Source organism: Sciurus vulgaris (genome assembly GCF_902686455.1).
Source record: "Sciurus vulgaris genome assembly, chromosome: 2".
NCBI classification, from domain to species: domain Eukaryota; kingdom Metazoa; phylum Chordata; class Mammalia; order Rodentia; family Sciuridae; genus Sciurus; species Sciurus vulgaris.
Window position 1 is genome coordinate 198937479 of NC_136462.1, and position 67906 is coordinate 199005384.

Consider the following 67906-nt stretch of genomic DNA (forward strand, 5'->3'; position numbering starts at 1 on the left):
TACAGCTGCAGCTCCCCACCCACAGGTTCCAATAGCAGTGCCTGGAGATGCAGAGGATGTGAGGCCCCCAGACCCGACCGCACAAGGTGGGGTGCTGGGCCAGGGTCCCTCATGGGCTTACAGTGACCTCAGAATGACGAGGGACTTCCTTCCATGCTTTTGCCAAATGGAAATCTGTAATAACCTTTGAACTAGATGCCCTAAGTTTGATTTTTGCATGAGCCCCAAGAATTCTGTAGATGGAACAGCCTGGCCCCACAGAAGCCCCAGGATGGGCCTTGTTTCTATGGCTGGGGACAGGGGCAGAGAGAACAGGGATCTGCCCTCTGCTTGCTCTTCCCTCAAGGGGCCCCAGGGGAATCCCTAACACCAGCCACAATGGGGCCGAAGCTTCAAAGGGCCCAGACCTTTCTGCAGCCTGCTCACCTTTCAGGGGTGGCCTCTGGGACCACTGAGGCCAGCTCCACTCCTCCGGATTGCTTATTGTGTATTTACTTGAACTACTTATTCGCAGAAGCTCTTTGTGGCCTGGTCCTAGAGGGCTGGCCCCCAGGGGCCCTGATAAATTCTCCTCCAGTGAAATTTTAATATGATCAGGCTGTTGCCCCTGAAGAGCCTGGATAAATACCAACTCCTCAAGTTACATCTAATCCACGAGGGCAGGCGCCTGGGCTGGCGGTCCGGCTACTACGGCAAGCACCTGGGTCTGGCGCGTGTGCACCGGCGCTCAGCAAACGACCCTGGAGCGCCCCTCTCCAGGCTACAGGGGCGCGGCTGGGCGGGGCCGGAACTACACTTCCCGGCGGCCCCCGCGCCCGGGGCGGGCCCGTGGTGGGCGGGGCCGGGCGACGGGGGCGGGGCCGGCTACAAAGCCCGGGGGCGGGCGCCCGGGCGCAGAGTCCGCGCAGCGCCGGTGCCGAGCGCAGCGCGGCGCGCACGGCGGGAGCGGCCGCGAGCGGACGGGCCTGGCGGCTGGACGGGCGCCCTCGCCGCCCCCCATGAGCGCAGCCCCGCGCGGCCCAGGTCCGTAGCGGTGGGGCGCCCCCCATGCTGCTGCAGCCCGCGCCGTGCGCCCCGAGCGCGGGCTTCCCGCGGCCGCCGGCCGCCCCGGGCGCCATGCACGGCTCGCAGAAGGACACCACGTTCACCAAGATCTTCGTGGGCGGCCTGCCCTACCACACCACCGACGCCTCGCTCAGGAAGTACTTCGAGGGCTTCGGGGACATCGAGGAGGCCGTGGTCATCACCGACCGCCAGACCGGCAAGTCCCGCGGCTACGGCTTCGTAAGTGTCGGCGGCCGCCCGCTCCCGCCCCGCCCCTCGCCGCGGCCGGGGCGCTGAGTCAAGTCGGGGCGCACGCCCGCCCCGCCGGCCGGCCGCCTCGCGGGACTGCCCGGCGCCGCGCGCCCGCACCTGCCGCCCATCGCGCGGCTCCGGCGGCGCCCGCGCCCCGCCCCCACCGCGGCCCGAGGGGCGCCGCGCCGCGTTCGGTTAGACCCCGAGCCGGCGGGGTGCGGGCCCGGCGGGCGCGCGGGGCTTTCCGGCGGGCACGCGGGTCAAAGGTGCCTGGGCCCTGCGGCCCTTCCCCCACAGTCGGGCAGCCGCCCCGCCGCCCCAAGTAAGCGTCAATTTAAGTAAAAACGACGTGAAGACGCGCTTCCTACTTCCCGAACAAGTGGAGGGCGCCCGGGCTCCTCCCGCGGGGAAATTCGGGGCCCCGCTGGGGGGCGGGCCAGGCTGGGGCCCCCTGCCCCCTCGGGGGTTCGTTGTGGCCCTACTCCCAGGGGATTGCTTCTGTCCTTGAAGGCAAGATTTCCCAGCACTTGAACTTTGAGGGAGGAGCTGGAATCCAGGGGGCAGCCTGTGGGAGGGCCCAGGGCTGGGGTCAGAGGGCACTTGGCCCAAGGGTCCTGAGGAACTGACTCCAGGAGGGAGGGAAGAGGGGGAGGGGTGGCCTGGTGCCAGGGTGAGCTTTCTGCCCCTTCCCCACTTCCCCAGCTCAGCAGTGGAAGTCCCTGACCATCTCATCTGTGCTTCTCCAGGTGACCATGGCCGACCGGGCAGCAGCTGAAAGGGCTTGCAAAGACCCCAACCCGATCATTGATGGGCGGAAAGCCAACGTGAACCTGGCATATCTGGGTGCCAAGCCCCGGAGCCTGCAGACGGGTGAGAGCTGTTTTCCTTCCCGGCTCCTCTCAGTTTCTATATTGAGTGTTGGTATCTGCTGGGTGGAAAAAGGGCCCCCCCCTCCCCGGGAGTGGCAGTCAGCTATCATGTGCCTGCAGAACTGTTACAGGGCAGTCACCCCAGCTTGGGAGCTCAGCCCCTTAGCAGTGTGTGGCCGGGAGGGACAGGATGGGGAGGGTACATCACCCCAGTTGTCAGCCGTCCTTGCAGGAGGAAGTCAACCACAGGGCTGGAGGCCAGGAGGCCAGTACAGAGAGGCTGCTGCCCCCCCGGGGCCCTGGGCCTGCTTCGGCCAGGTGTTGGGAGTTCATGAGTGGGGCCGGTGGTGGAGGTCTTGCCGGGGAGAGAAAGCTGGTTGTCTTGGGTATGGCCTGTGTGGCTCTGCCTCTCTCCCTATGGGCCTGGGGACACTGGCCCTCACTGCCCTCTCGTTCCAGGCTTTGCTGTTGGCGTGCAGCAGCTACACCCCACACTGGTCCAGCGGACTTACGGGTGAGTCAGTGTCGCTGGCTTGGTGGTGGGGATGAGGCGGCTGTGGGCTTCCTGAGTCTGAAAAGCTGGGGAAATGACAGTTTGCAGAAATACGACTATGTTTTGGGGGAAGGAGGTAGGAAGACTGGTTACATTTCTTTGTCCCTGGCAGAGGCCACAGCACAGAGAGGAGCAGAAGCCCTGGAGCCTCTGCCTAGTGCAGGTCCCACTCCCCAGCTGTGGTTGGGTGACCTTGGGAAGCTTGCAGGCCATCTGTTTCCTCATCTGTAAAATGAGGATAACAGCCATCTGGGCTCTGCATGGAGGGCACAGGTGGACCTGGATCAGGGTGGCACTCATGACCTGTTTGCTGACACTATTTGGGACAGTGGCCTGGGCTCTTTCCCAGGTACCCCTCTGACTTCCAGGATGGGAAGGATGGTCACAGTGGGTCACTACTGATCTGGTCTGACTTTTGTGAATGCTGCAGCAGGAGAGGTGTGAGTGGGGCCAGGTAGTAGTGGTCTCAGTGGCCTAGCCTGTGGGCCTTTTCGTGACTCATTTTGGAGCTTCCTGTCCTGTCTTCCTCATCCTAAAAAGACTCCCACATATCCCCTGATGTCTGGTAAGGCCTCCTGGCTGCGTGGGTAAGGACTTGAGGGCTTCAGGAATGCCGAGGACCCATCACCTGTTGGACTACCCAGCCCTGAGATTCGTAGGGGCTGCTTGCCCTTGTTGATGTGGTTGGGGTACCTGGATGGTTGCTGCTCTTACAGTGTTGGTGCTGCTTAAAGCTTTCTCAGTTCAAATCCTGGCCTCTGGATTTTGTGCCTTAAATTGAGAGGATATGTGTGCACGTGCGTGCGTTTGTTCACACGACTGAGGTTGGGGTCTGACTCGCTGCTGGGATGACCCAGGGGAGGGTGCTGCGTGCCCACCTGGGGACCCCTGCCCTGTGAGGCAGCACTGTGGCCCCCGTGGCTCCTTTTGGATTGGTGGACGTGGTGAGCTCTGTGATGGCAGGAGCTGAAGGTGGCATAATATGGCTTGGGCCCTTCCAGCCTGTTCCGCCATGGGCATCTGTTTCCTCCTGGGAGGGAGCTTGAAGGGCAAGGAGCAAGGTTGGTTCTGGGCTCCCTCCTCACACAGGGCTGTTTTTCATAATGTCCAGGGCCATCTTGGAAGCTGCTTGGGGACACCCAGCTTTTGTGTCTTCACCCCATGGTTGAGTCCACACAAGGAGGGCCATCCTGGCTTTCCCTCGGCTTGCTCTGGTCCAGGTGCCCAGGCCTGGGCAGGGGCCTTCACTGCCCAGAGAGGAGGCCTTAACACCTGCAGTCTCCTGCTGAGTGGGGCAGGGCCTCCTCCAGGTCTGGGCTCTGCTCATCCTTTCAGCTGCCTCTGGGACCCTAGAAACCGTCAGCCCCCAGCCTCTGGAGCCCAGAGACCCAGGTTCCACTTGGGACCACTTCTTCCAGCTGGGTCCATCTTGGCAAGTAGCATTCTCTTCAGTTTTCCCACCTGGGAAGTGGGAACAATGCCTTTAAACACACTGTGCTTCCCACGCGAGCTCTGGGGTGGGAGCAGGTGTGATCCTCATTTTATAGGTGGAGATGCTGAGGCAGAGAAAAGTTAAGAAAGGTTAGCAGCTATCCAGGGGACAAAGTGACAGGTACCCAGCATGAGGTTTGATCCAGAACCCATCTCGGCTGCTCTCTGGCTGGGGTAGGAAGGACAACCTTTCCCCTCGCCACCCTGGACACCCGTGGGCACCACCTGTCCGGGGGTTGGAAGTTCTGCCACAGGGGTCACTACCTTGTGCCACGGCCTCAGGCAGCACTGTTGTGTATCTTGATCTGCGGGGCTGGCCATTTATTCCTGTGGCTGGGCAGAGGCCTCAGACTCTGTTTGATGGTTGCCAAGGGCTGGAGGCCCACATGGGACCAAGGGCTCAGAGGACTGCCTGGCCTTCGTGTCTAGCGAGCATTAGACCGAAGGTGCCCGGAGTGTGCTACTGCTGCCCAGGCCCTGTGGTGTGGCTGAGAGCCTGTGTGGGGTCAGCTGTGGATGCCAGCTCCTACATGCCCCTTACAGGCTGGAGAGTTGGACTGTCAGCGTCCCCTTTGTTTTTGCAAACAATCGGGCCCCGGGCAGAGCTGGGCCTGACTCAGCAGTCAGTTTTGTTGCTTGGGGCGGGCAGTGGGGTGGCCTGCAATGGCCTAGGGCACCGAGGGACCCGGATCACGGGGAGTCAGGCTCTGCAAATGCCTGACTGAACTTCTCCCAGACTCTGCTGGCCCCAGTCCTGTGCTTGTGACAACTCTGATGGTCCCACCACCCGCTTTTAGGCTGAGCTCTGTGGCCCCATTGCCTGCCTGATCCTGCTGGCAGCCAGGGAGCCTGGAGGGCCCTGCTGTCTTCAGAGAGTTTCCTCAAAGAACTCCTGTGCTTACCTGCCTGAGTCCCCACCTAGGTTTTTATTTAAGTTGAATGGGTCCTCTTGGTACCTGACAGCACGTACATTTCTGCTGCGTAACTGTGTAGGGGCCAGGGCCCAGCACTTGGAAAAGCTGCCTGTGGTGGGTGGCAGGTGGCTCGTGCCCGCCCATGGGCCTGGGCGGGTTGTAAGAGGAGGCACACACTGCTGCAGGTGACGCACCCAGGGTCTCTGCTGGCTCTCAGACAGGAAAGGAGGTGGAGCGGGGTGGGATCATGTGTGTCGAGACAGTGCACTGGTGTGGCCAGAGGCCTCCTGGTGTCATGGAGTGTCCATCTACTCCAGATCAGAGGTATGTCAGGAGCTGACGTTTATGCCAGGCTTGGCCAGACTCGGAGCCTCTCCTGGGGCTATTTTAGAAGGGCCAGCTGCTTCTCTGCAGTCTCCCTCCCTGTTCTTAAGAGGACTGTGCTGTGGGCTTGACTCCTGTTCACAGACCGTTGCTCTACAGCAGGTATGGAGCCAAGCCCTGGGGGTCTGAAATGATAGGACAGGGTCTTGGGGCTGCGCGGTGTTGGGCATGCCCCTGCTGGAGTTGGGGCTTGCAGGTCTGCCCCTGCTAAAGGCCAGACCAATTCTCTGGCTCCTCCCTGTGAGTAGAGTGGGGACAGTGAAGTGCCAACCCACTGACAACTTGAGGACTGGGCTAGCGCCATGTGTAGAGCTCACTGGTCAGGACCTGGCCCTGGGAAGCCCGGGGATTTGCCCCACCTTGTCTCAAAATGCCTGCAGCGAGGTCTGTTGACCTGCCTGCCTGTGCGATGCAGCTTGGAGCCGTGGGCGACTTCTGGGACTCACTCCCCGGGGGGGGGCCTGAGGCGGGGGTCTCCAGCCCCAGCACCTCTCTGGCCATGCGCAGCTCTTGAATGAATGAGCCAGACTGCCGGCTTCTGCAGACTCCCTGTCCTGTGCCTCCCCACTGGACGTGTCACTTTGGTGACCCCTGCCTCCTCAGGGGTCATGTGAGGGTGCCTGGTGCCCAGGTGGAGACGTGCTGCCCTCACAGTCAGCCAGCCGAGGGCCTGAGCAGAGGACACATGGACTGGGGAGAATGGAAAGGGCTGCTCCAGAACCATCTGCATGCCGAGCGTGTGCCGAGCACTTGCCTGGTCCCTGCTGGACCTCAGGGCGCCTCGTCTGCCTATCTCTGTTCGCGTGACCGGGCTGGTAACCAGCATAGTTGGACAGGAAGCTGCCAGGAGTGCTTCTGTGGGCGCGAGCAGCCCTGCGTGGTGAGCACGGCTGGTAGGTGAACTTCTGTGTGTCGGATACGAGGCATAGAAACAGCACGTGCCAAACGTGGGGAAGTCTGCCCTGCGCCTGGCGTCCGGGTCCCAGCCTGTGCCCTGGCAGTGTCCTGCATGGGACAGTGCATTCACTTATGTGGGATGCCCTCCTGGGAAGGGAACATGGGCCCACTTTGCACTGTTGGCAGTTTCTGAGGAGTCTCATGACTTCACTATACAAAGTAAGAAATAGGGCCAGGACAGGGTTGCAGGTGATGGCAGCATGTGTGGGTGGCTCTTTATGGTCTGCTGGGGAGGGCCTGCTGAGGAGGGGTGAGTAGTGAGCTTGCCCCGGAGGTGCCTGGGAGGTGCGTGGGCAGCAGACCCAGCGGGCAAGAGGTGGGCTCGGAGCCCGGAGGCCATGGGGGCCCCAGGCTGTGGTGATTTTCCCTTGGGGGTGTCTGTTGGGGTGGCCCTGCTCGCTGCCCCCCACCGTCACTTCCTGTTGGCAGCTTGTCTAGAGCGAGGCGTGGGCTGCACCTGGCCCTCCCCGCAGGCAGCCCTGCCGCACCTGTTGTTTGTCCTCGGCTGCTGACAGAAGCCAGCCTGCAGGCGCTCTCGGGTTCCTCACCCGCCCTGTGGCCCTGCTGGGGCTGGGGAGCCTCTTCCGGAAGCCTCAGGCAAGGAGGCCGGGTTCTTGGTCCCAGGGGAGAGGCCTGGCGGCAGACAGAAACCGTACTGTGTCCAGAGCAGGCAGAGGTGCCAGATGGGCGGCGGGCACCTCAGTGGTGCAGTGGAAGGAGCCCTGGCCCAGGAGTCTGGACTGCCCCTGGCCTAACTGGCTGGTCCTCAGGTAGGCTCCATGCCCCCCTCACGCCAGGCGGCGTGCAGAGCGTGCAGTGCTCACCCCCACGTTCCCTGTACCAGTGAGGGACTGTGTGTTCACTGTTTAGCTCATCCTGCACGGGTGTGCGTTGGGCTGGGGACCCCACAGACCTGAGAGAAACCCCATCTCAGTGCATAGTTACAGAAGCCCCCGGAGGGTGGTAGCCAGTGGAGACGGTTAGCCTCTGTGGGACAAGAGGCAGCCGGGCTGTGGGGGCATTGGGTGACAGGGAAGTGGGGACAGGGTATCCAGGGCCCCGCAGGGTGGCCTCAGCTTGTGTGAGGCTATAATGACAGACCCAGGGCACTGGGACTTCACTGTGCGGCCTGGTCCATGGCAGGTGCCAAGCAAGGAGGGGCAGGTTGACTTGCATTTTTAAAAAAGTATTTTGTTTCAGCCGTAGGTGGACATAGTACCCTCGTATTTGTACGTGGTGCTGAGGATCGAACCCAGGGCTTCCTGCGTGGTAGGCGAGCGCTCCACCCCTGAGCCACAGCCCAGCCCCTTGACGTGCCTCTTGTTTTAAAGCAGCCCCCCTCTGGCGTGTTGAGTCTGAGCTGCTGAGGGCCCAGTGGAGGCTCTTAGAGGTGGCCCAGCCTTCCAGTCATGAGATAGTGGTGCCCCGGGAACACCGGCCATGGCAGGAAATGGTGGGATTCTGAAATACATGTTTGAAAGAAAGAAGATTCCACAGCAAGTGGAAGAAGGTTGGGTTGGCCTTGATAGGGGAGGCTGTGGAGGCAGCTGGGGAGTAGTGGAGTGGGACGTGGACGGGTCCTGTGAGCTGCTGTGCAGAGCCTGGCCTTGCACAGAGGGATGGGTCTGCCACAGCCGTCTGCCCTGCTTCCTGGCTTCTCTGTTGGACCCCAGAGAACCCGAGTGTGCCCTGGCCCTGGCCTGGTCTCCTGCCACAGGCCTGGAGACGTCACTCCAGTTGCTGCCATGTTGTCTCTGGCCTGGCGGGGAAGGGCCCCAGAGAGGAGAAAAAGTGAAATGGGCTCGTTTGCTACTTCGTTTTGTTTTCAGAGCTGCTTCGCGTGCAGGAAGTGAGCCCTCTGTGCTGCGGCCCGTTGTTTTTCCCTGAGTTTTGCTTTGAGTCTGGCGGGGCCTCTGCCCGTCTCCTGGGCACCATCTATATTGGCTGTTGCTCACAGCACCTTTGCCCACTGGGTTCCCAGAGTGCACTGCTCAGGGTCCGACCCTTCCTGAGGGGCAGCCAGGACCCAGGGGAGAGTCCACCCGTCTCTGGCAGCCGCGGCCAGAGGGTTGAGGATTGTCTGTGGGGCTTGACAGGCATGGCCGGGGTCTGGATCTGGGGCTCTTGCCCTGGGACCCTGGTCTCCATGGGGGACAGAGTCTGCTGTTTGTGTGGTGGGAGCTGAGTAGAGACATGGGCCTGCCACCTCAGGGGCGGCAAGACCTTCTAGTTGTCCCCTCCTCAGCTGCAGCTCCTCTGTCCCTCCCAGAGCCCAGGGTGGACGTTGTGGGGCCTCCCAGACTTGCTTGTTGTCCTGGTATTAGGGCGGCCGAGAACCCAAGTCTTTTTTCCCCAGCGCACCCTCTAGCGGGGCCATGTCCCCTGGGCTCCCGTCCTACCTGGGTGCCTGGGCTGGTCCTGGCCATGTCGCCTGCCCTGGGGCCTTCTTCCCCTGCCTGTACAAGGGTGGGACTAGTTTTCTGCGACACAGGCTGACATCTTGCATGTGTGGTGAAGAGTCGGGTTTCCTGAGAATCCAGGACTCAGGACCACAGGGTGCCGGGAAGGAAGGGGTGTCTCCTGCCCTCGGCCTGGTGTCCTGGCTGGGAGCGGCCTGTGGCAGCAGGGCACTCTGAGGAGGTAGTGGGAGCCCGTCCCTAGGAGACCAGGCAGGAGCCTCCCTGGTGGGCCTGGGCCCCCAACCTTGGCCCCTGCATTGGCCTGACAGCCATGGCCACTGGGCTGCTGCTCCCTCCAGGGCTTGTGGGCTGCTACCCCAGAGCTGAGGGTGCACTTCTGGGAGAGGAAGGACCTGGTCTGTCGGCCTTCCTCAGGCCAGAGGAGGGAATGGTCGATGCTGCCCATGGTCTCTGGGGGATACCCAGCAGTAGATGCTCGTGTACCCCTGCGGGGTGGCCGTCTCACAGAGGCAGCGGTGAGGGCATGTCGTGGACCTAGCGGGCAGAGTGAGGCCGGTGGGCCCCCCCTTCCCCTTTGTGGACTTGCCGCCCCCTCCCTGCCTGCCCGACTGGCTCTTTGAGTCTGAGGCTTTCCATCTTGGGGCTGGAGCTTCTGGCCCAGGAGGCAGCTGGCAACCTGGGGACACTCCTTTTCTACCTAGGTGCCTGCAAGCTGGTCCTGCCCCAGATGCCCAGCACTTGGGATATGCTGTGCTGGGCACTTGGGACACAGTGGTCAAGGCAGAGGCCCTGCCCTCTTGGCCACATGCCCATGGTCCATTACAGTGACTTTAGATTGTAAGAAGAAAAATAAAGCTGGGGGCAAGGAGGCCCTGAAGGGTGAGCTTTGAGCTGTGGAAAGAACCTGCGGTGGAGAACAGCAGATGCCAAGGCCCTGGGGCTGGAGGAGTGGTGGGAGCATGCTGGCAGGTTGGGGAGTTGGAGTCTAGTTGGAGAGCGTGGGACCCGTTCGGGGCGGTTGGGTGATTCTGGTTCTGGTGGTGGTGTGGTCTGGAGGTCTTGGAGACGACTGCTCCGCTGGCCGGTGAGGACGCCAGGTTGTGGGGAGGCAGTGGTGGGAGCCTGGACTGGAGAGGAGGGGTGGGCTGCAGCCTGGGAGAGTGGGCCTGGTGTTGGATGGGCCCTTCCCTGAGGCAGGATGGCAGCAGGCCCACCATGGCCTGCAGGCCTCGGAGGACAGGCCTTGCGTGGAGTCGCTGAGGATTGGCGGCAGGGCAGCTTGTGCCCTTTCCCTGCATGTGAGGGCCACACACAGGAGGCTGAGGCAGCCTGGCCTTCCAAGCCTGGACCAGGGCGTGCTGGGCAGGACATGGCCTCTGCAATGTGACGTGCAGACCCCGGGGCCAGCGCTGCCCTTGGACAGGGTTGCTGTGCTTGCTGAGCTGTCTCCAGCTGGGAGCTGGTGGCTTTTCTGCACACGTGTGTTGCTGAGTGTGCACGTGACCCTCGTCACTCTGCCTGCCCTCTCCAGCCCCTGGCTGGATATTTGTGATCATGGCAGCGGTGACAATGCCTTGTGCCGCCCGTGCTTGGTGGTTTCTGGTGCTCTTGACCTCTGCACCAGTGACATTTGGGACTGGAAAGTTCTGTGCTGTGGGGACTGTCCTGGGCATTGTAGGATGTTAGCGTCCTGGCCACTGTCCCCACCCCTAGCTGTGACGACCAGAAATGTTCCAGACTCTGCTCAGTTTCTCCTGGTTGGGAGCCACTGCCCTGGTGCAGCCTGTGCTCCACAGCTGGCTGCGACGGCGCCAGTGAGGCCGTTCTGCAGACGTGGAGCTGACCAGTGACTCGCCCGAGGGCAGAGCCAGGCAGGCCAGGAGAGACGCTGCTGAGGCCCTATCTCTGCCCACGCCTCACAGTCCTCCCACCTTGGCAAGGCCCGTTCTCTGTGCCCTGGGATCCTAGCCAGCAGAATCAGACCCCGTCTCGTTCCTTCCTTTTGTTGTGACCCAGGCCTGGGCCCAGCCAGTTTGGGCACAGGTGCTATACAGCGGGTAGACAGTGGGTGGATTTCACGTAGCCTCCGTTTGCTCTGTGATTTGGCCTTTGAGCGTTTTTTCCTCTCAAGAAATGGGGCGAGAACCAGCACCTGTTCTGTGGCTTTGAGGGTGTAGTGTCAGGTGTCTTGGGCTCTTCATATTGGTGGTGGCTGACCTGAGAATCCCAGGAGGCACAGCTGAAGAGACCCAGACACAGGGTGTACCTCAGAGCCAGGGACACGGAGGCAGACCCCCTTTGATGGCGCTGGGCCTCAGGAACCTGGTGGAGGTGGGGTGGGCCCGTGGCCTGTGGGTCTGAAGCCTGGGCTGCCTTTGCAGAGTCCTGCCCTCCTGCCTGCAGCCTGCAGGAGAGCCACCCCTGTATGACTAGGCCTGAGGCCGGGTGCCCTGCCCATCTCTGGAGGAGTTCTGAGCTCAGGGCTTTTGGCGCTTCAGACGCCACGGGGTGTTTTCAGGGTTTCGGGGCAGGTGGGACCACCAGGACGTCAGGACAGCGTGCTGGTGCAGCGTCAAGGTGGCTTCTGTCCGCCGTCTCTCCATTCCTTCCCTGGGCCGCAGACCCAGCTGCTTTGGATTCCTGCTGGGGGTCACCCAGAGAGCACGAGCGGTGCAGGAGGGGTCAGCAGGCCTCCCCAGGCCAGGGCAGGCAGGAGACGGTGGGAAGGGCCTGTGCATCCCCCTTGGAGGGCTGGATGTCCACAGGCTGGGCAGGGTGGGCGGGCGTGGCCGGCACAGCAGGGATCCCGTCCAGCCGTGGGAGGCTTATGCGTGGAGGTGTGGCCTACTGTCCCGTCCAGCCTGTCCGTGTTCACACTCACCCCTGCCTCCGCCTCCTCTCTGCTGTCCCCTGTGGCCAGCTGCTTGTCCTCACGTCTTGGTGTGGTCTTCCCCACCTTGGAGGGGCTCCCTGTCTCCTGCTCCCGGCCCCTAGCTCTCTGCCCTCTCAGCGCCTGGAGACTCGGGTTTCTGGCCGCTGTGGTTTGCTCTCCCTCCTGGAATCAGGCCCTCTGTTCCGCTCGTCCGGGCAGGTGTGTGGGAAGGGTCAGCCTGGGGTAGGATCTGAACCTTGGCTCCAGCTGCTCAGGGCTTGAGCTCCCTTGGACGGCGGAGGTGCCCAGTGAGGTGAGGGAGGACTAACGCCACCGAGGCCTGGCTGAAAGTGTTGCCACGGTGGGCTCCTGTGCTGGGCGGCACCATTGCAGCCTCTGGGGAAGGTGACTGGCAGCCCCGGGACCACCTGGCATGGGAACTCCCCACGGGGAGCTAGGGTCCCTCGGACATGGGGCCATGTGGGCTCCGGGCTCTGGCGTGGCTCCCTGCGCCACTGCGCCCCTCTGCTCACCGCGACACCCCCGACTCAGGTTGCTCCTGGTCTGCGTGGGTGCTCCGTGTGCGGAGCACACCTCTCAACTCCACTGTCTGGACTGCTTTGGTGGCAGGTGCAGAGCTGTGCGGCCACCACCACTGTCCGCTGCAGAATGGCCCTGAGGCCCTGGGACAGCTGCTGCTCGTTCCCTGTCCCCAGCTCGTGTCTGATCGCCTGTTCTGGACCTTTCACACAATTGGACCCACATGGCCTTTGGCGCCCGGCCGCCCTCGCGCAGTGTGCTCTTCCGGGCTCCCCCACCTGGGGGCTGTCTCTGAGGCTGCTCGCCCTCCTCTGGTCCGAGCGGTGGGCGTTTGGGCTCTTCTTTCCTCCTCACCTATTTTTGGTACCAGGGATTAAATCCAGGGCCACTTAACTGCTGAGCCACATCCCCAGCCCTTCTTATTTTATGTCTTGATACAGTGCGTCACTTAGTTGCCTCGACCTCCCTGGTGGCTGGGATCACAGGCACGGCCACCGTGCCCGGCTCCTTCCTCCTCCCTCCATGATCAGGCCTTTCTGTTTTGAATCTTGCTCACGACCCTGTTGTCCTGGTGAAGGAGCTGGGACAGACGTCCTGCCTCCCTCTGTCTGCCCTACGTCCACTGTGCTCACCAGGGACATCAGGAGAGGCGCTCCCGCCCTCTGCGCAGCACGTGTGCGCCTGGGTCTTCCTGGTGTGCCTGGCGGTACCGTTGTGCACGAACAGTGTGGCGGTTCTGCTGCTTGCTTTCCTCAGCAGCGTGGCGGGCTGGGCGAGGACAGCCTGGCCTCCTGCCGCCACTGCAGGCATGCTCCTGGGGTCCTTAGGCCCTCTGACCTGGAGGGTGACGGGTGTCCACGCAGCACCCTGGAGTGTTGCAGTGCCCAGGCCGCTGCTCTGTCTGACCCAGCACCTCCACCTCCGCACGCCCTGGGGGGTGCTTGATGCTTCCAGAGCAGCGTCTCTGAGGTGGTCCAGGGTGGGGGTCCCACACCACCCAGGGCACCTTGTCCGTGTAATTCACGCAGGCACAGGAGGAGGAGGACACCGATGCCCGTGATGGCCGCCTGGCACCCTGACGTGGTTCTCCACCTGACGCCCAGAGCATCTTGCAGGGGCACTTTGATGGGTGTGGCTGCTGCCCACATGGCCCGCCTAGGGCTGGGCAGAGCAGCACACCCGGGGCTGCATCCCCCTGGCCCACTCTGCCTGCGGGCCCCCAGCCACAGGGTCCCCCCGGCCACAGGCTGTGGGCCCAGCCCTCCTGCTTGGTAGTGGCTCTGAGCAGGACAAGGGACTAAACCTCCCTGGGCGTGGGGTGCTTTCTGGCTTGGCAGGCGTGGCCCTGCCGCCCTGGGTCACTACTGGTTGCACTCTGGGTCCTGTCCCTCCGCTGTCGCCAGCCTCCTCCTCTTAACTCCGTCCACTGGGCACTCGCTCAGGAGGTGCTCCTGCACCCACGGGTGACAGGAGTGGCCCTGAGCTGGGGACAGACGGGAGGAGCAGCCGTGAGGTGCGGGCCGGCTCTGCACCCTGGCTTTGCTGCCCTGAGATGCTGCGCTCGTTTCTCCCTGGCCCCCGTGTCATGCGGGGGAGGCCTCCCTGGGAAGCAGGAGCGGTGGGCACTGTGGGAGCCTGCAGGCGGGGGGCACCGGGCGCACAGCTGAGGCCGCTCGGGGGCTACAGCGTCTCCTGCTCCTCCTGGGCTCTGTGCCGAGCCCTGTGGCCCGACTCTGCCCCCTGGCCTGACTCTCTGCTTGGCCCGCAGGCTGACCCCCCACTACATCTACCCGCAAGCCATCGTGCAGCCCAGCGTGGTGATCCCAGCCGCCCCGGTGCCATCGCTGTCCTCGCCCTACATCGAGTACACGCCTGCCAGCCCTGCCTACACCCAGTACCCACCAGCCACCTATGACCAGTACCCATACGCCGCCTCGCCCGCCACGGCCGCCAGCTTCGTGGGCTACGGATACCCAGCCGCCATGCCGCAGGCCCTGTCGGCCACGGCGCCTGCGGGTGCTGCTTTTGTGCAGTACCAGGCGCCGCAGCTACAGCCCGACAGGATGCAGTGAGGGCTGTCCCCGCTGCGGGCACTGTGGTGACGTCACCTGCACCGCAGACAGACTCGGGCTAGCAGCCGGCTCAGCTCTGGGCGCCACCAGCACCTGTGCCTCTGAGACCCCTGGCTCGGCCAGGCGGTGTCTCTTTGGGCCTGGGTCCCATCGTGCCTTGAGGGGGACTTCAGGACGGAGTGGCCGAGAGGCTGTCTGCAGAGGCCCCTTGCACTCGGCCCCCAGGCCTGTCCTGCCCCCACTCTACAGGTGCCAAGGGCCGGGCCGACACCCTTCCACCGAGGTGCCTTCTCAGGGAGACTGGCAGAGGACCCAGGACCGCAGGCTGCTGCGCGGGCTGCCCTCCTCCCGGACGCCGAGCCCTCGTGGGCCGCCGGCCCCCTCGTGCCAGCCGGCGCTGCGCCCTCTTCCTGTTGTCGTTGTTTGCTCCTGAGGCGATTCAGAATTTCAGTCTATTTTTTTCAACAGACACTGCTGTGCCACCAAGAACCCAGAACCTAGTTCAACTTGGAGAGACTTGTTTTTGTGGATGTTCCACCGCGGGGACGATGACAGTATTTCTGTAGGAAAGTGTCGCCGCCGGCCGGCCAGGCCCTCGGCGGGGCCCTGCTGGGCTGGCGAAGCGTGTCCGCCCCAGGGTGAGTTCTCAGGTGTCCTCACGCGTCATCGCTGCCGTCTGCCTGGGCCCTGCTCCTCCTGCCCCGGGTAGGCGCAGCCAGCTGCCGTCGGGCTGGACTGTGGCAGCCCAGCCCTCCCTGGCCCCTGCGAGGCTCTGAGTGCAGGTTCCGCCTGCTGTCCCTCGCCATCTGCTGCACGCAGCCCGAGACACTCCTTCCAGCTGAGGGCGCCGTGGGGGCTTCTGGTTCACGGTGGCAGCTCCCAGGGACCCGAGGCTGGAGGCTGAGGGGCTCCCGGCAGGGAGGGGGCCCCAGCGGGCAGGCAGCTGGGCTGTGCCTTTGCCCTACCTCAGGGAGCCCAGTGGCCAGCGCCCACGGTGTGGAGAAGGCCCGGAGGTGAAGGTAGCTAACGTTATAATATTTTTATTAGAATGTTCTGATGATAAAAATAAAACTTGTTCTCTCTAAAGAGAAAGTTGGTCTGTAGTTTTTCTCTTAAGCCCAGTGGCCCTGGGTGGCCTCTGCCTCTGGCCCTTGTAGCTGGGCATCAGAGTGACACTCTCGGGGGAGAAGCCACCCAGCTCAGGCGGGTGCCCCTCTGGCAGTCATGCTGGCTCTTGGGCCCTGGTGGGTAGGGTGGGGCAGGGCCCTGTCATCCTGGCTGCACAGGAGGCCCTGGAAGACCTGCGAGAGGCAGAGCTGGGTGCCCATGATGGCGCCTGGGGTGCTGCTGCAGGTGGCTGGGAGGGCAGGGGTTAGAGGAAGTCCCTGCGTCTGCTGGGGGATCATGGGGGAGCGGGCAGGGAGGTGGCAGGAGGGGAGGACATGACCTCGCTGGCCTTGAGTCGCTCGTTCCTTCCTTCCAAGGTTTGTGCCCCGGTCAGTGGGCAGAGTTGCAGCCCTGCCATTGGGTCTGTGAGGCGCATACAGTCCTCTGGGACAGCCCTTGGTGACCAGCCCTGTGAATGAGGCTCTGGGGGGGCCAATGGAGAAGGGCAGGTTCCAGGCAGAGGACAGCAGGTGCAGCGGCCCTGAGGCAAGGTCCATGGGACAAGGGGGCCCCTGAGGCCTGTGGAAGGAGGCCAGCTTGGGGAGGTGAGGGCTGGAGCCGGGGCCCGCTGCTCAGGGCAGTGGACGCCATCACTGGGAGCCCAGAGCTGTGTGGACGGGGCAGCAGGGGTGTCACAGCAAGAGGCACGGGGGGCCAGCAGGCGCCTGCACAGGGCCACAGAGTCCTCCTGACCGGAGGCCATGCGAGCAGAGCTGGGGGTGGCCTGGACAGTCCCCCAGCCCCACGGGGCAGGGCTGGAGCCCTGGCAGGTGCAGTGTCTCTGCTGCCCACCTGCCCTCACGGCCAGGCCACACTACCCCGGCGCTCTCCCTCGCCTCCACAACCCACATGGCAGGCCGGGGGTTGCTGCCTCCTGAGCTCTGTCTCCAGCTGCAGTCCAGCCACCACCCTTCGCTGTCCCCACTCCACACGTAGCCCGACTGTCATCTCCCCAGCTCGGAACTCTCCTCGGCTCCCCGTGGTCTTTAAAAGTAAAGCCAGAGTTGCAGCCTTGGACGCTTCACCTGCTGCCTGCCTCCCGAGCCACAGTGGCTCCAAGCCTGGACACACCCGGCAGATCCTGCCCCAGGGCCTTTGCCCTTGCTGGCCCTCTGTCAGGAGCCTCTAGCTTCGCCAATGGACCACCCTGTCCGCTCCTCCCCTTAATCTGTCCTCACCAGTCCTTGTCCCGCTCCTGTTGGGACAGGGTCTGCGGGCCTTGGTCCTGGTATCCTTGTACCTAGTGCCGACACAGGCTGCAGGTAGTCTAGGCTTGCTCTGGCCGTTGGCAGGACAGGCCCCAGCAAGCGCCGAGGGGTTGGGACCACCCACTCTGGTTGTAGTGTGCTGAGCAGAGCTGAGCTGGGGAGGGCTGGACTGGGAGTGGGAGAGGTCTGGAGACCCTGGACAGGGGCAGCAGCCTCGAGGGTCTGGAGCAGAGGCACAGCTGTGTGTAGGAGCGGCCACCATGACTGAGCCCTCAAGTGCCCCCCAAAACCCATGACTGACCCACCCCTGGAGAAGAAGACTGAGAATGGGGGCCGCAGAGTCCACCGTCAGTGCCTCAGGGCTGCCCTTGGTTGGCCCTGGGCTCTGAAGCCAGAAAGCCCTCCCAAGGGAGGAGGAGGCCGGGTGGGCCTTCCCCACCGGTTCCTGGGGTCCTTGGGCCCTCCTCTGGCTTTTCCCAGTCAGCTTGACTCAGATGTGCTAATGGCCCTGTCTGTGGTTCGGGCTGCAGGCCCCTGTCCCGATTCCCTGGCAGAAGCCACGTCAGGTGAAGTCCTGGGTTTTGTTTTCTCCCCGGCCCTCCCTGTCCTTCCCCCACACCGAAGAGGGCCAGTGAGGGCAGCCGGAGCTCCCAGCCCAGAGCAGACTAGACGCTTGCTGCAGCTGATAAGGGCCTGAGGTGCCGCGGAGGGCTGCGGGCTCTGCGGGGTTATCGGGAAGGCCACTCGTGGCTCGTGCATTTCCTGTCCCTATCAGCCAGTGGCAGCCTCTGGGACAGGCCTTCAGGAAGACCTCACGTCCTGGGAAACACCCTCTGGGTTCCAGGACTGAGGACTGTAGACGGGGCAAACTCGGGAGAGGACTCGTGAGGTCACCTGTGGTAGCCGAGGCGCAGGCCACGGTACGTTAGTGATGCTGACTGCAGCCAGGCACTCACCAGTCTCTTCATAGATGGTCTCAGTTGCCCCCGAGAGCCCAGGTTACAGGTGTGGCTGGGCTGTGGAGTCCTCCCTGACTGCCTCTGCCTGTCGGCCTGGCCCTGGCGCCCACAGCTGGGCCAAGTGCACAGCCTGCAGCACACCTGGTGCCCACAGGGCTCCAACAGGCAGGCAGTCACGAGTCACATGCGTGCACCCCAACACGCCACACACGTGGCCCACACCCAGGCACACGCTAGGGGCTGCATGCTCCCGAGAGCCATGAGCGAGAGTCCAGAGAGCGGGAGGAGAGGTGCAGCTGAGCCTCCGGGCAGGCGGAGGGGCACGGGCGGGTGGGTGCTGACCCCTGCGCCCCTGCTGGGGACTCTTCTGCCCTGGGGAACCGGTGCCACCAGGGCCCAGGGACACAGGATGGGATGGGCAGGCCTGATGCCCTGCCTGCCCTGAGTGGGCCCTGGGGGAGCTGGGGGTGATGCCCTGCTTGGCCTCACGCTGAGGCAGGAATCCCCAGTGGGCCTGAGCTCTGGTCGCCATAGCAACGGTCTGTACTGTGACCCCTTCCTAGTTCCCTACTCTCTCTGGCCCTGCTCCCCAGAGTCACTTCCAAGACACTGCTGCTTGTGGGGCTTGTGCACCTGCGGGGGTAGCTGGGCGGATCACTGCCACCCTGCTGGGCCAGGCGGAGGAGCCCTAGGAGCTCCTGTTTGCTCAGGATGCTGAGTAGGGCAGCGTGACTGGGACCACCCGCTGTCCCTCTGGAAGCTGCAGAGGACACCTGGAGGAGCAGGGCCTGCCTGCATGTCCCAGATGCAGGTCCTGAGAGCCACCCCATCCGTGGCCTTCCTGCCTCTCTCCCCTGGAGCCTCGCTACCACCCACTTTCTGGAGCGGAAAAGGGCTTCTCCACGGCCACTGGCCGTCCCTGCCTTTCTGGGGATAGTCATGAAGGGCCTGGGCTGGGCCACGGCATGGGAGCCACACAGCGTGGTCACCTCCAGGCTGCTGGCCTGGCCCGCCCTGCCACTGCCTGCGGAGGGCGTCCCCTGTTCCTGCTCAGCCTGGGTTTCTCTCCTGCACAGATTACGGGAGCCTGGGTACAGCTCAGTGCCCAGCCCCCTCCCCGGGAGGCCGCTCTGGAGCTCTTGGTATGAGACGAGACAAGGGTTCGAGGGTTCGGTGGGTTCAACGGGCCACGCCTGCCTCCACAGTGAGGTCGATTGCCCCAGGCCCAGGTTCGGGCAGCGAGTCAGGCTGGGACTTCTACTGGAACCCAGGGGAAGCCCCGCTGGGGACAGATAAGCCCAGAGCTGTTGGGGGAGGAAGGAGTTTGTGCTTAGGAAGAGGCCACCCAAAGGAAGCCTGCAGAGGGACAGTGGAGCCGGGGAGGGACAAGAGCAGAGATGGGTCTTGGTGACACCTTTGGCCCCTGGTCTGACTCTGCCTGAAGATGGACCCCAGACTTTTCAAGTACAAAAGCTGACACTCTCCCTGTCGCTTAAACCCCTTGATTGGGTTTGTCTATCCCTTGCCACCAAGACTCTGGAGCTACACCATTGCAAATTGCGTATGTTACTTAGAATTAGATTTAGTGACGTATAACAGAAAATACGGAGTAACTAGTTCTCACTGGTTTCCATCTTTTTCTCATGTGGAAGATTTCTGAGGTGCATAGTCCAGGGCTGGGGTGGGAGTCCCGTGTCACCAGGAGCTCTGGCTGCTCCCAAGGGCAATGTTAAAACATCGTTTTCTTCTTCAGAGCACCTCAGGGACCCAGAAGGCCCCTGGAGCTCCAGTCATCATGTCCAAGTTCCAGGCGACAAGCCAGGGAGAGGGTGCCTCCTTCCTGCTCTGTCTGAGCCTGGGTTTCCTCCCTGTGCAGGTCAGTGAGCTGATGCATGGAGCCCTGGAAGTCACCCTGGCCCCTTGGGTGACAAACTGAGCCAGGGTCTGGTCAGGTGTAAGTGGGTATAACCTCACTCCCCTCTCCCCCAGGGGTGTCACAAGGACAACAGGACCAGTCAGGTGGCACTCAGGGGAGCGTGGCGTGGGGCAGAGCCCAGCCCTGAGGCCAGCTGGACAAGTGGAGCAGGCAGCAGAGGGGAGGTGAGGAGCCCGCCGGCCTGTGCCTGGGCTGTCCTCAGCCCAGGACTCTGCCCAGGCTCCCCAGAATCCCGCCCGCCTGGTCCACAGCTGGGGAGACCGAGGCAGAAGGCGGGACAGGCCCGAGCATCCTGGACCTGGAGCCAAGAGGTTCCCCAGGACCCGGCGGACGCCGCCTGTCCCCCCACTGCCCCACCCCAAAGCCAGTGGGTGAGCGCCCCGCTTCCTGCCCCTGCTGAGTCACCTGCCTGTCCCCTGGAGATGTAAACACCAGGCAGCCCCAGGCAGCAGGTGGGGCTGTTCAGGCAGAATGACAGGGCACCTGCCCGGCATGCCCTGCTGCTGGGTGTCGCCCAGAGCAGGCACGAGGCTGGCACCTGGCCCTGCAGATACCCCCTGGGCCTCCTGCGGGCCGATAGGGCCCACTGTGTCTATCAGCCGGTGCCTGCCTGCTCCCGGGCCGCGGTGCTGCAGCTCCGAGCCGGCAGGGTCATCCACCCAGCTGAGCTCCGCAGAGCAGCAGCCGGGCAGCCTGATGGGAGCCAGAGCTGTGGTGCTTTCCTGACCGCGAAACCCGCACTCCGGGGCAGAGCCCGGTAGACCCGGTGTAGTCCAGGAAGATGGGAAAATGCCACTCGTACCGAGTGTGGCGGAGTCTGCAGAGGACCCGGCCTCACTCTGCCCCGACTGCGAGGTTGTCTTAGCCTGTCCCTGGGTCGAGTGGGCGGTTCGGCTGCCGCTCTCCAGCCACCAGGCCCTGTCTTGGTGACCCGCTCCACCTTCCAAGACAGCCCGTGCTGCTCCCTGGCTCCCCGTGTTTGCCATCCTCGGGTCCCCTCCTCACAGGTCCCTCGTCCCAGCAGCTGCCCCTCCTGACCTTCAGCCTGGCCCAGTTGTCACCTTCAGAGAAGCTTCGGGGACCTGCTGTCCAAGTGACTCCACACATCCTGGGCTCTCTGATGTTTCCTTTCTGAGCAGCTGTCCCTCTGCTGCGGTCACTGGGACGTGGGTGGGAGGTCTGGTTGCCTCTTGCTCTTTCTCCACCCCAGGGCTGACCCTCCCTCCCGGAGGGCTGCTGGGCTCCCCCACTGCACAGCCCCGGCTTGGCCCAGGCCCACTGCGGACATGCTGCCCAGCTGGAGCTCGAGAGTAGCCTCTGGGAGAGGGGACACTGCCAGGCCCAGTCCCCCATCCCGAGCCCAGGCTCCAGGCAAGCCTGGAGGAGCAGGGGTTGAGGCTCTGCCCCCAGGGCAGCGGAGTGGAGCCTCAGGGTGGCAGCCCCGGCCAGCGTAGCGAGGGTGGCAGAGCGGGGCCCAGCGGGGCCAGTGCCAACAGTGTGCTCCTGGGGCTTGTCCCCAAGGAGGGCCGCACGTGGATGTGCAGTCAACAGTATGGAGATGTCTGGTGTGGAAGGAGGGGCACTGCCAGCAGGAGCTGCTCAGCCGCCCAGGGTGAGTGCCCGAGCTCCGCAGCCCTCCTGCGCCTGGGCACTCACCATCCCTGCCCAGCCTTCTGGGTCCCAGCTGGGGCAAGGGCAGCACCACCATCCAGGCGTGTCGGATCGTGTCGTGTCCCCCCAGCCCCGTGACAGAGGACACTTGTGTAATTAAGCCCTGGGCCAAGGGAGGTGGGTGCTTGGGCTGCTAAGGAAGAAGGGTGGGCAGGGTGGGGATGGAGGGCCCCACCCCAGCAAAGCCAGCTTCACCTCGTGAGGTGGTCCGTGGCAAGGGACAGTCACTCAAGGACTTAGGATCAGGCAGACCTGTGTTCCAATCTGCCTGCCTTTCCATGCTAGCTGTGACCTTGGCAAGCCACGTACCTTCTCTGACCCTCGGTTTCCTCATCAGTAAAGAAATACCACTACTACCTTGTGGTGCTTCATGGAACATAAAGCGAGTGGGCACCTAGGGTCAGGTGGGGGAGAAGCAGGGATTCTAGCCCTGCCTACGTCCCCACTGCTGTGCCTTGACTGTCCTATCCCCAGAAAACCCCCTCTTCTGCCACCAGTCAGGATATGAGCACCTTCCCCATCTGCTGCCTGCTTCTAAGGGGGTGGCATCCATGCCCTGCTCTGGCTCTAACCCCAGCTGGACTTGCAAAATCTGTGAACCCAGAGATGGCCTGGCCGCCCCCAGAGCAGCCCCAGGTCCCGGCTGCCCAGCCTAGGAGTGGCCCTGCCTTTGCCACCAGGGACCCAGCTCCGGGGCGGCCTGGCCCGGGCACTTTGTCCTGAGCCGCTGTGCTTGGCTCCCGCTGACTTGCCTCCGGTGCCCCGCCGGCCTGCTGTGCCCTGGCTTTGCCTGGTGTCTTCAGCAGCAAAAGCAGCCCTGCCTTGAGCCTCTGAAGAATCCACCCTGGTTTCCCTCCGGGGTTTTGAGAGTTCAGGGTACAAAGGTGTTTTGTTAAGCCACTTGGGGCCGCTGGTGTTTGGGGGTGGAGCCCCCTTCCCGTTCCTCTGTGGCGCTGAAATGCCCCCAAGCCTGGCATGGGGCTGATTTTATTCACTTACACTGGGTTTAAAAAGTCACAGTGCAGATCAAAGCAAATAGGAAAGACACCACCTCACACCCAGCAGGGTGCTGGAGCCCGCCAGGCAGTCCCATCACCGGGAGGACACGGAGGACGGCCCGCACCACTGCTGGCAGGGATGGAGCGCGGAGAAGCTTCAGGTGACCCAACACAGGCCGCACTCGAACCTCAGCCCCGCGGAATCGGATGGGGCAGTCGGCCTTCCCTGGGGCCTCTGCTTCTGGTCCGAGGCCCTGGGCTGGCCTCAGTGACCGACCACCTCCTGCCCCAGTGTCAGGTTCAACCCGGACCTGTGGTGTCTGGGACTTCGCACTGTGTGCTCACCTTTGTTCAGAGACGCCCCGGACGCGTGTTGCTCTGCTGTTACAAAACACCATTGAGGTTACAAGGAAGTCCGAGGGCGGGTCAGACCCCCGAGGTCACAGGCTGGAGTCTAAAGGGCCGTCCCCACTACTCCCGCTTCGGGGGGTCGCATTGGATTTACTGCTGCAGCTTCCTCACAGGCTATGGCAGGACATCTCCAGAACATGTTCACCTGGGACCCCGCTGCTTCCAACCTGCCCTTCCCAGGTCACGGCCCTGTGCCCTCCCTGGGCTGGCATCGGCTGGCTCTGCCCTCTGTCCTGTGGACCCAGCAGGGAACAAACAGGCCAATCCTGCCCTGCAGGCTCTGGGCTTCCAGAGGTGGGTGCCAGCAGGTAGAGGGTATTGATGGGAGGCTGAGGGGTGGACAGTGGCTGGGTGGGTGGGCAGGCACCTTCAGAAGGCCTCTGGGGGAGACAGCGGTGGGGAGACCCAGAGGAAGAGGTGAGCCCACAGGAAGTCAGAGTTGGGCAGGGAGTGCCCTTTGCCTGCTGAGCCCAGCCCCACAGGGTTCTGATGGTGACTGGCTGTCGTCAAGGCCCCTGAGTTCAGGGTGCTGTTAGGCAGTTAAAGGTAAAACTGGAACAGATGGCAGAGAATTGCAAGAAAGAATCTTCTAGAATGAAGGAACAGTATTCAAAGGTTATAAAATGTCTTGGGGCCCAACTCAGATGCATCAGATGTCCAGAAAATGTTCCCTGAAACTTTTCTTTTTGAATTAATCCCCCCTTGGACTTCCAACATGATCCCTGGGCCTTCAGTACAGGGCCTCTGCTCTGGCCCAGGCAGTCAGGAGTGGGGACAGTTTGGAAGCATCTCTGCCCTGGCTGGGGACTTGGGTCTTGCGGTTCCCGCACTTCCTGCAGAAGGGTCTGCACGTTGTTCCCGAGGATCGTGGTGTCCCGCTTGCCTCATGCCTTCAGAGCTGGCCTGGGGACAGCATGCGAGAGCAGAGGGCCAGGCAGGTACGGGGTGGCCCCTTCTCAGCCTTTGACCCTGATGGGTGTCAGTGTGCCTCTCAGGACCCAGGACCCGCCCGGGACACCCGTGGGCTCTGCAGAGGAACCCCTCTGGACCGTCAGGAACAGAGAGGAGCATCTCATAACCAGGAGGGACCGTGTGCCCAGCTGCCCTGGGCCAGGCCTGCGTGGCAGAGGCCACGGGGCCAGGGAGGAGGCTGTGGGGGCCAGGGAAGGAGGCGCGGGCCTGTCACCTGTGGAGGGCACTGCCTGGGGAAGTGACGCTGGAAAGCAGGCTGGAGGACGAGCCCCGGGAAGCTGGGTGAGAGGCCTGGCCCAGCGTGGCAGCCCTGCCCCACGCCGGAGCCCGGGAAGAGCCATGGGGTGGAGGGGCCGCGTGGGGCGGGCGCCCAGGGTGCGTGCTGACTCAGCATTCCCAGGACCCTGTGCCGTGCGCACCTGGGCGACAGGCCAGAAACGGGTGGATGGCATTGGAGTCGAAGGCAGCTGGGAGGTGGGCTTGGTGGCAGCTTTCCAGCCTGAGCACCTGCCAAGGAGCCTGCCGTTCGGCAGCCGCGAGATCCAGCGCTCCCTCTGCACCTGTGGCGTCTGAGACGGCCACCCGAGACAGCCGCCCGGTGGCCAGGGCAGCACAAGGGTGGTAGGGGCCGCGGGCCCAGGAGGGGCGGCTGGCCTGCTGCACTGACTGTCCACCTTTCTCCGCCTCCTTCTCAGGACTGGCCCAGAGACCCTCAGCAGCAGCCCAGACTGCCAGCCGCTGCAAGCAGGGCTCCAGGACCCCCACGCTGCCCACCACCTCCGGGGCCTGCGATGGCAAGCGTGCAGCGTGAATGACTGCCACGTGTCGTAGCTGGCCGAAGCCGCGCCTGCCACCCTGTCACACTGGGGCTGGTTCTTGAGGGTAGAGGCCCTGGGTTCTGGGAGCTCCGCGCAGGCTCAGACTGGCCCCGTGCTGCCTGGGACAGCCCTCGGGTCTGCAGGGAAGGGACTCACCTGGTGAATGTGAGCAGGGTGCACGGGGGTCCTGGGGGGCGGGCACGGCTGCTGCCTCTGGGCTCCTGGCGGCAGCCTCGCCCCTCCGGCTGCGCACGTTGGCTCTTGTTTTAGTTGTAGGTGGACACAATACCTTTATTTTGTTTATGTATTTTTAGGTGGTGCTGAGGATCGAACCCAGTGCCTCACGTGTGCCAGGCAAGTGCTCACCGCTGAGCCCCAGCCCAGCCCCAGATGTCGGTTTTGACCATATTTGCCGCAGAGCCGGGTGGCCGCCCCGGGGGCCGTGGTATAAATATCAGTTTATTTACTCTGCCTCCCAGTAAAGCAGCCTCTGAGGAGCCCAGGGCTTCCGTGGGCCGCAGAGCAGTGTGGGAATGTGGCCCTCGGCAGGAGCTCCGTGGGGCTCAGGCGGGCTGGGAGGGTTCTAGAAGTTGTGCATCATCTGTGGGGCTTGGGACGAGGCGAGTGGGTGCCCTTCCACCTGGGGCAGCCTGCAGGGAGTCACCGTCCTTGAGGGTGGGCCTCAACGCGCCCCACCCTCAGGGCCTGGGCTCAGGTTCCCTGGGGAGCCGCCCCTCCTTGATCCCAATCTCTGCAGTAGGTGGGACCCATTGCATGCCTCCAGCCTGGGAGACTGGCTTAGGAACAGACACAGACACAGGGCTCTGTGAGAGCCAGCAGGACAGTGGGGGGGAGCCGCAGAGAGCAGGCTCTTCCACAGACGGTTGCCTGGAGCCTGCAGCCTGAAGCACCTGGGACAGCTTCCTGGAGGCTGAGCAAGGAGCAGCACAGGAGGCAGCAATCAAGGGAGCAGAGAAATCAAGTCCTGAGAGGTGTTTAGACTGCTGGATCCAGCCGTTCCTGAAGGGCGTTTGAGACAGGGCATCAGTTGTCTTTTCATTGGACTAGTAACTGATTTTCTTTTACTAAATCTCACCAAATCAGCGCCTTCATAAGACGAGACTCGGTTGTGCCACGGTTTTTGGTGCAGCTCCATCGTGACGTGCCCCAGCTGCACCCTCAGTTTAGGTGTCTGAGCCCTGAGTCCCTTCGCAAAGGCGCTGGAGGATCTCCTTCCAGCCTCATCCCCTCGGCCTGGACTCGGCTCCTTGCATTGGTGAAGGGTGTGCCCAGGTCGCTGCTCCCACAGGTTGCCTACCTTCCCCTTATGCTTCCCACGTGGCCCTTCAGCCAAGACCTCTCCAGTCTCTTCAACCTCCCTTTTGCTGCCTCTGCCTCTGTCTCTGGAGAATGTTCCCTGCTGTTCTGGGGTGTGGTTAGCTGGAGCCCACCAGCACAATGCACAACACTCTATTTGAAGGTCCCTAACCCCAATCACATTTGCACAGTCCCTTTTGCCATGTGGCATATTCACAAGCTCCAGAGATTAGGGGTTGGGGGGCATTCTCTACCACAGCAGTTTGACTTGGGCTATTTGCAATAGAAAGGCTCTCGATTGGTTTGCTCTGTTTCTGGAGATTGATTGGACTTGATAGCTGAAAAGTCTAACTTCAGGAGTGGCTGGATCCTGCAGCTCCAACACTGTCCTAAGGACTCAGTTCTCACCATTTCTCAGCCTATGTTGTTTCGGGGCTTGAGCTCCATGGATGGTCCCTAGCTCCCATGCTCTGGATTAGTCTGCAGGAAAGATGGTGCCTCCTTCCCTTGGTCCCTAAAACAAAGTTAACCTCCTTTTTTCCTGCAGGAAAGTCTTTTGGCTCTTAAACCCCACCTGGGTCAGACTCTGGTACGCCCTTTGGTAAGTCTCAGAACCACTAAATAGTTCCCCGAGTGACAGACAGCATATGGAACCCGAGGATTCGCCCTTCCTTCCTTCAACAGGTATCATCTGAGTTCCTGCTCCGTGCAGGTCACGGGTCTCGGGAGGTGGGCAGTGCGAAGGGTGGGTGTGGTCACAGTGGGCCTGTGGTGATGGAGAAGCCCCGGGAGGGGCTGCGAGGGGCGGGGCCTGTGGGCGGAGCCTGGCCAGGGGTGGGGCACCGGCCCAGGAAGAGCACGCAGAGGTGACGATGGTCATACCCTAGAGGGACCTGCTGGGCCAGGAGGGTGGGAGCAGCCCGAGAGAGGAGGTGGGAGCCGGCAGGCTGCGCAGGGTCCGGGGGGTGTGTGCGCGTTCCCTGCCCTCTTGCAAACCAGAAACCCGCGCAGGCTTTGGACAAGCAAATTTCTGGGTTTGCGCACGGGCCGCCTGCCTCGCAGCCTCCCTTGGGACTCCGCCCCCCACGGTCACCCTGGCAGTGAGTGACTCTCGCTTCCTCCCGGCCTCCCAGAATAGCGCCGGCACCTCGTTGAGGTTTCCACCTGGCATCTGCGGCTGACCCCGCTGCCCGCTGCCCCTCCCCGCCGAGGGCACCCTCGTTGTCCTTTGGTGGAGCTGGGTTGCCCGACGGTAGGCTTGGTGAGGGGCGAGCCCCTTCATACCCCTTGCTCCCGCTCCCCAGTCCTGCTGTCCCCTCCTGCCACTCAGGGACTGGCCGGGGCCCACGCTCCTGTGTGTAGGGTGGGGTCGAGGGGCTCCTGGAGGACCTCGCCCAGCGCCCAGCTGTGCCTTTCTTCTCCCCCAGTGCTGCTCCCACCGCTGGCTGGAGAGGCCCGTGTCCGTCCCACGTGGCGTGTCTTCCACGCAGAGCTTGCTCTTCCTACTGGGTGGTGGCACTACTGGGGAGGAGGGTGATTTCCTACCTGTCCCCTGAGAGTGGGTGGAAGTCTCCAGTGGACTGAGCAGTGTCAGTGTGGTCAACTCCCCAGCGGGCACCTGCTGGGCTTGGGAGCCACTGCCTGCCCTGGCCTGTACTGTCCTCCCACCCTATGGAGGCAGGGAGGCCCTGGGTGAAGGCTGTGCCTGCCTGATTCTTTCCCCCAGTTCAAGATCCAGCGGGACCTGTGCTGGACATGCCCTGTTGTTTCAGGGGCCACAGTGTGCTGGGCGTCCCCCCACTGCTGTGGCTCTCCTTGCCGGGGGCTTCCTGGTGGCTCCAGGCCAGACTGCAGCCCTCCCTCTCTCTCTCCTCTGTTGCTTTGGTCACACTGGCACCTGCCCTCCCTAGTGGGCACCCACCTGATACATCCATCCATCCTACTCATGTGCTGGTCCCAGCTGTTCCCCACAATATGCCGGCGCTCAGGGTGGGCATCTGTCTGCCATCTGCTGCCCTTTGCCCAGGACCCAGAGACGCACTTGCTCCCTTCTCCTGATCAGTAGAGTCCCTTGAGCTCCTGGCGGGGACGCTCTCTGTCCCGGGGACAGACCCAGCTTCGTGGGGCTTGATGTTTGGACAGCTTTGGGCCCTGTCTTTAAGAAAAAGAGGGGGTTCCGTATGCAGAGCCAGGATCAGGGCCTGGTACAATCCCAAGTCGACGCCCCTGGCTGAAGGGAACCGCATTCCGGGGAAGGGACCCTGCAGAGGCGCCGGGGCTGCAGACCTGGGCGGCAGGGTCGAGGAAGGCTGGAGACCCTGAGGCCAACCAGGAAGTGATATGAGGGACATGTGCGCCCTGCTTCCCAGGAATCTGGGAAGAAAGCCCAGTGAGATGACCAGGTCCAGCGGGACTGAGCGCTCTGCCAGCCGTGCTTCCCCTTGATGCTGGCGCCCGATACCCCCGTGGGCCACGCCTGCAGCTTCAGGGTCCCTGTCCCCCCGGCACACTGGGCAGCCCCTCTTCTCCCGCTGTGCCCCGACTGGGGGCTCCTGGGCCCCAGCTGGGAGCTGCCCTCCTGCAGGGATGGCCAGCCACTTGCTGCACCAGCAAGCCTCCGGCAGGCTCCTGGGCATGGGCCAGCAAGCTGGCGCTGCCCTCGGTGACTTGAGGACACGCCTGCGTCAGCTGCTGAATGTGCTGCTCCCCGCCCCCAGCTCCTGAGCCCTGTCCCTGGGGAAGGACGCCCTGGTGCCCAGCCTGCCTGGGATCCTCCTGGCCTGGGCAGCCCTCCCACCAGCTGGAAGAGGCGCCCGCACCCGAGGAGGCCTCGTGGGGCGTGGAGCCCAGTGCCTGGGACCTTGTGCCCTGTGGTCCTCACAGAGGCCCTCGCTGCAGGAGGAACCCAAGGCTCAGGAGGGTGCCTGGCGTGCCCACGGCTGCTCAGCTCCCGCCGGAGCCCGGGCTCTCTGCTCTGGACACCCCTGGGAACAAGGCCAGTTCTCTCGGCGTCCACGCTGGCCCTGGCGTGGGGCGCCTTGAGCCGTGTGCAGGACCAGCGGCTGGGGGGAGCCCCTCTCCTCTGCGGGGTGGGCCAGCGGAGCGCACTGCCAGCACCCTGCTCGGTGGCCGTTCCTGCGTAGCTGGGCGTGCAGCAGGCATGCGTTAAGTGCTTCCAGAGCGGATTGAATGAGCGGTAGCCAAGTTTTGGGGCTGGGTCACTCTGTTCACTGTCGCTTCTTCCCAGCTCAGTCCCCAGGCCAGACACACAGCATGGCCCCCAGTGGGGTGCCAGAAAGTTCTCCTTGCCTTCAAACCCGGGAGCCAGCCTGAGGCGCTGGTGTGGGGGGCTCTCCTCGGCTTCCCCGTCTCCTGGCCCACCCTCTGGGGCTCCTCCCTGCCTCAGGGCCTTTGCTCTTGCTGCGCGTCATGTGGCCGTCTCCTGGGGCTGACTGCCTTCCTCCCTGAGGTGGGCTTCCGCTCAGCAGCACCGACAGAGGCTCCCTGGCTGCCCGCAGGGTGACCTCAGAGGCTCCCCGGCCCCTCCAAACACCTCCCTGGCTTTTTGTTTTCTTGAGTTTGCCTGTGACACTTTCAGAATGAAAGAGGGAGGGAGGTGCCAGATACACAGAAAAACAAAGAGGAAGGAGAAAGCAGAGAGACAGGAAGAGAGAGAGACAGAGAGAGATGCAGAGCTGGAGAGACCAGAGGCAGAGACAGGAACGGAAAATGAAAGGGAAAGGGAAGCAGAAAGAGGGAGGGGGAGGGAAATGGGGAGAGGAGGAGGCGGTGGTCTCCCTGGGGGAGGTGGGACTGGTCTGGTTTGGTGGCCGTGGCCCTGGCACAGCCTCGGGCCTGCTCTGAAGGCGTGGAGTGTGCGGGTTCGTTGGTGAAGGTCACGGATGGGAATCGTGTCTCATCTGGAAGCTCGAGGGTGGGGAGCAGCCCGGGCTGACCAGGGGGGCAGGTCTGCACTGAGCTGACCCCCGCTGCACCACCCATAAGAGACAGCAGAGGTGGGGACCGCCCGGGTGGCCCGAGACGCGGGGTCGGGGAGCAGAGGTGGCGGGGCCGTGGCCAGGCCCGACAGCTGCACGTGCGTGCACGAGGCTCGCAGCGTGGCCCAGTGCTGCCGTTTCCTGCTGTGTCAGCTCTGTTGTCCCCCTTGCACCTTCCCTCCAAGTCTGGTCCCTGGTGTCTGCACACAAACTCCTGCAAGGTCCCAGCCCCCATCCCGGCTTCCCGTGCACGGAGAGGGCTGCGCCCGGTGGGGCACTCCGGCCCCTGCACGCCCCTGGCCTCTCGCTGGGCTTGGCCCTGGAGGGCAGGGCTGGCGTCCGTCCTCCCGGCACTTGATCTGGGCAGGCTAGATGCTCCTGGGTGCCGTCCGCACGCGGGTCGCAGGGGAGCCATCCTTTCACCCACTGGCTTCCCAGCCTTTTGGAGATGCGCTGTCCGTCTCCCGAGGGGAAAGGCACAGGGAACCCCAAACCAAACCAAACCGCGCTCCCTCCTGGTACTTCAGGAGATTTTTCTCACGTCTGTCACTGAGCTTTCTTTTTTTTTTCTTCAAGAAGTAAAAGGCGACAGATACAGCCCCACCTGCTGTCACCTCCTGGCCGGGAGCTGTGCCTTCGCTCCTGAGCTCGTGGCGACACTAGTCGGAGGCTCTGCGGGCACCGTTAACCAGCTTGTGCCATGCACGGCACTTGTGTTTTCCAGGTGCTGCGCAGAAGAGCGTTGAGGCTGGGACCCGCCACTGTGGGGAGCAACCCCGCAGGCCCCTTCCTGCACCTCCTGGAAACCCCAAGGATCCCCACAGAGAGCGGCGGGCGGACGGAGGAGGGGGTGGCCTGGGAGGCACACGCTGCCACTGCCCTCGGGGTCCCCAGGCTCTGGGGAAGGGGTCCCAGTCACCGCGGCCAGGCAGCCACGGTGTGCGGCCCAAGCAGCAAGGGTGCTCTCCAGGCCCCTGGACTCGGGTGGTGCTCGCCCGCCTCTTTTGAAATTCCTTGCAACTTTCTAGTGAGGGACTGTGTGTCCCCTGGGCCCCAAGCCTCCTGAAGCCGTGTGGCATGGCGGACACCCAGAGAGCCCTTACCCGGGCTGGCCTGCCCTTGCATCCGCTCACGCACCATCTGCGGGCGGCAGGGTGAGGCTCAGAGAGGGCTCCTGGCTCAGGCACCACCAGAGAACACCTGCGTCCATCATGGAATCTGGCCCAACCCCTTTTCTTTCAAAACCAGGATCAGACAACGGAAGGCTTGTGGGAGGGGGCCCTGCCCATGTCCTGGCAGAGCCCAGTTCCCAGCCATCCCAACCAGGACCAAGGCCACCAGTCTGTGGGTGCAGAGGCGCCAGGGACCTGGCGGAATTCATTTCGACACCTTCATTTCCCCTGGGCTGCGGGACCTGTCTCAGCCAGGGGTGAACAGAGCAGCCACTTCCTGTCACCAGAGAAGCAGGCTGGCCCTCTCATGACCTGCCTTCTATATTTAGGTCCCGCTCACTGGAGTTGGGCAGGGCTGGGGTGTGGTGGCCTACGGCTTCTTCCGCCCTGAGGAGTCTCCACCTGTCTCCCCACACCCAGGAGCTGCAAGCCGCAGCCAGCCTGTGGGGCCAGCGGCCCGTAGAACAGGGTCCCTGGCTTCCCTGTTGCCCACGGCCCCCCACAGCCACATGGTGGGCAAGTCGAGCCCTCTCCTGGTTGCACTGGCTCTGCCAGGGTTCCGAGTGTCCTCCGAGCCCAGGCCAGACCCGGCTCCTGCCTGGAGCGGAGCTCCCCGAGCTCCCAGGGAACATGCAGGAGGCCTGAGTCCTGAGATCTGTCACCGGAGAAGGAGGGAGGCGGGGCCTGGCCCGCTGGAGGCGATTCACACTGTCCAGCGCCGTGACCCTGTCCTGGAGGCAGTTCCTGGCTCCAGGGGACATCGGGAGTTGCCGGCATCCAGCAGGGAGGCCAGGGGTGCTGCGGGAGTCCCCTACAGGGCGTGGGTGGCCCGAGGTGGAAGCTGGGTCCAGGGGAGGAGGTGGAGGGGCCGGGCCGGGTGGAGGAGGGGGAGGGAGGGACGGTGTGTGAAGGGAAGCAGCCGGGACAGGGCTCCCTGGGAAGGAGGGACACGCGCGAGGCTGGGAAGGGCTGTCAGGAGGTGACTGTGAGCAGGGCTTGGGTGACCAGGGCCCTCCCTGGAGGACCCAGAGAACACTGTAGAGGAGGGAGCTCTGAGGTGGGGGCGGGACACTTCTGAACCCGGGACCCAGACAGGATGAGCCTGTGCGACCCTGCAAGTGGGCTGGCTGGACGCCCAGGGCTCTGTGGGCCTGGGGAGGGGGGCGGCCGGAGCCCCGCACGGGACACTCCGAGGCCACGTGGATCTGAGCTGGCTGCTCACTGGCCGGGGGCTTAGAAGAAAGCAGTGTCGGGGAAGTTCCTCCCTGTCCGAGCAGGGCCGGGCTGCCTGGCACCCAGGGGCTTGGGCAGGCTGGTGCTGCCTGGGACCAGGCTGTGTGCAGGGTGGACGAGGGGCTCGGCCCTCTGCTGAGTGTCTTAGAGGGCCCCAGGGAGCCATCGGCTTGAGTCCGGGACAGGGACTCTGAGGCCCAAGCAGGGATCCGGCAGCCTGCAGAGTGGACACGCGTCCACGGGACTCTCCCGCCCTGTCCTCAGCAGTGCCCCTGGCAGCCAGAGCCACGTGGCCGTGGTGGAGGAAGACCCTGGGGTCTTGATGAATTCAGAGCGAGACAGAAGGCAAGAGGGAGCGCCTGGGCCCTTGCACTGTAGAATCTGGACACCGAGCAATCCAGGAGCGAGCCATTGGTTACCTAGGACAGCAGTTGTGACCTCGGCAGGGCCTCCCAGGACAGCCGGGGCCCGGGCAGTGGCTGGGCTCAGGCAGGGCGCTGGCATACTTCACCTCCCCGACTCGCTTGCTGCTCAGGGTGGGAATCCATTCCTTTGGCCCCTCCGTCTTTGTCCCGGGCCTCGGGCACTCTGGTGGTCTGGTGCAGGCATCCCGATCCCAGGAAAGCGCTGCCCCAGCTCAGGCCGGGAAGGCGGCGGCTGGTGGGTGACCCCGCCCCTCCTGCCCAGAGCCGTTGGTGGCCCTGCCAGCCCACAGCACCATGCGAGGAACAATCTGAGGAGGTGGCAGGGCTTAAGTCGCACAGGAATGCACAGCCTCGTCGGCGAGGAAGAAATGCAACGAAGGCCTGGTGGCCTGGTCAGTCAAAGGAAAGTGGGATGGACAGCGCCTGGTGGGGCGGGCGGGGCACTCATGGGCTCTGCTGCGAGCAAACCCGTCTGTCTGTCTGCATGGGGCAGGCGCCGCAAACGCCGTCTCAGGGCCGGAGTGGGGGCCAGGACACAGCCTGGGGGTCAGCAGCGTTCCCAGGGCCTCTGAAAGGTGAATGCAGGGAGAAGGACACCCAGACGCCCGGTCCGCTGTCTTGGAGCGCCCGCCCAACGGGGAGCACTTAGCTCTTTGATACGTGGAGTCCGGCCCTTCCTCCTCGCCACTCAGGTGGAAGGTGGCAGTGCCCAGGGCTGAGCCCACCTGCAGCCTGGACTCCTCCCTCCACGCCACTCCTGGGTAACACGAAGGAGCTGTCCACTGAGGAGGAGGTGGCGAGCAGCCGTGGGGTGCAGCCCGCGGTGTCCAGGAGGCAAGCGCGAGACAAAGGGCTTCTTTCCCTCTGGCTGGCAGCAAACCAGAGCTCTGGACCAGAGCTGGCTGCCCCGCGGGCATGCCCCGGCCTGTGGTTCTGGAATGCGGACCCGCCACCATCCTGGAGACCTGCCGTGTGGCTTGGCGGGACCCAGCTCTGGTCCTGGGCAGCACGCACGCAGGAGCTGAGTCCAGGCCTGCGTGCCGACTTCATGGCCTGATGCCCCAACTCTAGGGCTTCCCTGGGCAGGAGTCCCAGGCCCTGAGGCGGTGCGTGCTGGAAGGAAGGAGGCTGTGCCAGCACCTGAGGCCTGGGGGCAGCAGTGGCATTTCGAAGATGCCCTGGCCCAGGGCAGAGCTTGGGAGCCCTGACTCCTGAGAAGGGGCAGGAAGGGACCAGCCCTAGTGCCACAGAGGCTGATGGGAGTCCTCAGGGGCACCACGTCTCCTGCTCTCGGGACCCGTCTCCCCGTCTCTGAAGGACAGGTTTGGCTGGGCGACTGTGGGCAGAGGCCCTAGTGGGCAGGGGCCACAGCATGCCCCCTGCGGGGCACCAGAGGAGCTGCTTCTTTCGAGGATTGTTCTGTTCTTGGCTGGGCCAGCTGGTGCTCAGGTGTCCTTGGTACTGGCTCACACTTGCTTGTCCGTTTCTCCAGGCCTCAGGCTCCCGAGTCTTGTCCCAGGAGTCGGTGACCTCCCCGCGCGGGCCCATCAGTCTCCTGCTGCCAGCCAGTCTCCCATCTGGTGGGCGCTAGAGCGCTTCCTTTTGAAAGAAACGTGTTTAAAAACAAAAACAAGGTGATTCATTTTAAAGAAAAAATGCAGCCTAGGACAGGCGGGATGGGCTGGTCGCAGTCACGGCGGCGTGGAAGCAGTTGGGAGCCCCCGCGGGCCCTCCTTGGCGGCTGGCCGGGGCTCCAGGCGGTGCGGTGTCCCAGCCCTGCTCCTGTCCGCGGAGCCTGGCCGCCTCCCCGCTCTCCCTCCTCCCTCTCCCGCCTTCCTCCTCACCAGCGTGGGAAGCAGCCCCAGGCTCCTCCGGGTCCGGAGGCTTTCCCAGTGGGGACGGCCCTGCTGTGGCTTCTCCATTCCCCAGTCTGTCCTGTCCTCACTCTGCCATTTCCCTGGGGCAGAAGTTCCTACCTGGGCTGCTCTGGACCTGGGCAGCCCTCAGAGGGGCTTCTTCCAGGTGTCCCCAGGAACCTGCTGGAACAGGTGGGTCAGACCCTGGGGCCAGGGCACCTCCCTGCGAGCAGGCCTCAACCCAGTGCCCACTGTTGACGAAGGCAGGGCAGCAGCCGGGCGCCTTCGACCGGGGTCTTGACCTCCCTCCTTCAAGGAGCCTGGCTTGCCTGCCACTCCTGGGGGCACAGAGAAGCCTCGCCCCTCTTCCCACTCTGGAGCGCAGCGCTGGCCACGCAGCCTGGTCCCTGGCTGCAACTCCCTTCCTTTGGGGCCACCCAGGTCCCTTCCACACTCTGCTCAGCCACTCTCGGTGCCTGCGGCTGCCACTGCTCCAGGGCTTCTGACCTCACCGCAGCCGCACAAGCAGGACGGCAGGCTTGCATCTCACTGGCTAGAACCTGGTCACCGGCCACCACCTGCCCAGGGAGGCTGGGAAAGCCAGTGGAGACCAATGTGAGGAGACCAACGGCGATCCATCCATCGGCAGCACAACACGCGTCCTGCCCAACAGATCTGGTAACTTGAGACGTGCAATAGGCCCAGGCAGGCCCAGCGACTTGCTGTGGTCAGCGCTCCTGGTTGGCGAGCCTGGGACTGGGCCTTAGGGGCTGGCCCCAGAGCCCACGCACCCCCAACCCCCACAGAGCCCACTGCCCCACTGGGGCAGATGGATGGAGGCTCTAATCCTGACTCACATCTACCAGCTGTGTGACCCAGGGCAGCTGTCTCAACCCCTTTGGGCTTTGCTTCCTGTCTGCACTGAATAACAGCCTTCCTTCCAGGGGCGTCTGAGCATTCTGGGAGGTGGGCACGATGCCTGACGTCCAGCAACGCCTGCTACTGCTTGATAGACAGGCTGAGCTCCGCCCAGGGGTGCTCGAGCTCACAGAGGCTCTGGGTACCAGGCCAGGCCTGCGTGACTGGGCGTCTCACCAGGAGCGACCCTCCTGGCGTGGCCAGTTCCCAGGCCCGTTCTGCTGCTGGCGGGGCAGACAGCGGCTGACGGTCACGTGCCGGCCTGGCTCTGGCGGACGGACTCCCTGGGAGACTGCAGCGCGTTGTCAGCGCTGTCAGCAACCCCTGCAGGTTTCTGTGAGTGTTGGAGGCCCTGGTGCCCAGAGCCAAACACCCTCTTGAGGCGATACCTCGGGGCCGGGGCCGTTCCAGGCGCCGCCGCAGCGCTCGGCCTTATATAGGCAAAAGCTGGGGAATCCCTCTCGCTGTCTGGGTGGCACCTGGAGGGAGGGAGGCTGCCACCACGCAGGCCCGGAGTCTCCTGCCTCCGAACCTGCCCCTCAGGGCTGAGGGTGGGATGAGGAGGCCAGGTGGGCAGGAGGGGGCTACGGCCTGTGGCCCTCGGGCCTGCCCAGAGCCTCCTGGTGTCCTGTGGCCAGGCCAGCACAGGCTCTTACCAAATAAGGCCTGGGCAGGCTGGCCTGCGGGCAGCGGCGCCGTGGCAGTGGCCGGCCTGTCCGTCCTACCCTGGGCTGCTTGCCCAGCCAGCTGACCCTGCAAGTTGCTGCCCTCAGGCAGCTCCAAGGGCAGCCCCATCTGCCAGTGTCCCCTGGAGAGGAGCTTCCACTCAGAAGCAGCGGAATGTTCCGTTGAAAATGTGCGAGGGCCGGTGGACAGAGGCCCCGGGGCTCCAGCCGCAGCTGGGAGCCCGCACGGGCTCAGGGGTGGCCCTCCCCGCTCCCAGGCCGGCCCAGAGGTCAGGCATTACCTGTGGGTCAGCCCCTCCCGGGCCTGGTTGTTGGGGTCAAAGGGCAAGTCTGGCCAAAGCTTGGATAGGGGTCAGGGGCTCAAGAGCAAACCGAGGGCCGGCAGGGACCTCCCCACACGGGCCTTGAGGGCGGGGTGTGAGCACTGGGTAATGGGGGGCTGCGGCCCCTGGGAGACGCCCGCAGTTGGGAGGGGGACGGCTCCCTGGGAGCAGCTCCGGAGCAAGGAGCCGCGCGTCGCCTGGCTTGTTCCCGACAGGCGGCTGGGCTGCCTGGAGCCTCGGTCTTACCAGCCCTAAAACGGGTCTGGTCCGCACCCTGCCTTGAGGTGGGTGCAGCTGGGGGCAGGCTGCGGAGGGCCCTGCAGTGCGTCTGAGGGTCCGGCCGCGTCGGGATCCCGCTCTTCCTGGGGGCTGGCGGGGAGAGCTCTGCCTCTGTCCTGAGGCCCCTCCCTCCCCACGTCGTCCTGGGTCCTGGGGTGGCACCTCGAGTCCCTGCCACTCCCGGAGCGGGACATGAGGTGAGTTGTCAACTGCTGCCTGTGTGAGCGGGTGCGTGTGTGCGTGCCTTGCATGAGTGTGTGCCTGGGTGTGAGGGCGCATGCCTGAGGGAGTGTGTGTGCATGGGACTGAGTGTGTGTGTGTGTGCATGTGACTGAGTGTGTGTGCACGTGACTGAGTGTGTGTGCATGGGACTGAGGGTGTGTGTGCATGGGACTGAGTGTGTGTGCATGGGACTGAGGGTGTGTGTGCATGGGACTGTGTGTGCATGGGACTGTGTGTGCATGGGACTGAGGGTGTGTGTGCACGGGACTGAGGTTGTGTGTGCGCGTGCACGTGACTGAGGGTGTGTGTGTGTGTGTGCACGTGACTGAGGGTGTGTGTGCACGTGACTGAGGGTGTGTGTGCACGTGACTGAGGGTGTGTGTGTGTGTGTGTGTGCACGTGACTGAGGGTGTGTGTGCACGTGACTGTGTGTGCACGTGACAGGGTGTGTGTGCACACGTGACTGAGGGTGTGTGTGTGTGTGTGTGTGTGTGTGTGTGTACGTGACTGAGGGTGTGTGTGCACGTGACTGAGGGTGTGTGTGCACGTAACTGAGGGTGTGTGTGCACGTGGCTGAGGGTGTGGCACACTCTGCCCTGGCGGTGAGTGTTGCACGGCGCTGCCAGCGGCTCACCAGGACCTCCGGGACGACAGGGGTTCTGACCGCTGTCTGGGGCGCGGGGAGCCCCACGTCTGGACACGCGGCCCCGATAGAGGCCGCTCTGCTCAGTGGCGAGGCTCCCTCCAGAGGCTCGCTTTGGCTTGGCTGGCCGCGCTGGCAGCACTGCTGTCGGGCTGGGCGCTCCTGGATGGCCAGGTGGCAGCCCGGGCAGAGCTGCGGGTGGGAGGGACCCGGGAGCCCAGCTCCTGAGAGCCCGAGCCTCCCCGACCCCCCCGAGGGCCCGCACGGCCAGAGGCAGGATTTCCTGGTGGTCCCAGACCCCCACCGGCGCCCGTGGCCTGCGCCCCCGGGGGCTCACAGCCGTCCTGGCGGCACCTGGGGCTCTGCTCAGGAGCGTCCAGATCTGCTCCCTGAGGACGGGCCTGGGCTCCCTCATTCCCGGGCCGCCAGAGCCGGGTCGGCCTTGGCACAGGGGGACGGGGACCAATGGCTTCCTGCACTGCAGGAGCAGGACAGCCCCCCGCGTGAGCGGGCCTGGGGCTAGCGTCCATCGAAATCGCCGCCAAAGCTGGGACGGAAGCCAAGGCGACCGCTGGCCCTCCAGCCTTTCCTGCGGGGAGGCCTGGCCACGCCGTCCGCTCGCCTCGTTCCTGAAATGGGAAGAAGGTACTTTCCCCGAGTGCGGGGCACTGCCGACCGGCTCCCCTTGCCCTCCGCTCCTGAGCCGCGTGGCCTCTGCCCTTGGCGTTGCTCCTTGTCTACAGCGAGAGAGGAGGAATGTGTTTCCAGAGAGCCGACCCCAGAGCCCCAAGCAGGCCGCCATGCTCTTAAATAAACCTGTCCTTTCAGTTAATTGATCAACAGCGACTGATTGGGTGAGGACCTCCTGCCAGAGCTGGTGCTGGATGTGAAGCACAGGGGAAATGAGCTGAAAGACATCCTCCTCGAGCACACCTGGGTCAGCTTTCTGTCTGACGAATGCAGAAACCAAGAATCAGAGAGGTCGTGTGAGTTCTCGAAGGCCACCCAGCGTGTGTGTGACTGCCTTTGGCTTGTAAGGCTGCTGACTGCAGACGTTCGCTAGAAGAGACAGGAGAATGGGGGCCATCTGCCAGGGAAGCTGGGTTCAGAACCTTGGGATTTGGGTGGGACCTTCCACCCCCAGGCTTGTCTCCTGAACCTCTTGGAGCTGTGCACGGATTTATTTCACCCAACACCTTGGAGCCTTGGATTCAGGTAAAATGGGGACAATGACCACCCACTCCTCTGGTCCCTGAGCACCTACTCTGTGCCACGCTCCATCCAGGTGCTGAGACCTGGTGTGAGCAGCCCTCCCTGTGGGGTTATCCTGGGAGCTGGCGAGGAGGTGGCAGAGCAGGCCCATCCTCTGTGTGTGCCTGCGGGGACGGGTCAGTGGCATGAGGAAGGCAGAGAGGGACAGGGTGAAGGGAGAGAAGGGCCGGGTGGAGGGAGAGGGGAGGCCTCTTCCTGTGCTGCCCACCCTTCTCCAAAAGAGCCACAGCAAGTGTCAGGCACCTGCTGATTAGTGTTGACCTGGTCAGCTCTTTGCTCCCTGTGTCCCTCAGGGACACCAGCAAGCAGGGCTGCATTTCACAGATGAGAAACTGAGGCTGGTGGAGGGGGAGTCACTAGCCTCAGGTCACACCGTTTTTTTGTACTGGGAATGAACCCAGGGTGCTTACCCTCCGAGCCACATCCCCAGCCCTTTTTGTATTTTATTTAGCGACAGGGTCTCACTGAGTTGCTTACGGCCTCGCTAAAATGCTGAGGCTGACTTTGAACTCTCGATCCTCCTGCCTCAGCCTCTGGAGCTGCTGGAATGACAGGCCTGAGTTACTGTGTCCGGCTCACAGCTTTTTCAAGCTTGGTACTTGAGCAGTACTTACCCAAGCTTTTAGTTACAGAGGTGACAAAAGACAAGACTGAGCGGGCAGGGGAGACGGGAGGAGTCTTGAGACACAGCGGGCTCGGGCTTCAGGGACCCCTGGGGAGGCGACCCACCCACCCTGGGAAATGGCCAGACTCTGACTCCAGAACCTGAAGTGCCCAGGCCATCGGGACCCGGCCTCTGTGTAAGTGATTCTCCTACCTCTGCTTCAGGTGGGGACGGAGTGTCACACAGGCACACACACACTTGCACACATGCACACACACGCACACACACACACACTTGCACACACGCGCACACACGCACACGTACACACCCCTCCTGAGTTATGCTGCCCCCAGGCACCTGGCTTGGACTTTGTCTTTCTTGGTCAGCCTGGGCCTTGGCTTGAGAAGCTGTGGAGTCCAGGCCAGGGGACGAGAGACTAATCTCCACCCAGCTCAGTCACCAGGCCTCTGTGTGACCCTGAGCATGTTTCCTGCTGTCTCTGGGCCTTGGTCTCCTGACCACAGTGCCTGCTGGCAGATTTGTTGATGACGCCTAGCATCCCCAGGTGACTCAGAGGCAGAGCCAGGCATGAGCTGCCCTCGGCCAGGGACAGAGACAGGATGACCTGGTGCAGGGTTAGGGGACGGCTCTGCGCCCCGTCTCCTGCCCTCCTGTGCAGGCCCTCCTTCACTCCCTGGCTGCTGCCTGCTCTCAGGTTTCTGGGCCCAGCGAGCAGCCTGTCCCAGGCAGCTGTCCGTGGACTTGGGGTTCACTCACCATGAGCCGGACCTGCCTGCTGGTGTGGCCACCTGGACCAGCAGCCCGGCACCTCTCCCGGGCAGGGAGCTGGCTGGGAAGAGTGCCATCTTAATCTCCAGGCCCTGGCACGGGCACCGCTGGGGTGCCAGCTCCTGGGTTCTCCTTGGCTTCTGCTGGTTTGCTGGCCTGGGCGCCGGGGCCTTTCCCCGAGGGTGCGGAGAGCCTCGGCTCTGGGCGCCGCGCCTTGCTCCCAGGAGAGCAAAGGTTGGCGCTGGGCCACAGCAGGCCAGGTAAGGGGATCAGTGGGGTGTGGGCAGCAAGGGCTGTCAGCAGGTCGGGCTTCCAGGGGGGCCCGCCTGGGGGAGGAAGAGGGGTGGTGCGGAGGACCTGGGAGAGAGGCCATGGCTGAGGCAGGGGTGAGCAGTTCTCGCCATCGCCCTGTGGAGGCCGGGCTGGGCGTGAGGCAGTGGCCCTTTGGATGCGCCCTCTCCCCAGGGCAGGTGTGGCCCCGAGGGGACAGCCATCCACAGGAGCCCCTGGACAGGGCCCCCTCTTCCCTCTTGGCTGTCCCTCCCCCTGCAGTAAAGGACTGGCTGGAGCGGGGCCTCCTGGCCAGTTCCTCTTCAGTGGAGCTGGTCCTGGGCCTGGGGACTCCCCAGGACTGCAAGCTCGGGCAGCCCCCATGGAGATGGACCCCATGGAGGGCCCAGCTGGGAGTCAGACACCCACCCTGGCCTGGAAAGGGGAGGGACGGCGAGGCCACAGCTGGTGGCTCAGGGATGCAGGGGCCGGCACGGAGCACAGACGAGCCCGGAGTCGGCTGGTCAGGCCAGGCCCTGAGTCCTCGGAGCAGGTCAGCCCTCGTGCCCAGCTGGCAGAGGAGAAGGCACGGGGCCTCTGGTGACAAGTCCAGGGTGGCCGCCTGGGGGCCACGCTGGCCTGGGCTATGGCCCTGACCTCTGGGTGTGCTCTGAGTCCTGCAGCCTCTGCGAAGGCCAGGTGCCCTCTCTGCCCCGTCCTGAGGGGACGTTGCTGCCCAGCCTCGGAGGCGGCCTGGCGCTGTGGTTGTAAAGGAGGAGCCTTGGCAGCGGCCTTCTTGTCTGCACCCGCGAGGGCGGTGGCTCTGCAGAGGTCTCGGCGCCTTGGGTTGCACTTGGCCTGCTCTGCCATTCGCTCAGCGCGTGGCGTGGGGCCTCCTCACGGGGACGCTCTGACCCGGGCTCAGCACGAGCAGGTGGACAGGGCCCTCTCCGCAGTCCAGGCCACCATCTCCGCTGTCCCTGGGCTTCCCCGGTGTCTGCGGGCGGCTCCCTCTCCTTGCTCCCGGGACAGTCACTGGATTTAGGACCCTCCCTTCCCCGTCCAGCCTCATCTCACCCAACTGCCTCTGCGAAGACCCCACTTCCCAATAGAGTCCCACTCTGAGGCTCTGGGTGGAGGTGAACTGGGGGACACTGGGGACACTGTCCGGCCCAGCTTGACACGTGAAGAATGGAGATGGCGGGGACACGCACAGGAGCGGAGGCTGAGAGGGCAGGAGTCCGCAGGGCAGCCAGGCGTCAATGTCCCTGTGCTGGCGCCTGGGGCCACTGGCCTGGACGTGACCGTGGGTGGGCATGTGGGTGGGCAGGTGTGGCCAGGAGAGAGTGGTGGAGGACAGAGCCTGCAGCGTCCGCGACGAAGTCGCCCTCATCCACGTAAGAGGGCAAGAGCTCCCCAGGGACCCCAGGAGCCACTGGGGTGGAGCTGGGCTCCAGGCACAGCACCTGCCCTGTCGGAGGGACGGCGACCCCAAGGGGCCCCTCCCCGGGAGCAGGGCCTGCCCTGGGCTGGCCTCCTGAGCTGGCCTCCTGGGCTGGCCTCCCACATGGCCTGGCTGCGGGCAGGGCCCGTGGCGACTCTTCTGCCAGGGGCTCTGCAGGGGGCAGCAGGCAGCCAGCGCCCACCTCCAGCCCTTCTCTCTGCTCGACTGACCACTCGGCCTCTCTCTGGCCCTCTGGCCCTGCCTCTCCACCTGGCCCTGCTACCTGCCCTGCGTCTGGGCCACATGCTTTTCTTTGGTTTTCTGGAACATGCTGAGCAACTCTGGACCATGGGGCCTCAGGGCTGCAGGCCGTCCTGGGTGCCCGTGTGCTTCTCTGGTTGGCCTGGCGCCCTGCACTGGGCAGCGCAGACGCGCTCCTCCAGGGACTCGTCTCACTGCCCCAGCCCCGCCCAGCCCGCACGGTTCTCTTGTAGACCCCGCGGCCTGCGAGGTCCTCCTATTAAATGATTTCCGCCACCGTCTGTCCACTCCGCATCTCTGTGGCCAGGGCCCAGGGGTTTGCCTGCGGTGTCTGCCCCGTGCCCAGCCCTCGTGGCCTGGCAGGGCTCCCAGCAGATGCCGCCTGCCTCCACCTGCTGATGAAGGGAGGTCTGTGCCCCGAGGCTGGGACGTTAGTGACAGTGACAGGCTGTGTGGGAGTGGCCGCCTCATCTGCTACAGGATCACAGAGCCACTGGCCACACCGGCATTGACGCCACATGCAAGTCCCCACCCAAGGCCCACTCAGGCAGCGTGTTCTGTGCCTGCTATGGACACAGCTCTTGCACCATGCTGGGCACCGGACCCAAGGGCAGCCAGTCACTGGCACCAGCACATGAGCTGAGCCAGGGTCTCTCTCAGGAATTTGAAATAGGAGACCTCGGAGTACAAGGTGGAGGACAGCAGGGTGCACGTTGATGGTTTCCGGGGCAGGGCTGGACATGGGGGTCACGCCGAAGGCTCCCTTGCTGCTCCTCAATCATGGCGGGCACATCCCACCCCAGGATGGTTGTGGGGGCCGTCCCCTCTGTCTCGGATGCTCCTCACAGGGCTACACGACTCACACACTGCCCTCTTGGTCTCTGGATGCCTCCTCCCCCTCTTGGTCTCTGGATGCCTCCTCCCCTCTTGGTCTCTGGATGCCTCCTCCCCCTCTTGGTCTCTGGATGCCTCCTCCCCCTCTTGGTCTCTGGATGCCTCCTCCCCTCTTGGTCTCTGGATGCCTCCTCCCCCTCTGGTCTCTGGATGCCTTCTCCCCCTCTTGGTCTCTGGATGCCTCCTCCCCTCTTGGTCTCTGGATGCCTCCTTCCCCCTCTTGGTCTCTGGATGCCTCCTCCCCTCTTGGTCTCTGGATGCCTCCTCCCCTCTTGGTCTCTGGATGCCTCCTCCCCCTCTTGGTCTCTGGATGCCTCCTCCCCCTCTTGGTCTCTGGATGCCTCCTCCCCCTCTTGGTCTCTGGATGCCTCCTCCCCCTCTTGGTCTCTGGATGCCTCCTCCCCCTCTTGATCTCTGGATGCCTCCTCCCCTCTTGGTCTCTGGATGCCTCCTCCCCCTCTTGGTCTCTGGATGCCTCCTCCCCCTCTTGGTCTCTGGATGCCTCCTCCCCCTCTTGGTCTCTGGATGCCTCCTCCCCCTCTTGGTCTCTGGATGCCTCCTTCCCCCTCTTGGTCTCTGGATGCCTCCTCCCCTCTTGGTCTCTGGATGCCTCCTCCCCCTCTTGGTCTCTGGATGCCTCCTCCCCCTCTTGGTCTCTGGATGCCTCCTCCCCTCTTGGTCTCTGGATGCCTCCTCCCCCTCTTGGTCTCTGGATGCCTCCTCCCCCTCTTGGTCTCTGGATGCCTCCTCCCCTCTTGGTCTCTGGATGCCTCCTCCCCCTCTTGGTCTCTGGATGCCTCCTCCCCCTCTTGGTCTCTGGATGCCTCCTCCCCTCTTGGTCTCTGGATGCCTCCTCCCCCTCTGGTCTCTGGATGCCTCCTTCCCCCTCTTGGTCTCTGGATGCCTCCTCCCCTCTTGGTCTCTGGATGCCTCCTTCCCCCTCTTGGTCTCTGGATGCCTCCTCCCCTCTTGGTCTCTGGATGCCTCCTCCCCTCTTGGTCTCTGGATGCCTCCTCCCCCTCTTGGTCTCTGGATGCCTCCTCCCCTCTTGGTCTCTGGATGCCTCCTCCCCCTCTTGGTCTCTGGATGCCTCCTCCCCTCTTGGTCTCTGGATGCCTCCTCCCCCTCTTGGTCTCTGGATGCCTCCTCCCCCTCTTGGTCTCTGGATGCCTCCTCCCCTCTTGGTCTCTGGATGCCTCCTCCCCCTCTTGGTCTCTGGATGCCTCCTCCCCCTCTGGTCTCTGGATGCCTCCTCCCCCTCTGGTCTCTGGATGCCTCCTCCCCCTCCGGTCTCTGGAGGTCCTGTCTGATGTTACCACTTTCACTCACCACCCGTCATGAACACTTCACCGACTCGCTTGACCCCCACCCCGGTAGCTCTGTCTGGCCTCCTTCCCTCCCTGGCCCAGGCCGTGGAGTGAGGAGCCCCAGGATGGATCTCAGCTCCAGCGCCTCTCGTCTGCACGTCCTGGCTGAGGACCCTGGGCCAGGTTCCACCCAAGTCAGGGTCCCTCCCAGAGGTCAAGGGCTTTGCCAGCGAAGGCAAATGGGTCTCCAGAGTCCACCTCTTGTTCTAGAAAGGAAAAAGCTCTAGGTCTCTACATCTTCCCGATGCACCAGGCTCTGAAGTTCACACCCCTTCCGGCGAGTCACCGCTCGTCTGTCCCTGTGACTCTGCAGACTGAGGTTCCCAGGGCCCGGCACTCAGCCTGCCTGTCCCCAGAGAGGGGTGCCTCGCACAGAGAGCCTTCTGACTGCCCACCACGTCGTGCCTCAGGCCTCCCTCCCGCTGTGTTGTCCCACTTAGGCTCATGAGGGGAGGGGAGGACCCCGGTCACAGCCTGGGACCCACGGTGAACCTGGGACACGGGGACCAGGCCCGAGTGCCGCAGAGCTTTGCAGAGCTCCAACGCAGCCCGGTCGAGGGACAGCCACTGGGCTTTGCTGCCCACCAGGCTCCGCTCCACACACTCAACAGGAGTGGGCCCAGGTGGCACGTGTCTGCCCAGCGAGCCCAGGCTGTGCCAAGGGGACCCAGCACTCCTGGCTGCCCTGGCCCCGAAGGAGCCCCGCCTGCTCCAAGTCACTCGGGAGCTCACGGTTGCCTGGCCCACATCTGCCAGGGGTTTCTGGGGGGATCACACCCCCTCTTATCATCTCCCAGTCCCAGGACCTGGCAGGGGAAGGTGCCACTTAGCTGAGCTCTCTGCCCAGAGCCTGGCACGCCCGCCTTCTGGCTGTCAGGGCTGCTGAACAGGCTCAGAGACCATCCACAGAAACTAGGGTCCGAGAGGCGAGGGGAGGTTGAGGTTCAGTGGCTGACGGAGGGCAGGAGGGGCTGTGACCCTGGCCACCTCTCAGCTCCAGGGTGGGGCTGCAGAGCGGGAGGAGCCAGGCAGAGGGACAGGCTGGCCGAGGGCGGGGTTTTCGTGCCCCTCTAGGAGTCACTGGAGGTCTCCTGGGCTCAGCCGCCACCTCGCCCCTCTCCTTCCTGGTGTATCTGGTCATGGCGGCTGGAAGATGTCTGCAGCCTTCAAGTGGGAGAGAGAAACCAGGCGGGGCTGGGTCAGTTCAACCCTTTGCTACAGTTTGGACAACACGTTTCTCAAATGCCCAACCTGTCTCCGGGCAGGACAGAGCAGAACTGACCGGAAGGTTAGGGCAGCGAAGGGGACGGACTCCATGGGAGGACAGAGGCCAAGACGTCCGTCCTGCTCCAGCCACCGCAGGACGTCCGCAGGCCCAAGGCAGAGTCAGTGTACTCAGCAAATCAGCCTTCAGGTCCCTGAGGAGTAACCGAGGCCACCACTGTCACCATGACCCACAGGCCAGAGGTGCCAGTGGCAGCAAAGCCGGGGACACCAGGAATGCACGGCCCAGCCCCGCGACCTCCAGAAGTGCTCATTCTTAAGTCGATTAGGAGTAAATGAAGCTGGAGGTTTATTAGGGTTTCCTCAGTGACAGTGTGAAGCCCCATTTCCAAGCTCCCCAGGCCTGTCCTACTGTCTTGCCTGCTCCTGACTGGGGACTGCCCGCGGCTTCTAGAGATGGCTCACGGGTCCTGGCCACACAGTCCCGTCCTTAGGCCTGTCCACTCCCAACCTCTGACTTTCAGGAGGCACATCCCTTTTGAGAGTGCACCTGCCTAGGCCAGGCCCATCTAGGCTCGCCTGCCCTGGGTGATCCTCGTCGGCTAACTGGCTCACTCATGGGAGTGAGGCTCCATACACGACGTCCCGCCTACACTCCGGGAAGGGGATCATACCGAGCGCCTCCTCCAGGCAGCATCCGGGGGCCATCTCAGCATTCCGCCTTGCCAGGCACGGTGGGGCCGGGCCTCCTCTGCACTGTGAGGAGGGACAGGGCTCCCTTTGGCCTCTTCCCCCGGCTGCAATGCCCAAGGAAGGAAAGTGAGCAAGAGGCATGGGCCTGTCCAAGGTCTTCCTTCGCCAGTTTTGGGAATTTTCCAAATCCTGGGCACTGTCTTGGGTACCAAGTGTGGATTGGCATCCACGCGGCTGAAGCCGTGGCAACAACAGGTGATGGCGTGTGTATGGGGCGGGCGCTTTCTGTCGTGAGTGGGTAACACAAAACCTGACTCAAGGGGCTTAAGAAAAATAATCTATGTAACCGAAATGCTCTTGGTTATCCTGCTTCAGGCACAGCTGGATCCAGGCTTCCAACACGTCATCCTTTTCTCCATTTCTGGCGCTGCCTTCCTCAGACATGCCTGCAGCTCACGGTTTACCTCCCACCTCTCCTTCCAACAGAAAGTGAGACTCTTTCTTCCCAACGGTTTCCCTGAACCACGCGTGCTCTGGGTTAGTGTCGTGTCCACCCCTGAACCCGCCACTTGGGCTGGATAGAATAGCGATGGACGGGGCCAGAGTCACGTGCCTCCCCTGGGGCTTTGGGAGGGGGGCTTTCCCACCCACATCACAGGGGTTCCAGTGGGGTGGGTGGAGGGGCCTCTGAGGCATGTGGAGCTTCCGGGAGACACGGGATGTGTGGGGCGGGCATGGTGGTGGGACAGCAGGGCTCCACACTCGGTGAGCCAAGGTGGGCAGCGGGCCCTCCCCACCACACCACCAGGCGGGAGGCCAGCCAGGGGAGGTCTGGAGCCGGCACTGGCCGAGGGGGCAGGGCAGTCAAACCCCTTCCTGCGGGGGCGCGAGGGACGGGTGCGGAGGCCACGGGGGGGCACTTCTGGGCTGGGAGGGAGGCTGGCCAGGTCTGCCCTGGGAGTGGCGTGGGCAGCAGGGCCCTGTCCCCGAAGCACCCAGCATGCAGGCCCAGCCTCAGGGCCTCCGGCCTGCTGGAGGCTGCAGATCTGCCCTGCTTCTGCCCTCTGATGAGGAGAGCCCGCGGTGGCAGGACCTGGGTGTTCACGTTCCCTGGGCAGTGGGGGCAGGATGGCCACAGGCTGACTTGTGGCCAGTGCACGAGGAGCACGCGGAGCTTGGTCCAGCAGCACTGACGGGGTTAGGACAGTGACCGAGGAGCACTGAGTGCGGCAGCCGCTCCCAGCCCAGGGCCCTGAGCCTGCCCGGGTCACACTGCGAAGCTGTGCGGCAGCAACCAGGGGGCCCAGCTTCCCCGAGGGAAGTCGGATGTCACTCAACTTAGAGAAAGAGTCACGTGGCGCCTCCTGCCCTGCTGCTGCGCTGTCTGCCACCCCGGGCCCTGCCCTCCAGGATGCAGGAGGAGGCCCTGCTGACCCGCGCCAGGAGGAGAGGTGGATTTGCTGGCACTCACTTCAGGAGGGAGGAACCGGAATGTGGCCACGTGACCTGGTCTGGGTCTGAAGACTGCAATTGCCATTGATGGCTTTGTGGCCCCTGTCTGACCCTCCGGTTCTTCCTCTGTAGAGTACTGGTTTCACAGCATGGCATGGAACCGTTGCTAGGCTAGTTGAGCCTGTGTGGAGCAGCACCGGTGTGGCACCTTGCTGGTCACCGTGACTGTGGGCAGGACTTTTGCAAGGTGTGGGGTGCACTCCAGGGAGGTGCTGTCCATCTGCGATCGCCCTGTCGCCTCGCCTGGTCTTCGTCTAGGCCACCTTGTCTGGCTCAGGTGTGAAGTGAGGAGTTAATCCCTCACTGGATTCTCCCTCCCCCTCCGGCCACCTGCCTCCCCAGCCACCAGCCCCTGGAGCTGACCCCGTGTCCCCTGCCTGGGTCCCTGGCTCTGCTCTGAGGGCTGCCTTTGGTCCTGTCGCTTGTGAAGGCTGCCGGCGTTTCCCGTGTGACACAGGCAGCTCTTCCCTGCACAGAGGCTATGGGCGTAGGGCCTGTCCTGCTAGTGGCCACTGGCCAGAGGCGTCCCAGGGCTGTCCTGGGAACATCCCCCAAGCTGCAGTATCCCTCCATGCTGGCTCACCCTGAGGCCTGGTCAGGGCGAGTGCAGGGTGCACAGTGCCCATCCATCCACTGCCCAGAAGAGGCAGCCTGCTCGTGGGCTGATTTTCCCCCACAGTCACAGGAAGCAGAGGGGCCCACATGGGGGTCTGGCTGCAGCTGGCTGCCTGTCACGGATCGGTTTACCCCTCGGAGCTGCCTGGTGACCATCTGAACTTTCCCCGAGCTCCCTCTCCTCCTGTCCCTGCCTCTCTTGATAATGGTGTGGGCCACTCTGACCTCTAGATCCATTTGCACTTTGACCAAGGGGGGACCCTGCAGAGGTGGGGGACAGGCTGCTAGGTGGAGGCATCTGTTGATAGGGTTTAGGTGTCTGAGGACAGACACCTGGAGCTTGGCTGGCTTTGTGGGCATGTGATCCAGGAAGCACACAGGGCCCCAGGTTCTGGAGGACCCCATGCTGCTGTTACTGGCTCTCTCAGTGGGTCCACATGCAGCCAGTGTTAGGACCGTCCTGGGCGTGGGTCTGCGTCCCCTCTGACCTTGCCTGGGTTGCAGGGTTTCCTCCCAGGGGACGCTGTCCCAGGGGCTCCGAGATGTGTCTAAGGGAGCCTTCTAAACCACCCAGGCCATTTGTCTGCTCCTAAGGAAGACGCTGATTAGGCACCTGGCTGTAGCGTGAGGCTCAGTGGCCTTGTGCCCAGTCACAGGGACACTGTGGGTTCTGGCATGTGGGGGTCCCGGCACATGGGCCCCAGGGTCTCTCCTTGGAGGGAAGCCCACTGCTCAGACTTTGGGAGGCCTCCTGTGCCCAGGCGCTCCTACCTTCTGAGCCGAGAGGTCCGTAGCTGCCTGAGGCCCTCTGAGCCTACCCAGCCCCAGGTGGCCCTGACGCGGCTGGTTTGCAGGTGGGGCTTTGAGCTGAGGCTGCCCGTGCAGGGGGAGGGGCTGGGGCTGCTGCTTCAGGTCACCAGCTTTCCTAGAAGATCCTGGCTGGCCATGAACCTTGAAGGTGAGGGGTGAGCGCAGCCTCTCCAGCAAGCTCCCCAGGGCCCCTTGCATTTCAAGGGGTGCCCTTGACCATATGCCCACTCCCCTGGGTAGTGAGAGGCCTGAGGAGACAGGCCGGAAGCTTCTGTGGAGCCTGGTCCTGGGAGCTCTGGAGGTGGGGTCCTTGCCTTGCAGTGGAGAAGCCAGGGTGGGCTCAGGGGTGCTTCTGGCCCTAATCCCAGCCCCATTACTCAGGGTCTCAGAGCCTCAGTTTCCTCCTCATAAAAATGGGCTCATGCCAGTCCTTGCTCAGTGGGGCAGCACAGGGTCAGAGGGCTGGCGCCTGTGGTTCCGTGCTACTTGAAATGAAGCCAAGTGTGGATCTCCCAGAGATGGCTCAGCACTCAAGGGTGCTTTTCCATTGAGCAATATCCTCGGTCATTTTTATTTTACTTTTTGAGACAGGCCGTTGTTAAGTTGCTGAGGGTCTTGCTAAGTTGCCCAGGCTGCCCTTGAATTTGCCATCCTCCTGCCTCAGCCTCCTGAGTCTGAAATCTCAGGCATGGCCACTGTGCCTGGCTAGGGCTGCATATATCCTGCGGAGGGATGTGGCTATATGTCTCATGTGGTCACAGCCGTGGAGGTCAGCACACAGCAGGGAGTCCTGTGTTCCACTCTGTGTAGGGTGGTGAGGACTGGCCCCGGGGCGTGGTCTCCTGAAACCTCTAAGTGTGACCTGACTGGGGGAAAGTGTCCTTGGAAATGTAATCAAGGATCTTGAAATGAGCCCATCCTGGATTAAGGTGGGCCCCAAGTCCAAGGCCAGTGTCCTTAGGAGGGAAGAGAAGGGGAGGGGATGCAGAGGAGGTGGCCGTGTGAAGTCCTCCTGGAGGCAGGGCCATGCAGAGGCCAGGCTGTGTGGAGGCCCAGGTGGCGTGGCCACAAGCCGAGGAAAGCCGGAGCCTCCAGAGGCTGGGGGAGGCAGGAAGGATCCGACCCATGGGGCTTGTGGAGGGGTGTGACCTTGTGCCACCTTGACTTTGGACATCTGGCTTCCAGAACCTGAGAGTGCGTTTTGACAGCCTAGTTCCTGGTAAGTTGTTGCGACAGGCACAGGAAAGGACCACGGGCCACGCGAGGAGGAATTTTTCTTTCTGTCGCTTGGCCCGGGTACGACCCATCTCACCGCCTGTAGCGCCTCCTCAGGGCGGAGTCCTGGTGGGTGCGGCCCTCGCTTTGCCCTGTTGCGACATGGAGGCGAGGAAGCTTCTCTGACATCCTGCAATCTCACTTGGCCAATTTCCTTGCTGAAATCAGACCTGGTGGCCGACACCGAGCCCGGTGCCCGGGACTCCGGCTGGGTGGTGGAGCGGCACAGGGCGTGGTGTGGCCCCGGGTGCTCTGGGCAGGTCCCCAGAGACCTTCCTGTTCTTAGGGCAGGGAGCCAGGCGAGGGGGTGTGGCTGAGAGCGAGTCCTGCGGGCGACACCATGGGGAGGAGGACCGCGCTGCTTGGCCGCCTGCGGGGGTGGCCATGGGTCCTGAGGAGCCAGGCCACCTCTCGGAGCCCCAGGAACCGTCCACAGAGGGGTGGGACGTGCTGCAGCTGGGCAGGGCAGGTGGGACCGAGCACCCCCACCCCGGCACCAGCGTCCCGGGTGAGCCGGACGTCCCCCTGGTGAGGGCTGTCCTGGGGAGGCTGGGGGACGAGCACCCCAACCAGGCTCCACCTGTGTGGAAGAACCTCTGCTCTCCACCATGGAGACCGAGGGCAGCGGCCCCATCCCATGACTAGTGGGTGCAAGGTGCCCCTTGGTTCTGGGGACTCAGCGGACCGGAGGCTGGTGTTCTCCACCTCTCGCCCCCGGCTCCTCGTGTCTCTTACACCGAGTCCCCTGCGTTGTATTTTTCCCGCGGTTTCTTGCCTCCAGACCACCCGGTGCGGGTCTCCCCCCCTCTGGACGCAGGTGCTCAGAAGTTCACATTCTCACCTGAAGAGAGCTCCTGTCGCAACCAGATCGTGTTCGCAGCCCTGTCTGCCTGCTCGGGTGACTGCTATGCGCTGAACCTGCCAGGTCGCAGTGACAATGGATGTCAGTTGCCAACAGTGGAAGCTTCCAGCCAGGGCTAGCGAGCTCTCCACCCGCCTGGTGCAGCACAGTGGCCCGCACCCCGCTGCTGGGTACTGCTGCCCCCAGCCCTTGTGCTCCGAGTCCTCCTTGCCTGGATGCCCGTCCTCCTTGCTCCTGAACCCATGTCACACCAGCCCAGTGGCACGCGCAGCCCCAGCAGCTTCTCCTGGGTCCTCCGGGCTCCGGGGCATCCACCCGAGCTGGCCTTTGCTTTCCAGTTGGCAAGACCTGGCACTGTGCAGCCCTGAGACAGGCTTCTGGGTGTAGCACCTCATTTAATGCCCACAATATCCCTGCCGGTGGCAGTGTCAGTGTTACTGGCCTCAGGTCAATGGGGAAATCAAGGTCCCCAGAGTTCAGGCCACTGCCCAAAGCCACACAGCCTGCAGCGGGCAGAAGGGGGACTTTGACACAGCTGTGTGTTCTGGAGCCTGGGTTTGCTCCTCGGGCCCACACAGCCTCTGCAGATCCGCGAGCAGGGCTGGATTGGGGGGCTCGCTAGGCTTCTCCCTCAGGACCGACAGCCTGGCCCCACCAGGAGTATGATTCGAATACCAAAAAACGGATCCCGGATGTCCCGGCACCTCCCCGCCCGCCCCTTGCCCTCTGCGTCCAGGCCCAGTTCCCAGAGCGCCTTGGTTGCCACAGCTGGCCAAGGCCAGAGTTCAAGGATTTCAGTCTTCAGGGTGTGCGTGCCCCTGCTCACCCCCAATCTCTGTGAAGGTAGCGCCCAGGGAATTGGGGAAGGGGGCCAGCACCCACGGTGACCACGGCACCTCCAGGGCATGGCGGGGGGCTGGGCAGCCGTGGCCCAGGCTGGCCTGCGGGACCCGCCTCTGGAGAAGCACTGGCGTGACCCAGGCCTCAGCAGCGAGTGGGACCTGAACCACATCCGGTCCCAGGTCAGTGGGCCGTGGTTACTAGGTGCTGGACCGTCCCCCAGTAGGTCACGTCCAAGCCCCATTGAGTCCTAGCAAGGTCCCAGCTGTCAACAGGTGGCTTATTTCCCAGGGACACGGCGATGCCTGCAGAGACCTTGGGCCTCCAGGCCTGGGAGGGGTGCTGCCAGCATCTTGGGCCAGCAGCCAGGCGGCCACGGTCCCCTGCGCCCGTGGGACAGCCGCCCCAGCCCTGCAGCGCTCACCAGCTGGGTCAGCAGTGCCGAGGCGAGGCCCCCGAGTGTGCTGTCACCGTCATGGCCCCTGCTTCTCAGGGATGGAAACTGAGGCTTAAAGAGGGGAACTTCCGAGCCGGCACCAGAGCCAGCAGGGGCGTATGGAGGGTCACTGTCAGAGGAGCAGGGGTCTCAGTCCACCAGCTTCGTACATAGCCCCTCCTCTGCATTCAGTGCTGGAATCACATCAGCAAGTGTTGGCATCCAGCAGGTACTCAATAAATGCTGCTGGTGCTCATCACAGGGGAGGATAATGCTTGTTGGTCATTCAGAAGTACATTATGGCCATTTTCAGTGACGTGGTCTCCATCTGGGCACTGATTGTCCTTGCTGGGCTGGCTGGTTCTTCCCCATCCCCAATGCAGACCAGGCTGCCCCGGGGCCTCCCTGGGGTCTGAGCTCCCCAGCCAGGCCCATCTGCTGCTCCTGGGGGTCTCGTCTTGCCCCGAGGCAGGGAGGACGACACGGGCCATACTCGGGATGTACTCAGGTTAAAGCTCAGTTGTTCACGGCACGTTCCAGTTGAACAAGGTGCCCCGCATTCCCCGGAGAGGCACCTCCTGCCCTCGGCTTTACTTCCTGTGCACTTTGACAAAGAGGAAGATCTAGATGCAGAAAGGGGCACAGCACTCAAAGCCCAGGGCGTGACAAACATGCCGGTTAGCCAGCGTCCAGCTGGAGAGAGGGGAGACCCCAGGGTCCTTCATGCCCTGCCGGCCTCCCCGGACACCCAAGGGCAACTGCTGTCCTACTTCAATGCCACACCCAACTCTCCCTGCTTCGGGTGACCAAGGCGTGTCCTGTTGTCTCTTCCTGTTGGACGTCCAGCTGCCCGTCAGTGGGTAAGCCTGCAGGACCCAGACCGTCTCTCAGCACACTCCCAGCACACAGCTGGTGCTTTGTGCCCACCCGGGGGTGAAGGAACACCAGCGCCTCTCTCCCCGGGCATCTGGAGTCAGGGCTCTCCAGGGACAGTGCCCACCGAGGGTCAACACCTCGGGCACAGAACTTGGATTTGCATACATTTGACTGAGGACTCCAGCAACTGCCAGGCAAATGTTAGGAAAATGGGGGGTCCTTGGGCCCGGGCAAAGGGGCTGTGTCCTCCCCACAGTCTGCCTGTCTGCTGGCTGCCCCCTGCTCTCCATGTCCTGTTGCAGCGAGCCCCGGGCTGCCCCAGCGCTGCCCAGACGTCTGCAGGGGGACGCGTGGTGACGGGTCGGCCCCAGCCAATCTGGCTCCCCAGACCCTTGCTCTCCGTCCCTTAAAAATAGCCTGCTCTGGCTATTTTGGGTTACAGAAAGCCACAGGGAGAGGAACTGTTCTCAGGGGGACCCAGCGGGGCCCAGGGCCGCTGGTCCTGAGGGCAGGAGGCCCACAGGCCGCTGCAGCTGCAGAGGGTCCCCCTGCGAAGAGGAGCGTCTACAAATCGCAAATGAGCAGGCTGAACGCAGGAGCAGGGGGGGCACCTGCGGGAGGGGACGTGGGGACCTGCGGGCGGCGTCCCAGCGCTCCCTCCCGTCCACCATCTGGGCCGCTGGCCTGCCTGGCCCAAGGTCAGTGAGTGGTGGCCTGGATGACCTGACTCCCGCCAGGTGGGCCTGGTGGCTTGAGAAGGTCTTGGCAGGAACACATGGCACTCCGGCGGGGCGGCCGGGGTGGTCACTCTGCTGCGGGCACCCACGTCGGAGGCTTCCCTGCGTGCAGAGCCCCCATCGGCCCAGCGCGGCCCTCAGAGCTGCTCTTTCTCTGCTACAAAATGTCGAAGCTAATTTGAGGAAAAGGGAAGGGGTGGAATCCGGCAGTGGCCTGGCCCTGGCCAAGGTAGCCTGTTCCTTTCCCGTAGCGTGAGCTCAGCCCACTGCTGTCCATCGAGTGCCGGGAGGAGCAAGGGACCGTGCCAAGGCACGTACCCAGCTGCTGCGGCCAGTGTCCTCAGACGAGCAGGGCTCTCGGTGCTGCTGACCGGGCAGCAGGCCACAGGGCCGCTCCTGGGCTCAGGTCCTGCCGGCCTCGGCTCCCCAGGTTGTAAAATGGGGCTGGTGGCAGCCTGGCAGCCATGGTGTGCGCTCCGGATGACGCAGGAGGGTCGCCAGGCAGGGAGTGGGCCGCCCCCTGGGCGCGTCCCTTCCCGTGTGTCCCCAGAGCTGGTTCCTCGGTCCTGTGAATCGTCACTTGCAGCGCGGAGCTCTGCAGTCCTGTACCCAGAGCAAGCTCTCCTTCCGCTCCCTCCCGACCCCGCCTTAGGTGAGCCTCCCCGGAGCGGCAGGAGCACCACAGGCCCGGCCTCAAGGTCCAGTGGCCAGTCTTGGTCAGGGCCAGGCCCAGTCTGAGGGCCCAGGACTCCCGAGGGAGTGGTCGTTGTGAACCCCCCGCTGTGCCCGGTGCCTGCACCCAGCCCCGCCTCCCTCCTGCACAGGAGCCTGTGCGAGCGAAGGTCTGCCCGGCCCCTGCCGGGCCTGTGGTGCCCTTCCCAGCTCAGGGAGAGGCCAAGTCCCTGGGGTGAGGCGGGCAGGGCTGGTGCCCCCTCAACCTCCTCGCTCCCACCCACCCCTGGCCCCTGGGCGGTCACAGCTGCCAGGCGCCTGCAGCGTTTGATGGGCCCTTTGTCTCTTCTACCTGGAATCTAAGTGGCAGGTTGGCTGCTGCTGTGACAGGGACGTACTTTACTGGGCTGCTCTCACTCTCCACTCCCCATTCCCAATGAGCAGCAGGGGTCGGCTGGCCAGTGGAGCCAGGGCTGTGGCCACCATGCTCCCAGGGAGTCCCCTCTAGGGTGACCCCAGGGTGGAGTGAGGGTGGGTGACGCTGAGGCCAACATGGCACAGCCACTGCCCATCCCAGACTCTCCTTCCCTGTGGGGGACCCTGGGCCGGGCACCCTGTGCCTAGCAGCCCAGTCCAGACCCCGAAGTGGGACCTGCCCACAGGATCCTAGGCACCCTGGCCAGGGGTGCCTGGGGTCGAGAGCCGGACCTTCCTCTCCCAGGTGGCAGAGGAGGCCTGGGCAGCGAGGGAGGTGAGGGGCAGGGCATCTGGGCCCGGGGCTCGCTGTCCCCTCCTTCCCCATGACTGGCAAAGGAAGGTTGGGCAGCCCACCTGTCCTCAAGAGGCCTCTGAGTGGAAAAGCCCTGGAGAGCGCGGGGTGGATAAGAGCAAGGCCCTGCTTCCCAGCAGATGGTCCAAGCCCTGACCCCCAATGGGGCTGGGGATGGGGGCAGGGCAGCCAGGGGGCTCTGACCCAGAGGGCGGTAGGCTTGTCGACCTGCAGAGGGGCCAGGCTGGACTTTAGTAGAGGCTTGAGGAAGACACCAGAGCTGTCAGGTGAGACTCTGACTTCCGGGTTAGAATGTGGCCTAGTCCCTCGGCCTCCCAGCCTCTGCATCTGCGAAGTGGGCCATGGAGACCTGGAGCTGTGGTACCTGGGCATCACACATCCCCACTGCACCCCAGGGCCTTTGCAGGTGCCATGCCCTTTGCCCAGCATCTCCTCTCCTGACACCCCTGGGCTCTGACCTCTGGCTGCCCACCTCCCTCCCAGTGCGCCTGCCCTGGCCCCACCCAACTCTCCTCGCTGGTGTGAGCAGTAATGTATCTTAATCCTAAGTCACCAGAACCTTCAGCCACCCTGCAGCTGGAGGCAAAGGAGCATATGTCACTGCGCAGGACTGCCTGAGGGTCGGAAGCTTCTGGAATGTCCAGGCACCCCAGCCCCTTGTTCTCTGCAGCTGGAAACTGACGTGCAGGCAGCAGGGGCTCCTGTTCAGCCTCACATTACTTCACATCTGTCTTCTCTTCCTCTCAGGAGAGGAGGTCTGCTCACCTCTCTCTCTCTCTCTCTCTCAACTGGAATCCCTGGGGGGCTTTGGCACCCCTGACCCAGCTCTCCTGAGGTTCTGGAGTGGTCAGTCTAGGTGCGACTTGGACGCTGGGATCTTTGAACGTTCCCTGGGGGGTTCCCAGGCGGGGCCAAGCCTGAGCACGGCGCGCGGCTGCATCTGAACAGACAGCAGCTGCGCTAACTGCCCTTGGTGAGACCTGTGTGCGGGGTGCTCGTGAGCAGGCGTCACGCACCCAGCCCCTCCCAGGGCCAGGCAGGCCTGAGACTGCAGAAGCACCTGAGAAAGGCTGTAGGGAACAGTGGACGCTGGGCCACGGTGGGTGGGAGCCGATGCCCGTCCTGGAGCAGTGGCCAGGACCTGGTGTGTGGGGGTCAAGTCCAGGGAGCAGGTCCCACGTGGGACCTGCTAGAAGTCAAGAGATTCGGGGAATCTGACCTCTAGTGTGAGGTTTAGAAACATCAGCAAGGAATTCAGCCTGGAAGGAGGGAGCGGAGCAGCCCCGCCCACTGGTGACCGCTGCCCACAGGGGCTGGTTTGAGGCCTTTGCTTCACGTTCACGGTCATTTTCCCACAGGGTTAGAGACTCTGAGTGGAAAGGGGTTGGTCAAGGTTGCTGTGGGAGCTGAACAGTGCCCCCAGGTGTCTGCCCCGACCTCCGTCCTGCATTGGACGTGCTGCTCACATGCCGCAGGGACCAGGCTGCAGGTGGATCTCAGGTTGCTGACCACCTGCTTTCAAGCTGCATTGTGGGGTGCGACAGGGTCCTTTAAATGTGGACGAGGGAAGCTGGAGGCTCAACCCCAGTGTCAGAAAGACCAGCCTGGCCTTTGCTGGTCTTGGGGAAGGAGAGGTTGCAAGCCAAGGAACACAGGCGGCTTCAGCCTGGCACAGGTTGGTGCGCGGTTCCGCGACACCCTGGTTCCAGCTCAGCTCAGAGCGGTCAGAGGTGACTCTGGGTCACTTCATCTCCTGGCGTGTGATGTTGTCACGGCAACCAGAGGGAGCAGGCATCGTCGTCCAGCTGAACGAGCGAATGGAACCTGGGTGGCCGCTCCGGAGCCTGTGTCGTGGGTAGTCTGAAAGTGTGGCCTCACCAGGCGGCCTGGGTTTTCTGGGATAAGCTGGGTCAGTATCTGCCTCCACAAGGAGCAGGAGGCAGGGACATGCAGCCTCTGCCTGTGGGACACCAAGGGGGTTGCTCGTCAACCACTCCCAGGCCCCCGGGGCCAGGACTCGTAGGTACTCCCAGCACTGTCCCCCAGGGTATCATGACTCCCAGAATGCACTGGACTTCCCTGGTGGCCAGGTAGGGTCATGTGATGTGCACGGGCTGCTGGGAGGTGTCTTGAGCACAAGGGTGGGCGGAGTCAGGCCATGCAGGCAGGGCACCACCTCGGGAGGACTGGGAGGGTCAGTGGTGCGGTGGGCGAGGGGCCCTGGCGCGGCAGGAGGCAAGGAGCCGCTATGAGAAGCTGTCTTCGACATCGCGTCCTCTCCCAGAGGCCGGCAGGGGACTCTCCCTCTTCGTAGTTAAATTCAATTTGTCTACAAGAAAGCAAAACACACAACCAACAGCCCAATAGCTTAAAAAAGGATAGAAATGCACTTCTCATATATTTTTCTTTCCTATAAAATAAGTCTAGGAACAGCGTCCCAGGACTAGGAGGGAGGCAGCCCCCAGGGTCCACAGGTCTTACGCTTCTAGCCTGTGCCTTTGCTGTCCTTGTGGTCTAAAGTTATTGCCTAAGCTCCAGCCATCATATCTTCTTTTCATCTAGGAAGAAGAAAAGAGAAAGATGTTCTTGCTCCTTTTCAAAAGTGAACTTTGGACTGGGCTTATTAGGCTTCACTACCCATATTGAAAAGATATGGAACATTATTTTATTTCCTGTGGTTCTGGGAATCAAACCCAGGACACGTGCATACCAGGCAAGCTCTGTACCACTGAGCTACACCCCCACACCCCTCCCCTGATCCTTTGAAGAACATCTTTCAGAGAGCTCCTGCTGACCTCTCTGTGTCACATGGCTGTACCTCACATAAGGGAGATGTCCTTACTTACCCTGGGTAGCCAGGGACCCCCTGAAAGCTGGGAGTCTCACAACTGGGGCAGAAGAGACTGGACGAGGGGACAACCCACATGCCTGCCAGTCTGCCAGGTCCAGTCTGCTTGGAAGGACCAGCCAGTGATGGGCAGGAAGTTGGTGTGACTATACCCTGACTGGCTGTGTGACCACTGAGCAGGCACTTAGCCCTTCTGGGCTTCTTTCTGCTGGTCTTCAAAATAACCAGCTTGAAACCAAATGTCTCCCGTGTCCCTTTCTGTGGGATCTCTCTGTGGGGCTAAGAGCCATGTCGTTGGCTGCCAGAGACAGTACCTTAGGCTGTAAAGGGCGGGAGGAGCCGCCTGCGTGGAAAGGCTTCCTGTCCTGGGGGCCTCGGGAGCATGTCCCCTCCTGAGCCAGGTCCTCCTCCCGACCAGACGTGGGGGCCGGCTTTTGGCCAACGAACTGCAGAGAGAGAGGGTGTCACTACCACCGCAGTGGGCCAGGAAGCTAACTTCACGAAAAAGAGGAATCACTGGTTTCCTACGGCTGCCATGGCGAATGGCCGTAAACCCAGAGGCTTGATCACCTGTTCGTTCTGGAGGTCAGAGTGTGACCGGGCCTTCCTGGGCTAGGGCCCAGGTGTCCGCTCTTCTCGAGGCTAGGACACAGCGTGTCCCACTGGGCTGCAGGCCCAGAGCGTGGCTCCAGAACAGACGCACCCTCCAGCCGGCCCAGGGCCTGCTCTGCTGGCGACAGTGGCCGCCCACTGGCTCTGAAGCTGCCGGCACAGACGGCATGGTCGCCTGGAATTCGCGGCTCTGAACTTGTTCTGAGCAGCCAGTGAACACAGAGGAGCCGGGCGTGGGCTGGACGGCGAGAAGCTCTGGAAACCACCAGGCACATCTCCCACCGGCCAGGGCTCCCCTGCCCGGCCCAGGACCCTCTGCGGCTCAGCAAGGCCGCCTCCTGGCACACACCTTGCCATGCCCCTCCCCTCAACACCTGAGTTCCTGGTGTCCCTTACAGTTGGCGCCCAAGGCAAGTGTGCCAGCGCCAGCCCCTGGAGAGTTGAGAGGACAGCTGGAAATCTGCGGCCTAAGCACCGCAGGAGTTGTCCGCTGACTCCAGAGCCCAAGGACTGAGCCGAGGAGCCTGAGCGCAGCACCCAACTCTGAGGACAGATGGGGAGCAGGTTCTGGGCAGCTGGGTACATGGGCTTTGGTGTCTCACTCCCAGGGTCAAATTCTGGATCTGTTTGAGCTCTGTGACCCTGGGCAAGTTTCTTAACCTCTCTGTGCCTAGTTTTCATTTGTAGGAGGGGGAAACAATGGAGTCCCTGTGTTGTGAGGCTCACATGACGTCACTGCTGAAACCACCCAGTCTGGGGGAGCCAGGAGCAGGGCACCTGGGCTCTGGCCGCTGCTATCGGCGCCCTGTCGGGGGCTCGGCTCGGTGGTGTGGCCTGGGCAGACCTCCGTGTGTGGGGACGCTGGCTTCTCCCAGGTCTGCCCTCTGCCTCCCTCTGCCTTTCTTCCCCTTGCCACAGTTGCCCACACCCTGGACACCTGTTCACGGGCTGCCCGCTGTCCCTGTGGGAGGCAGGGGTTGTCCTTTACGGCAGAAGAACTGCGTCCCAGAGAGTCAGGCCTGTGGCCACAGGAGTTGGGTCCTGCCAGCCACCCAGTGGCCACCCACATGGCCCCAGTCACCTGGAGGCCGCAGGAGCTGGTCCCACTGCACAGACGAGGGTGACGTGCTCAGCGCTTGCTAAGGACACGTCGGTGCTGAGCACACGTCCCTGTACTATCTCCTTTTAAGATTCCAAGAGTCACCGAGAGACTGAGGCGCAGGGAGACAAGCGATCCGCCCGTCACGCCGGCTTGGGGCCACCCAGGGCAGCCATCCTTGCCAGCTGGAGATGGCGGGCAGGGTCTGCAGCCAGGTCCCTGCAGCCCGTCCCCGGGCCTGCTCTCAAAGGGAGCATGGTGACCCCAGTCCCTCCCCAGCTCTGGCTGCCCCCGTCATGGTGAGCTGCCTCGCCAGAGGCCCGACGTGCTGGGGACAGTGACCACAGACTGAAACCTCTGAGGCCCGAGCCAAGGAGAGCTCTCCACGCTTCAGGTGGAGGGTCTGGGGTCTCCCGGGGCCGCGTGGGAAGGCGGACGCCCCCGTGCCCTCCTTGGTGCCCTCACTCTGACACCTGATCACACGATATTTAGGGATTTAGAACTTTCCCCAGATACCCGCTTCTCATGGCCAGTTTCCCCGAGGGTCTGCCCGCACTTGGGTGGAGAGAGGAGGTGGAGGCTGGAGGCTCTGCGGGCATCCCCGCAAGCCCGCGATGCCTCACACGGACCTCGTGTGCAGCCTGAGCGCCTCACCACCCCAGCTCAGGAAGGGCGGCGGAAGGTCGTGCTGCTAGAAATAGGGAGCATGTCCCCTTTGGTGAGGAGTTCGGGTCCCCCTCAGGTACAGAACTGTGTCCGTCTCTGAGAAGGATGCCCTTGCCTCCCACACCACGCCTGGAGCATGGGCGGGGGGCTGCAGGTTACAGGTCACCTGTGGGCTCGACAATTCCAGACATGCCAGCTGAGGCACAGCTACGGGATGCAGGCCGAGCGGGCTTCCATCTGCTGCTTCCTGACCCGCCTTTCCATTCACTCTGAATCTCACTGCTGAACTTGAGTCATAGCTGGGCCTGCTGGGGCACCCTGTCATCCCAGGGGCTCAGGAGGCTGAGGCAGGAGGACCTCAAGTTCAAGGCCAGCCTCAGCCACTTATTGAGGCCCTAAGCAACTCAGCGAGACCCTGTCTCAAAATAAAATATAAAAGGTCGGAGGATGTTGCTCGTGGTTAAGCCCCTGGGCTTAGTCCCTGATACAACATAAAAACAAACGAAAACAAAACAAACGAACGAAGAAAAGAATTACTTTAAAAAACAAAACTTCCAGTCCTGCTACGATGAATGGAGGACACTGTCACTTGCCAAAGCAGGGACAGAGCGATCGTAATGGGCATGTCGAGCAGCCCTCTGGCCACTCTGCCCCTGTGAGGCTGGGCTGTGGATGAGGAGGCGGAGGTGGGACGGGGACATCCAGGACTCCTTCTCGTCCTGTCACGCGTGCTGACCCGGGTCACTCCCTGCTTCCTGGCGCTCGCCGTGCTAGGAAGTTTGGGGACCTGGCGCCTGGCTGGTGAGCGCCATCCCCACGTACGCTCAGCTGTCTGTCACAAAGACCTAGATGCTCAGGGCAGAGCCGAGGTTCGGACCCCGGTCGGCTCCGAGGCAGCCATGGGGCTGGGTGAGGCCACACACGCCATGGCGCTCACCTCATGGCCAGGATGTGAAAGAGAGGAAGAGGGAGGGCAGGCCCACTGACCCCTGCGAGGGCGTGGCCCCGCCGCCACACCGTCTCCCGACGGGGCCGGGACGAGGACCGGCCTTGAGCACGTGGGCCTCTGGGGCAGGAGCAGCGCCTCCCACTGGCCAGGCGCGCTGAGGACCCGCTGCACAGCCACTGTCAGCTGAAGCAGCCCTCCCAGGACCCCCCATCTCACTGGTGAGGGCGGGCACAGCACACGCCCACCCCAGTGTGGGGCACACAGTAGGGGCTCAGCAAACACTCGATCAGCACTGGAGTGAGGAAGGAGTGACAAATTCAGACATCAGGTCTGCCCGGGGGTGGGGGGTTCCTGCCGGCCGTGTGCCGTGGTGCCCTCTGCTGTGCCCGAGCCTCTGTCCTCACCTGCACCATGAGGCTCCTGGAGCCAGGCTGCTGCACATGGGGCCAGGTGACACTGGCAGGGGGTAGAGCCTGGCTGGCGGCTCGTCCTCCTGGTGGCACGTGCGACTCTGAGCTCTCGTCCCTGAAGACAAGGGCCGCGGCTTCCCGTTCACTGCATGGCTGTGTGTCTGATTTGCCTTTCAGTGCATTCGATTCCAGAGGAACGAGACCCTTGCGTGGTCCCACGTGGAAGTGGGTTCAGACCCTGGGTCACAACTGCAGGCAAGGTCGCGGGTGAGCCGGCTTCCAGGAAGCCTGCCTGGGTCCCTCGGGACAGTGCGGCCCGTCCACCCTGGGCGGGAGTGTGGGTGCTGTGGAGAGTCGGGCTCTCAGAGGCAGTCCGAGGACACTTGGCTAGGGCCCCAGACGTGCTCTTGCTGTCTCCCGGGCCCTGCTGGGCGTGCAGCCTCCGCCCCAGACCGGGCTGGTATTTTTAGCACACAGGCACCCCGCACAGCCTGCACGCTCTGACCAAATTTAGAAATCTCAGGAGCCTGCGCTGCAGCACATGAATGAACAGCCCCGGCACCCGGGGGCTCCGGAGCGGGCCGTGGGAGACCAGGGCTCTGCCGAGCGTCGGGGAAGCCCAGGGGTGGGAGCGAGCAGCGGGCAAGAGGAAGGCGCGGAATCACGTGTGTGGCCTGGACCAACCTCGGGACAAGCAGAGCAAGCCCACATGACGTGGGCTTGAGTCTACCGGCCAGCAGGCTGCTGCGGTGGACTGTGGAGGATGGGTCGGGGGTGGGAGGGCTGGGGAGGATCAGCTTGGCCCTGACGGCGTGGCTCCTGTTTACTAAGATAACTCTGGGTTTCTTCTGAAATTGGAATGCCTTAAGCATCAAGTCTGGAAATATCCCAAGATTGAAACCTTCAAGGGAGACGGTTCTAGGGGTTTTCCGGGTGGACCAAGGCTGAGGCTGGGTGGTGGGCTCTTGCTCCTGGCCCTGGTCCACAGGATGCTGACCCGCCTCCAGCTCCAGGGAGGGCATGGCCAGGCTGGCGCGCTCTGCATGGCGCGGGGTGCCCAAGGCTTGAAGTCCAGTGGGCCCGGTCGATGGTGTGTGCCTGGAGCTGCTGGCCACCTCCGTGACCCCAGGAGGCAAGAGCCCCACAGGCCGGCGTGAGGCAGGAAAGCTCAGCCCCGAGGCGCTGCCTGAGGGTCTACTGTGGCGCCTCCGGCCACAAGGGCCCCCACCCCCTGGCGACCGAGCCGGCCTGAGACAGGACTGTTTCTGCCGCCGCGGGGCAGTGGTGTGCGGCGGCTGGCACGCCACCCCAACGAGAGTGTCCAAAGTCGGAAGCCTGGCTAAGATCCGATATGTGAACTTAGAGTTTAGAGGGCTCTCTTGGGAGCGAAGGCGTGAAGGGTCCCGCCACGCTCCCTCTCCGGGGCTCTCGGGTGGCTGCCTCTCCTGCAGCCACAGGAAAGAGACTGTCATGGGCCGGGCAACCCGACTGTGTGGTGGGATTCCTGCCCCTGGCGACCGTGGAGCTGTCTGGGCCAGCTCAGCTAAGACGTTTGCATGACGATGGCCTAATGACGTGCTTCTCAGGCCGTGTCCCCGGTGTTAAGCGCTGCGTGCTGGTGCCCCTGTGTCTCATCTCAGCGAGTCCCCTGGGCGGCCTGGAAGTCACTGTGCTGGAAGAATTTACACGGGGGCTCCCCTGCCCAGAGCCATTGTTCAATTTGCCAGCAAGGCCCTGAGAGGGCCTGGGACACACACGCTGTGGCTCTGCTCTGCAGGCACCCCCAGGGACTGGAGAAGGCTTGGGAGACTTTAGGGTGGGAGCCAGGATTTCCTTCTGTGGCCGGACCAGTGTCCAGGCTGGCGGACCAACACACTGTACTGATGACTGACTTGAGACGACCCAGACGCCCAAGGTCACCTGGTGGTGCTCAGGGCACCCTGACACCTCCTTGCAGGGACCAGCTGGGCTCCAGGCTCTGGCCTGAGCACCCACTTCTGCGCAGCTCCTTGGGGTCGACTTTCGGGAGGCCACCAGCTGAGGCAGGTCTGCCCGTCCTGCTTCTCTGCCAATCCTTCTGATCAGAAGGGGAGGAGGTGTCTTGCATCGAGGTGAGCCTGACATGGACACTACAGTGCCCTGGCTGGAGGCCCCCGACCGTCGGCAGCCGACCAGAGGTTACAGGCCCCTGAGGGCTCGTGTCTCTCCCCTGAGGGGGTCCCTCCTGTCTATGGAGAAACCAGTTTCTTGTTTTGAGTGTGGCAGAGGTATCTTTGAAAATAATGGTATTTAGAGAAAGTTGGGAAGCACCCAATGGTACAGATAACCCCGGAAGACATCCTGAGTGGTTGGGTTTGGGGGTGTCTGGTCCAGAGGCCGTAGGAGGGTGGGCGGTGGCGGGGAGCCAGCAGCCTGGGCCCACCTGCTCTGTCATCCTCAGTTCCTGGGTTTTAAGGTCAGAATACCACCCACCTTGGAAAGTGCTGGCATCCATGGAGCAGGGGAGAGGGCCACTTTAGAGTTAGAGGAAAAGCCGGAGCTACTTACGAGGAGGGGAAGAGGTTCCACTACAGCCACTTGCCACCATGGGACTGAGGTGCATGTGGACAGGCACAGTACTGTCAGCCTTTGCACAGAGGTTTCCCTGGCTTCACCTGGGGATAAGGCCAGCTGGGCTCCAGCTGAGCTGCTGCTTTGCAAGAGGAAGAAGCAGAGCAGGCTGGGACCCTGATGGACAGCTCAGGAAATTCCTCCAACCTGGGCTCCTGGACAGCCAGAGCCTGTACAGAGGCCACTGCTATGCCTTCCCCTCATCAGACCGTCTTAAAAGTACCACAAGGCCAAGTGAGCACAGATGAAGGAATACTCAAGGAAATGTCCATTTGGGTCCAGCTGTGTCTGGGAGGGATAATGCGTGATGACCAGGTGAGCTTTATCTTGAAGACCAAGGCTGCATCGGTCTTAAGAGATCAGTCGACTTGATTCATGGTATCAGCAGACTCCGCAATCAATTAATGCAGACAAAGCACTTGACAAAATCCAACATCCATTCATAAGGACACTAAATGAGGTAGACTTGGCATCAACCGGACAAAGGACAGTCCAAAAGCCCACAGCTAGAGCTGCGTAAGCAGAAGGCTCCATGCCCCTCCCCTGACTTGGGAACAAGACAGAGATGCCCACTCTCACTTCCTGTTCAGCACCATGGTGGAGATACTCACTGGAACCACATAGTGAAGAAAAAACAAGAGAGATATACACGCTAGAAGGGAAGAAATAAACTTGTCTCTGTTTGCAAGGGCATGGCTGTCTACACCAGATGCGGAGGAATCTGCAAGCTGCTAGAGCCAATGAGTTCAGCAAAGTTGCAGGACACAGGTCTGTACACAAAATTCAACTGTGCTTCTCCATACTAGCATAGGACTATTGGAAACTAAGCTTTAAAATAGTACAATTTATAATCACATCAAAAAATTACACAAACCTGTGGTGTAAATCCTCCATTGTACAAGATCTTTGTATAAGGATGAAAGAAATCAAAGGAGACCTGCATACATGCAGGAATCTGTTCCTGTGCCCATGGACGGGAAGGTTCCATGCAGTTAAGGAGTAAAATTCTTCCCAAACTGATCTAAATCATCTCTCCAACAATCCAAGCAATATTTTTGTTTGTTTTGCATGAAACAACAAGCAGATTCAAAAACAACAACAACAAAAAAATGTTGCTTGGATTTTTTTTTTTTTAATGGAAAGACAAAGGATCTAGAATAACACAAGCCGTCCTGGGAAGAACCCCTTTTGGAGGACTTGCACTGCCTGGCCTTGAATCTCACCACGAAGCTATGGCACTGGAGACAGAGTGGCGCTGAGGAATGGGCTCCCGGGAACAGAACAGTCTAGAAACAGACGCGCACACAGGTGGCCAAGTCCCCTCAAGGCGGCTGCAGGGGAGAGCCATGGAGGAAGGACGGGTGTGGGTGATTGGGGAGGGTCAGCAAGGCCGTCCATATGGGAAAAACAAACTCCCCTTCACGTCTTGCACCGGAAACAAGGTCTGGCTGAAAACGAATTGTAGACCCAAGTGCAAAACATGCATCATAGAACTTGTGGCAGTGAACCTCGGAGGAGATCTCTGTGACTTTGGGTTATGCAAAGATTTCTTTGATATGACATCCAAAGACTGATTCATCAAAAAATGGATAAATTAGACTTCAGCAATTTTTTTTTTTTTTTTAATCTGCTCTTTGAAAGAAACTTAGGAGAATGAGAAGACACAGAGGGGGGAAAGTATCTGCCCAGCACATGGCTGACGGGAATTGTGTCCAGAGTACAGCCAGGGTAAGAAGTGGTCAAAGGAGGTGGACGGCAGTGTCGCCAACAAGGACGCAGATGGCAAACCCGCCCAGGAAAGGCTTTTCAAAATCTCCAGTTTTTAGTGAAATTCAAGCGGAAACAACAGTGAGGTCTCGGGACACCCGCCGGGATGGCTGTGAGGGACCCCAGGGCAAAGCCTGGCAGGGCCAGTGAGGGGGTTTCTGGGGCCATGGGAACACCCCTACCTGGGGAAATGCGGAGTGGCCCGGAACCATGGAGGAGTTTGGAAGTTCCTCGTAAGGATAACACACTCTATGATCCAGAAACCTTAGCCCCAGGTCTGCCTCAGAGGAATGGAAACACGCTTAACCCAAAGCTGTGTGCCAACGTCTGTAAGGGCTGGACCCACTGACCCCCAAATGGGGAACAACGCACATGTCCTCGGGCTGATGCTGCAGTGTGGATCTGTAATGAGGCCCCGTGTGGAAGGCTTGGTCCCCAGTCTGTGGTGCCACCGGCAGGTGGTGGAACTCTCAGTGGGTGGGGCCTCGTGGAAGGAAGTGAGGTCACCGAGGTGTGCCTTGAAGGAGACTTTGGGACCCCAGCCTCTGCATGTCCCCTTCCCGGTCTCATGAGGGGAGGAGGCATCTTCTGTCACACGCTTCTCCATGATGTACTGCGCCTCCACAGGCTCAAAGGGACAAGGCCCATTATGGACTCAATCCCCTGAAACTGAGCCAAATTAAACCTTTCCTCCTTTCAAGTTGATTGCCTCAGGTGTTTTGTCACAGTGACAGAAAGCTGGCTGATGCGACTGGTGAATGGACCAGTGAATTGTGGGATATCCAGAGGAATGATGGAATGATACTCAACAGTACACAGGAAGGAACAGGGAGTCCACAATGGGCAGGCTCAATCTCCAGGTGCTTCTGTTGAATGAGTGGATGATTCTATCTGTGTGACATTCTGGGAAAGACCAAACCACAGGGACAGGACCGAGTCAGTGGCTGCCAGGGGCTGGGCAGGTTTGGTGCTGTGATGGGGGCTGATGCCCTCCACCTCTGCATTACAGTGCGGGTGACCAAGTCTCATTCGTCAGAACTCGTGGACACTTGAAAGGGGGATTTTACTACAGTTTTGGGTTAGGTCTCAAGGTATTTTTTTTTTTTTAATTAAATTTAAAAA

General features: G+C 62.8%; 1 protein-coding gene and 2 long non-coding RNA genes across 5 annotated transcripts; 2 read left to right on the forward strand and 1 right to left on the reverse strand.

Annotated features, from left to right (window-relative positions):
- The first annotated feature begins 888 nt into the window (after positions 1 to 888).
- On the forward strand, positions 889 to 15472 carry RBM38 (RNA binding motif protein 38). Its single transcript, XM_079118815.1, has 4 exons — positions 889 to 1284; positions 2043 to 2166; positions 2625 to 2679; positions 14065 to 15472. The coding sequence occupies exons 1-4, from the start codon at positions 1048 to 1050 to the stop codon at positions 14366 to 14368; spliced, it is 720 nt and encodes a 239-aa protein (XP_078974941.1). The 5' UTR covers positions 889 to 1047; the 3' UTR covers positions 14369 to 15472.
- Positions 15473 to 15782: 310 nt separating this feature from the next.
- Positions 15783 to 21443, forward strand: LOC306654424. Of its 3 annotated transcripts, XR_013761964.1 has the most exons (4): positions 15783 to 16080; positions 18779 to 18906; positions 19458 to 19578; positions 19692 to 19812. It is a non-coding gene; the product is annotated as an uncharacterized lncRNA (long non-coding RNA). The 3 variants fall into 3 exon arrangements; XR_013761965.1 differs by lacking the exons at positions 15783 to 16080; positions 19692 to 19812 and adding an exon at positions 20646 to 21443 and having other exon boundaries at positions 18032 to 18906; XR_013761966.1 differs by lacking the exon at positions 15783 to 16080 and having other exon boundaries at positions 18032 to 18906.
- A 36734-nt stretch (positions 21444 to 58177) lies between these two features.
- LOC306648632 lies at positions 58178 to 59403 on the reverse strand. Its single transcript, XR_013760399.1, has 3 exons — positions 59242 to 59403; positions 58986 to 59117; positions 58178 to 58381 (listed from the first exon to the last, which is right to left on the reverse strand). It is a non-coding gene; the product is annotated as an uncharacterized lncRNA (long non-coding RNA).
- Positions 59404 to 67906: the final 8503 nt, after the last annotated feature.

Bases quoted from the DNA above. Each gene is read 5' to 3' on its own strand.
- RBM38 (XM_079118815.1), top strand. From the start codon at position 1,048: ATGCTGCTGCAGCCCGCGCCGTGCGCCCCGAGCGCGGGCTTCCCGCGG. The intron at 1,285-2,042 runs GTAAGTGTCGGC...GTGCTTCTCCAG, and splicing joins AGTCCCGCGGCTACGGCTTC to GTGACCATGGCCGACCGGGC. The intron at 2,680-14,064 runs GTGAGTCAGTGT...CTTGGCCCGCAG, and splicing joins CTGGTCCAGCGGACTTACGG to GCTGACCCCCCACTACATCT.